The 72,089-nt window shown below is 40.0% G+C and overlaps 1 protein-coding gene, 1 long non-coding RNA gene and 1 pseudogene across 2 annotated transcripts; 2 read left to right on the forward strand and 1 right to left on the reverse strand.

The window, feature by feature from the left end:
* Nucleotides 1-20,111: 20,111 nt before the first annotated feature.
* Nucleotides 20,112-20,991, reverse strand: LOC144374093 (poly [ADP-ribose] polymerase 1 pseudogene; annotated as a pseudogene).
* Nucleotides 20,992-39,813: 18,822 nt separating this feature from the next.
* LOC144374095 (uncharacterized) lies at nt 39,814-50,954 on the forward strand. The gene is made up of 3 exons (XR_013433593.1): nt 39,814-40,707; nt 47,620-49,625; nt 50,850-50,954. It is a non-coding gene; the product is annotated as an uncharacterized LOC144374095 (long non-coding RNA).
* Nucleotides 50,955-57,258: 6,304 nt separating this feature from the next.
* Nucleotides 57,259-63,367, forward strand: LOC144374094 (myomegalin-like). Its single transcript, XM_078037042.1, has 4 exons — nt 57,259-58,184; nt 59,143-59,286; nt 60,281-60,837; nt 62,408-63,367. The coding sequence occupies exons 1-3, from the start codon at nt 57,915-57,917 to the stop codon at nt 60,431-60,433; spliced, it is 567 nt and encodes a 188-aa protein (XP_077893168.1). The 5' UTR covers nt 57,259-57,914; the 3' UTR covers nt 60,434-60,837; nt 62,408-63,367.
* The last annotated feature ends 8,722 nt before the right edge of the window (nt 63,368-72,089 follow it).

The raw sequence follows: 72,089 nt of genomic DNA on the forward strand, positions 1-72,089 counted from the left end.
AAAAACCTGCAAGAATTACAATTCTATTAATCAGTTACTTTAGTTATGTATTTTGATTGGCATACCTGAATGATTTTCGGCAATACATCAACTCCATTTTTAGTGTTCTGTGTTGCACTTAGATACTTTTTTTCCAAAAAGAATGTTACAACCCACTTAATTAAAACCACACCAGCTGCCATGTATGGAATTTTTGTACTGTAAATGCTTTCATTATCTCGAGTTGTAGTAATGTACACTGGCTTTGGTCTCAATGAGGGATGTCTGGCAGGAAAAAAAAAAGAACAGAGCACTGATTAGGTTAGTTATCTGTATAGCAACTAAGAATGAAGATGCAGAAATAGCACCTTTTCGTAGGCTCATTGCTAACTGTCTTGCAATCTGACCAAGAAGAGGGGACTGTTATTGTCTATATACAGCTATGGAAAAATTAAGCTAATAGCTTTTTTAATAAATTTGAGAAATTATATGGGACTATAATACAATCTGATCACATACCTAAATTAATCTCATTTTCTGACTGTAACATGTTAAAAGTATATAGGCACTTTAGAAAAACAATCTTTTTAAGTATTTTAATATCCAACACAGCACTGACTAAACCTACTGAACTTAAGTTTTTTCTACCCTTTTCCCTTTAGATGAATCCAAGGAAACAGAATCCATATAATATATTTGATGTCTAAGAATTCAGAACATTTCATCTTTGAGATATAAGATACCACATCTTCCAAAGAATTAACAACGAGGTCCATTTCTCATTCTCTAAATTCCTTCATCAATATGAAAATCATATGGTACCAGATTTAATATATTACTTGCCATAAATCCAACTCTCTCTCTTAACTAATTTTTGTACTCCTGGAGTATCTGAACGAAGCAGAAAAGATATTTTCAATAAAAAATTTTCAACCTAGTAATAGTAACAATGTACTATGAATATAAACTAAATTGAAGAATCAAGAAAATTTTTTTAAAAATCCACACATAACATAGCTAACAAAATAGAACCCTAGTATGACTAAAATTCATTTCTATATCTTTCCAAATGTACCAAGCTCCAGCTACTCTCCCTGTGCCTGAATGTGTGCACATGTAAATGCAACCGTATGTGTGTATGTACACAGATAAACATGCACAGAAAAGACAAATGAATTAGTTGGTCATGTCCCCTAGTTGGAGTAATGCTCCTAATGACCTTTTCTCCTCCAAAGCTATCTTGAATATTCATGAACTAATTTAGCCTCAGATAATAATAAGAAGATTTGTCCCCCCTTCCCCCACTTTCACTACTCTAAGGGATGCTTCTGTCCTGTGAATCCTCATTTTTTATGGAAGGAAAACTTTAGGTGCTAAATTAGAAATTGCCTTATGTTTCCTACCCCCACAAATAAGGGACTTGCCAATTCTAGATTGTCCAATCACCCAAACATCTGTCCTCCATAAGCAACTGTCAGTAGTACCTGCTGGATAAAAGACCCAGTATAAAAGGGCATACTATGGGCAGCTGTGTGCTCTGCTCTGGCCTGTCTGGTCACTGAGCAAGTTCTAGGGTACCACAACCTACTACCCAGAAGAGGAGACTTTGGGAATGCAATTTTTACATTAAGAGATGGCAAACATAATTTACACACACAAAAAAAATCATGATTTTTTTCAAAGATAAAGATTTATTTAGGAAAGTACACATATATTTGAGGGAGAATGCAGGCTGTTTCAAGGGAGAGACATCCCTTGGGATAAAGTAAAAACAATCAAGAAAGAATGCCAGCCATCTTGAGAGTAAGAAGCTTTGGGGATAAAGCAAGGAATACAAGGAAAAATGCAGGTTTTATTCAAAGGGTGAGACAGTTCATGATGTGTTTTATTTTATTTTTGAGTATAGGAGTCACGGTTCCCATTATTGCTAGGAGATGATGCATATCTTAGTATACGTAATTAAAATCACTTATTAGGAAACTTTAAACTTTGCACAATAAAGTTATCATTTAATATAAGAATACATTGATTACTTTAAAATATTAAAGAGTCACTATAAAAGAGACTGTACAGCTTTCCTATGAATGTTGCCTATATACACGTCAAACAGTATTTACCAAGTACAGGTTTGTAGATATTTGTTAACTTAGTAAATGATGGAAATAAATGAGGAAGATAATACTTTCAAAACAATGTAAAAAGAAATTTAAAACCAGTATCCTGATTCTCTTTATTCTTCCACTCCAAGCTTGCAGCCTTTGGATAATATGTGAAAAAGAAAATAAGTATATTTACATTTCAAATTAACACATACAAAATGAAATGCTGTTTTAATTAAAATTCTTTTCATAAATTAAAAAGAGGACAAATAATATTGGCAATCATGAGATAAAATTAAATTTTAACAAAGTTCAAAAGATTAGGATCTTTAAAAAATAGGTATTATGTGTTTTCAAACTTTGTCTGCTACATAATGTCCATATTTTTTCCATGTGTTCTTTGAAATGATTAAACATTCCTTGTATCTTTAAAAGATTTAGTCAGAAATAATCAGGTACTTTTTTCCTAAACTCATAAATGACCATTTATAATTACTTTATCCAATACTACCTAAACATAAAATCAATAATAAAAGGCAAAAATCTATGGAATCTTGGAAAGAACATTCTTATTTTAACGGCAATTAACAGGCTAAAATAAATCAAGCCTGCCAGTCTAGCTAATGGGTTAAGTATAAAGCTTTCACAGTGTTGAGGTAATATTATGAACCTTGAAAACCTAGCACAGTGAGTGCACAGTGTGAGCACTAGAAAAAAGTCCAGTAACTGGCAGCACTGCCCCAGAAGCCTGGAGAAGACTATCACAGAGGTGCAGTCACCACCATACTACTGAGGGAAAGATGACAGAGAAGGGGGTCTTAACAAGAATGAGCAGAGCAAATTATAAACCACAGAGGACCTATCACTGGTTCTTATTACTTGTTAGCCCAAAGCAGTGCTTACCAGCTTCCTTCATGACAATCCCACCTAGAAAATGACAATATCTGTGTGGTATCTGAAGTAAAGGGATGATTACTTTGGTTGCCTCTGGGGCAGAGGGGGTTAGTGTCCATAAACTGTCAGAAACTCTGCTCTGAAGAGTCACCCCAACAGACAGAAAGGAAGGGAAGGGAAGAGAAAGGTACAGGCAGGCACATAAAACCCTACATACAGAGTGGTTTCAATGTGTGCAGACAAACCTCTACCCTATATCTATGTCATTCTCTTCTAGTTCTGGGGACTATGTGACTTATTTGACGTTGATTTATTTGAGATGTGTCACTAATGAGTGACACATCTAGAAAGAGAACCAAGGCCCTCAAAACATCAAGTTTTAGATACCCTGTGCTGATTTCCAGGGCATACAGGATGCCCAAACACTTTTGAAAAGGCACATGTGAGTTCCTCATAGAAGAGGCATGAGTTCAATGCACAGCTTCTATAAGATGATAGAATGCCCTGATCAGGCTCTCAAGATTTTGAAGTCTTGGGTTTATGGTGCTGGCTAAATGAAATGGGGGTAGAGGTAGGGATCAGAATTTCCCAGCAAGACTGTACAATCAGAAAGGGCAGCCAAGAACTGAATTTTAAAGGATAGCAAAAACAAAACAAAACAGCTACCTAAAGAAAACTGGAAAGAAGTAGGGAGGGGAAAGAAGGCCAGAAGAAAACATCACAAGTATCACGAGGAGAGAAGCTCATGAAGAAAGGGTAGTCACTGACAAATCACCTCAAGAATGAGCAGAGCAAATTATGAACCACTAGACTCCATCCTGATCTGGGACCTGGGCAGAAGACAGGCAACAGCAGGTGTCAAAGGAATGTTAGGCAAGAAAGAGGATGTGGCAAAGATGATGACTTCAACAAACCTGGCTCTGAAGCCCAGGAGGAACTCAGGAACATGAAAAGTGTCCACTGAGAAAAAATAATCTGTTTGGAAATACAGATCATGTGACACAAATCAGCTAATGATGTCAGTTCTATACTATATGGGTAAATCTAAAAAAAGGAGCATGTGAGGTGAATCAGGCTGTGCTAACAGCAGTATGAGCTCATTGCATGTGTTTTTCTTCATATCTTCCAGTCTACTCTGCCTACTCCTGGCCCATGGGTCAGCCTCTAGGCCTGCCTCCTCCTCCATACTGTCATGCCAGCTTAGATATGAGGGGAGGGAAAGACATAAAGAAAGACAAATTGTTTGAAGAGATCACATAAAACAGTACAAATTCCTGGTCTTGACCTAACAACGGTGCGTACTCAGTGTTTAGTGAAGTATCATAAAAATCACCCTAATGGAGAGAGAGAGAGAGAGAGAGAGAGAGAGAGAGAGAGAGAGAGAGAGAGAGAGAGAGAGAGAGAAAAGAATAAATGCAACACTGAAATAGCAACAATTTTTCTCTGACCTGAATAATCATATATTTCAACAGTATTTGAAGAAAAAATCAGGTTTGGTCCTCAGCAATCTTCTCCCCTGATATGGCTGGCAGGAGTGGAGTGATTTCTTCTGGAAATATTTTTGCTGCAGGGTAGAAAATGAGACCTCTTTCACCAAAGTTAAATTTTAAATAGGGTTTTAAAAAATGCATTTTTTTAAACAACCTGATTCCTTCACATCGTACCTAAAGACAAAATTAAAAGCAATGAAAATGAAACACATGTATTTGTAGAAATGGATCTATCCAGCCATTGGAACTGCTTATACTGAATTCTAAGCCAATGTGGATCAAGGGCTTAGAACACCGGACAGATGTCCCAGACCCAGCCACCTCTCCCACTGGACTATTCTTTCCCTTTCAAATTCTCTTTCAATCAGCCCCAAATCATGCTAGTCATCAGGCAATAAAGTGATATGGAATAATAAATCAATGGCCCAAATAGGTGAGAGTTCCTTAAAAATTCAAAGGATATAAATGGTCTGATGAGGCCACTGTTGTCCTTCTATAAATGCTACATGAAACTAAACAGCTGGAAAATCAGGATGAATGTCCACTAATAAAACGATAGTGATGACAACAATAGACAGTCATTTTGGAAGGTAGATTTAAATTGCATTAGCAGATACAAAAACACTGCAGACATACCATGTGTACCTACTTCCTGCTACTGCCAACATCTGTGCCTCCTTTCCATTCCTGTTTCCACCACTTCCGTAAGTTTCTCCTAGCATCATTTCATATAAATAGACTCCAAATATTTTGATTCTAATGTTTGTAAGAAACTAGTGTGAATTACAGGGAATAATTCCTCTTGAGACCTCATCAGAACTTACACTAAAGAAAATGAAAAATCAAGAATTTCCTCAATTTAAGTGCCAGAGTAATTTCAGTGTGTAGAGTTTACTGACAGTGCTTACCATCAGCTACACTAGGGCTAGGATTGATGAGTGTCTCCAGTGTGCAGGGCCCCCTGGATGATAAGACGGCTGGAAAACCAGGCACAAGGCATGCAAAAATCAGCACCTGTTCTGAGCAGTTTGTTTGAAGTGCTTGAAGCCACAAAGAAACAACCTGATTCCTTCACATCTTATCTAAAGAAAAATTAAAAGCAATGAAAATGAAACACATGTATCTGTAGAAATGCATCCAATGTAGCACCATTCTTAAAGAAAAACTAGAAGTTAAAAGGCACTGTTAAAGTTCTGCACCAAGTTTGTCACTAAATAGAAAGTAAGCAAGGATGCTACAATACAGCACCAAGATTAAGAGTTTGGGTTCTGGGGCCAGAGGGCCTGGGTTCAAATTTAGCCTCTTCCAGTTTCTAGCTGTGACCTGTAGGAAACCATTTAACTTCTCTAGGCCTTAGTCTCCTCATCTGTAAATTAGGGAGGACAATAGTTTTTGCCACAAAGGACTGTTATAAGAATTAAGTGAGTTAACATATGTAAGGCACAAAAGGGGGTCCTGGCTCCCAGTTAGCACTAGTTATTTCCTATTAACAGTATTTCATAATGTAAGGCCACAGTGTTCACACTCCCATGATGAAGTGTACCCCACACACTGTAGCCAAGGTAACTCCAGTGTTATTGGGGATCCCAGGCCCAGAGCTGAGTTAGGAACCAGAGGGCAGGCATATTATTTAGGAGGTGATCTCAGGAAGGCCCAGTGAGTGATATGCAATGGAGACAGGGAAGGGAAGAGTCAGGTACAGTGCACTGCTCCATGTGCTATCTCCAGGAAAATAAAGGACTCTCTCCTGCCAGGAACTGGAGGACAGAGGAACAAGCCCCCAAGGGCCATGGCCAAAGATCAGGGTGCCTGGGATATTGGCCCATCAGTTCTTGTCAGTCCTCCTATCAGGTCTGCTTGCATGGGGTAGGAGGTATAGTTCTTCTGTCAGAGATTCTCATTGCAGGAAATTCATCCTCATATTGTCATGTGGATGTCAAGGGCCATGCTGAGGTCCCGTCTGTGCAGGAGCTGATGTTTGCGCATGTCAATCCTGAGCCCATCAGCACACAAAGGCAGAAGGCACAGATACAGGCAGAGTCTGGCCTTTGTGCAGCCCCTTCCTCTGTGAAGGTGGCCCCTGAACTGGCTTCTCACTGAGGCAGAAGAGTCGGTGTGCTGGGCCATCACACCTGGGACTCTGTTCTGTATGCAGACAAGAGAAGGGGTTTGCAGATATAAAAAGCTCCTCTGTGGTAAGAACATTGGTGTCCCTTCTAAATTCCTGATGAAACTGAACCCCCATTGTGGTGGTATCTAGAGGTGGGGCCTTTGGAAATAAAAGCTCTGAGGGCTCCACCCTGATAAATGGGATTAATGCTCTCATTAAAGACCTTCAAGGGCTGCCTGGATGCCCTTTCTCTACTGCCATGTGAGGATGCCTGGGCCCTCTATGTGGAGTTGCCCTCACCAGGCACTGATTTGCTATCACCTTGACCTTGGCTCTCTAGGCTCCAGAATTGTGATGATTTAAACTAGTTTGTTTATAAACACCAAATCTTAGGTATTTTGTTAAAGCTGCACTAATGCACTAAAACAATTACCTCCTTGATTGAGTTTAAGTTCATCAGAAGGTGATCATCCTAGATGGGTCTGACCTCATCGGGTATGTCATTTGAATACCAGTCTAGCAGGGAGAAAGGGGAAGCAGTAGGGACTTTCTGCTTTGATGGCTTTAAAAAGGCAAGCTGCCATGAGTTTTATAGCCCAAGTGAAATGGATTCTGCCAACAACCTGAAGAACCTGGAAGTGGAAACTTGCCCACCTCAGCTTCCAGATGAGAAAAGGTCAGCCACAGTCTTGTGAGACCTTAGCAGCTAAGCCATGCCCAGAGCCCTGACCTGAAAAAGCTGAGGTGACAAAAGTGTGTGTTCCTATGTTACATAACAGAGGTAACTCACACAGAGAGAAGCGGGAGAGAAGATTTAATAAAAACATGCATTTTTATATTTATGCATTTATACACATGTTTGAATATGCATTAATTTTTTAAAATTAGAAAATAATTGGTTAATAATCAGTGTAAAACCTTAGCTGGATGCCACTGAGATGTGTCAAAAACTATTTATACACCTATTGAACAGGGCAGAATTTTATTAATTGAAAAGGAACAAATACAGAGCATGGTGAGTTGAAGATTCTAGAAGCTCCCATGCTGTGTGTTCCAGTATTCATTATGTTATGGCACAGAATCCACATACACTACCCCTGGTCCTCAATGGTGATGCAGCTGAGCTATGTCCTATAGACACTGCATCTGCTAGAGGTGTGGCTGCATTTCTGCTTACTGTCTGCTTATGCAAGCAGTCACCAGAGACCACCAACATTGCAGGGTTCATCTGTGAAGATGAATAAAGACACACAATGGTCATTTCCACAGAAAAGGCATAAGGGGCTGCCTTTTGCACTGCCCGAGTGCTTACACCAGGCCATACCTAGGCAAAATAGCCCACTGAACACTCTGGAGAGCTTTCCTCCTCCTGGGCAGCCTTGGGATTGACCAGGTATTTCAGCCTCATGTAGGTAATCCAGGAAGATACAGGGATAAATAACAGAGGAGAGAGAAAGGAATTGGTGCACATAGAGAGGAGGTTGTCAGGCTGGCAGTGCAAGGACCTGGTGGTGATCTATTACCCTGCAGCCATTACAGTTTGTTATAGAGGCTTCTCCTGCCACTTGAGCACAACCTACTTTTAGTGTAATTTTTTAGCCAACCGCAGGTCCTCCCACCAGGTCAAATTTGCTTTTATCCAATGTTGGAGTTTGTGAATGCTGTCAAGATACAAGAGAGATGATCAACCAGTGTTTTAAGAAAACTGGACCTAGATACTGTAATTAGGTAAATGCAAAAGCAACCCATGAAATTGATTCTTCATCCAAACTATTCTACTATGGCCCTGTGGGCTGCTGCTACATTGGCCTGCAAAATCAGTATTGCAAAGTTCTAGGGGGGACTTTATACCTACAAAGGTTATTTTAAAAAACATTTTGTGCTTTGCAAAGAAAGTACTTGGTCCCAGGCTACCTTATTTCTGCCTCCCAACTCTACCTCCAAGTTGAAGTTCCAGATGGCTCAGGAATCATTAGGTCATTTTCCCCTAACATCCCTGTAAACACAGGGCCAGAGAAAAGTGAGCACATACCCTTGGTGCCCAATCTACACAATGTTCAGCACAGCATCCGGATTCAGGACAGTACTGTGGCCTTCACACTAGCGCCCTTCATGGCATGTGACACTCACTCTCCTTCACACACAACTTTGCACATTAAGGAACATGACTTTAAGTTAGGCATGCCTCAGTGTTGATAAGGTGAGAGCTCTGTGGGCCTGCCACTTGCCTCTTGGACAAAATCTGGGAACAACAGGGATATGTGTCCTGTATTTTATAGAGCACAGACCACATTGCCCCTGAAGCTAAAGTTGTTAAGTTGGCCAAGAACCCCTGTGGCACAGAGAACCTGCATTTTGATGCTTTTTAAAGGACCACATGTTGACATTGACTAAGATGGAAGGGACACAGATAAACTTGAAACTGACTGAGAGCTAAGGTGACAATCTTGCTAGAATTAAATGGAAAGACATGAACCTCTTCTGAGGTCAACATGTGCATTGAACCTGTATTATCAGGCACCTTTCCCCTCTTGCCCACCATAGCAGAGGGCAAATGTGGATGCAGGGCTTTGGGAGCCTGTCCAGGTAAGAAGGAGGAATAAGGTGAGCAGAAAAAAAGCAGTGCTCCCACAATCAAGTCTACAGCAAACATTTTCCCAGGTGTAAGTGCTCAGTCCTTCCTTCCTCTTGAGTGTCACAGAGTCAATCTGCTTGTTCAGGATGAGGTGGCCTCACCACTGTCTCAGCCAGTCAATGGCCCCTCCCCTGTGGACACACTTTTCACATCTACTTCTCATAGGAATGGTGCCTTCAGATGCTGAAAGCTGGGTTTCCTCAGATGGCATGGGCATTTGTCTGCCTAGGCAGCTGCAACAGGACTGGTGGCTTAAAGGACATACTGTGTTTTCTCATAATGCTGGAGACAGAGCTTCCAGGCCCAGGTGATGGCAGGGCAAGTCTTCCTCTATGGGCTCCCAGAAGAACCTGTCCCCATTCCTGACCCCTCTTCTGCTTTTGGTATTCCTTGGCTTTTGACAGCATTACTCCAACCTTCATATGCATTTCACATGTATATGCGTGTGTGTGTGTGTGTGTGTGTGTTTGTGTGTGTGTGTGTGATAGAGAGAGAGAGAGAGAGAGAGAGAGAGAGAGAGAGAGAGAGAGAATATGTCCAAACTTCACTTTTGTAAGGACAATGTTGTATTGAGTGAAGGTCCTCCCTGATGACCTCATCTTAACTTCATCATCCACCACAGACCTGACTTTTAAATTAGGCTATGATCACAGGTACTAGGAGTGAGGACTCTCTTTGGGGACACAACTCAGCTGAAATCTGAAATCTCTTTAAAAGATGCATTGAGAGGACTGGGGTTGTGGCTAAGTGGTCGAGCACTGCCCTAGCACGCGCAAAGCACTGGGTTTGATCCTCAGCACCACATAAAAATAAAGAAATATAATAAAGATGCAAAAAATTATATATAGAAAAAAAATCCATTGAGATAGGCAGACCAATTTTAAGACGCACTATAAAGCCACAGTTAAGAAGATATTGTACTACGAGCAAAGGGATAAACACATAAATGAAAATAACAAAAAGATTAACCTACACAAAGAGGGCCCCATCAGTATGGTCAATTGATTATTGACAAAGGGGCAAAGGCAATTCATGGAGAACATCTATTGGTGATTAAAAAATAGCATATTAGGAATAGAAAAAAACTTATCAAACTGATAAAGGATATCTATGAAATGGATCAGCTAACATCACAGTCATCATATTTCCTGGGGAAAACCAAATGCCCTCCCCTCACACTGGTAAAAAGGCAAAGTGGCCACCCTCACCAGTCACATCAGCATTCTATGTCAGTCCTAACCAACGAGATAGTGCAGAAGAAGAAAGGCATCCATTCTGGGAAAGACAGAGATAAAACCATTTCTATCACAGATGATATGATTGTCCATATAAAATATCCTAAAGATTCTGGGTAAAAAAACTCCCCCAAATATTAAAACTAATGAGCGGAATTAGCTAAATTGTAGGGTGCAATGTACACAAACCAAATTCAAATGTATTTCTATTAATAGAAATATATATAACTAGAAAGCAAACTTTTGAAATCAATACCATTTAAAATGGTTTTCCCAAAATGAAATACTTCAAAAAAAAACATATAAGAGTGTATAAGTGGCAAAGAATTTTAAAAGGATAAACGAACACCTAAATTAGGAGATATAATGTGTTTATGGGTTAGAAGACCCACAGAGTAATAGCTGAGTGATGTCTGTACTCACCGCAGGAAGAAAAGCTGGGGCATGATGGAGCCTGAGAAAGGGCTTGCAAATCTAGGGCGACTTGGGACTTGTTCATTACTGTGGTTCCATGCAGTAATGGTGAGCACTCTGGACACTTTAAGTCCAACAATCAGAGTTTAATTCTAGGTGGAACCTTTTGTCTAGTTGGGGTAAAGCCCATTTTCTCTCACTCCTTAAGTGAGACTTGGTTTCCCCTCCGAGTTCTACTTGAAGGGACAGGCAGGATTCAGAACAGGGAAAGAGGCTGCTCAAGACAGTGGCTGCTCCCTGAGTCCTCCATGGTACCCTGCTGCTTGTCCATTCAGCCCTGTCCCCCAGTGATGTCCCCTGGCTCCTCATTAATTCAGGTGCCCGAGGCCACAACCACTGGGAAACTGGATACATCTAATCTGGGTGTCCAAGCTTGGGACATCCTGTCCCCAGTGACTCTGAGGGCTCCATGCTTGCTGGCACTGGAGGTCTCCACCCCGTGGCCAATGGGCCCCATGACCCTGCGAGATCCCCTCTGTCCTCAGGTGACCCTAAGCTGCTGACCACCAAATCCTTCGCCAGGACACCTGCTTCTATTTAGACCCATTGTCCTATTTCCGTACAAGTAGAAAATACTTGAAATAGGAAAAGGTGTTCCTAGGCTCAGAGGTGGGATGATCAGACTCAGTTTCCAGTTCTGGGTTCAAGCGGTTGGGAGCAGTTCAGTCAGTTACTTAGATTCTTAACTGTCACCCACTTTTGACCTGAAGAACCGCGCGCTTCAGAGTGTCTATTGAGGCCAGTAGGGGGCGCAGGTGCCCAGGGTCTTGCGCCTCAGTGTAGGGCATCCCAGCGGAGTTCGTCCTGGGAGAAGGCGAGAGGAGCCTGAGCAGCTCAGGGGCGCCCCCAGCATCGCAGGGTTGCTCCTCGCTTCTGCCAGGCTCTGCTCCGTGGAGGTGCCTTGGAGACCATGAAAAGTTATGGCGATTTCCTCCTCTTCACGGAGAAATTTAGAAGAGGATTTGAAAGGAGCTTCCTGTCTAGTTCAAATGTTCCCCGCCTGGAGCTAGACAGGCTTTTCTTTGATTTTTTTTTTTTTTAAATTTCCGTGGAAAATGGTTGCTTTTTGGAAGGATGCACTTGGGAGCATCTGAAAAGAAAGAGTTGGGAGCCTTGGATGGTCGTGTAGGGAGGGGATGGCAACAGAAAGGAGAAAGAAAAGGGTCTACCAGCAAGGAGCCAAAATGGTAGTTTTCAGTTGCTGGGTTTGGTTTTTCTTTTTTTTTTTTTTTTGGAAGGGGTGGGTGTAGGGGGTGAGTATCAGGGATTGAATTCAGGGGCACGCGACCACCAAGCCATGTCCTCAGCCCCATTTTGTATTTTATTTAGAGACAGGGTCTCTCTCATTTGCTGAGGCTGGCTTTGAACTCCTGATCCTTCTGCCTCAGCCTCCCAGTTGCTGGGATTGTAGGCAGGAGCCACCACTCCTGGCAGTTGCTGGGTTTGAAACATCAGATTTGCCCAATATATATGTTTGTCTTGTTTATGGAACATCAAAAAGCTTAAACTGAGCCATAAATGGAAAATGTACCCCTCACACAGCTGTGAAGGTAGGAAGCCTGCAGTGTCCTATTCTGCCAACCCAAAGGGTATCTCCTCTCCATATTGCATCTATTAGTATCCTGTGAAGACAGTGCCCTTTGGTTTCATTGTCCAGCTGCCTCCACTATCCACTACCAGCTGCAGTTCCAGGGCTGGAGATTGATCCACAGTTGTCCACCCAGTTGTCTTGCTTGGCTAGGCTAAGTGGACACCCTTCCTGGAATCAGTTTTAAGGGAGATTTTCTCTTGATATTCTCTAATATTTTAGAACAGAACATTTGATGATTAAAAAAAAAAGCCATGTCCTCAGCCCCATTTTGCATTTTATTTAGAGACAGGGACTCACTCAGTTGCTGAGGCTGGCTTTGAACTCCTGATCCTTCTGCCTCAGCCTCCCCAGTTGCTGGGATTACAGGCATATCCCCAAAATCAAGGATTCCATCGACTTCCATATTCCCAACTTGTAAATGTGTCCCCAGTCTGACCTCTATCTCTTTTTTCTCCTATCAGAGTGGAAGCTGGTATTCTTTCTTAGGACTAATTCTCATTTGTTCAACATTTAAATCCCTTCCCATCTCCTCAAGGACTTTATTTTTTCTCTCCTGTAGTGTTCCCCTTTGCCTCATTACCAGCTTTTTTCATCAGTATTTTGTATGCTAGAATCTCTTTTGCCTTAAAAATAAAATTAAATCCATGCCTCAAACATAAGTTGCACCCAGATCCTTCCTTTCATAGTGAAGCTTGTTGAAAAGGCTAGTTACTTTCCCTGTCTCCACATGCTCTCCTGGTTCCTCCTCTGCCTACTGCAGTCTAATCCCTGTTGCCCTGACTCCACTGATGCTGGTCTGGTCAAGATTACCAATGGTTTTCTAATTGTGGAGCCCAGTGACTACATCCTCATTCCTTATACATGACCAGAGTGGCATTTTTCAATCAAACTTTCCCACTTCTCAAAACACTCTTCCCTGGGTTTCTGTGATGCCAAGACTCTTTGTTTCTCCCTTTTTTTCTTCTTTAAGGGAATACTTTCCCTTAAATGTAGTTGTTCCTTGAGACTCCATCTATTTTACCTCTTCTCTGCTCACACTATCAAATTCTCCCTAAGTGGTCTCATGCGTTTTCATGATAATTTCCTTCTGGAATCTGGGCTCCATATTTATATACCCAGCTACTCTCTCCACTCATGCCTCAGGATGACTCTCATATTTCTGGCTTGGGAAACGAGGTGAATGGGAAGATAACATAAAAAAGAAGCAAGTTTAGGTGTAGTTAAGTTTGATTTGGGACATGCTGAGTTTGAGGTTCCTGTGTTCAGGAGCCGTGTAGGCAGAGCAGGACTGAAAGCAGATTCGGACATCTTTGAGGTGGTTTGTATTATGGAAAGATCTGGGGATATTCTTGGTCTGTCTGCCTGTGGATTCATCTCAGACCATTTCATTTATTTTGTTTTGTTTGGCAGGACAGAGGATTGAACCCAGGGTTACCGTATTACTGAGATATAACCCGAGTCCTTTGTATTTTTTGTTTTGAAAAAGGATCTCATTAAATTGCCAGAGCTTGCCCTTGGAATGTAATCCTCCTGCCTCAGTCTTTCTGGTAACTGGCTTATAGGTGTACACCACTACACCCAACTCAGACCCTTTTATTATAGGGTTTTCCCCTAGCCTGAACTCCCTTTTCTTCTGAAACCCCCCTCCTTATTTAACTAATTCATACTCCTATATTCAGACCTCAATTTAAATATCAGTTTTTAGAAAGCCCTTCACTGAGGCCCAGACTACTTGAGAACCTGAGGTTCCCATTACCTGTACTCACAGTCCCTCCCTGTGTCCTGATAGTCATAACATTTGATTGTTACTACCTGGTCAATATCTCTTTCACCCCCACTGAGAGACCAGGAGCTGCATCTGTCTCCTTCATTGTTCAGCTCTGCATTTCTCTTATCTAGGAGGGCTGGCACTTGTTTGCTGAATAAAGGAAAGAATGAACCAAAGAGTCTGCAGCTGGGCAGGACTAAAGACTTAATTAAACAGAGCTGTTTTTTCCTTCCATTTAAGTTACTGATAAAATTATTAAACAGCCTGGTGTGGCGGCACATGACTGTAAACCCAGCTATGGGTGTTCTGGGGTGGAAAGATCACAAATTCTGGGCCACTTGGGTGGCTTGGTGTGACCTTTTCTCAAAACGGAAAGTAGGGGTGTCTGGAGATGTGGGGATGGAGCTCCGTGGTAGAATGCTTGCCTGGCATGCATGAGGCCCTGGATTTGATACCACCAAAATAAACTTTTTAAAAAGTAAAAAGGGCTGAGGATATAACACAGTGAGAAAGGGCACCTACTTTTTTTTTTTTTAATTATTGATCAGATTCAGACCTAGAACACAGACCAAAGGGAATATCAGAATATGTCTCTAGGTTCACCCTAATGTCGTACTTTGGTGTGCATAAAAGAGTTGCCACAGTCTGGCTGGGCACAAAATCACAAGCCACTCAAGCAAGAACAAACTTTATTTCCAAAACTCCTTTGAACACCACACATGCAGCCTTCTCCTGGGACACACCACACCAACAGGAAAATCCCTCCTCTGGAAATCCCTCCTACCACACTTCCCCAAACAATGGGAACTCTCCAGGAGTCCCGCAAGAGCTCCAAAATAACAGGCCTAGGAGGACAGCAGGGGTCCAATGTCCAATTGAATGCACATCTTAACATAATCATTATCTCAATGGCTTGCTGGCATCACCTTTCAACCAAAAATGCCATGCATCATTCCTACTTGGCTATGGCTCTTAGCAAAGAGGTTTAAAATAAAGGTTAAGGCTGGGGACATAGCTCCCCAGCTAACATCAGGAAACCCTGGGTTTTAATCCAGCTCAGCAAAAAATTAAAAATAACACGTACAAATTACTAGTCTACCTCCCTATGCCCACCCCACCCCTAGGGTTCTGATTTAATAGATTAAGTATAGGGCCCTGACCTTTTTTTCTAACAAGTGCTCCCAATAACTCTGATGCTATGGTTCACAGATCATGCTTTGAGAAATGTCAGTACCTGTAATCTGGCTTCTCAACCCTCAAGTCATGAAACTAAGCTCACCTTGGTTACCAGCAACCTCTGTGCAGCCAAATTTAGATTTCCAGTTTTCTTTCCTTGTCTTACTTAACATTTTCCACTTGAACACAGGGTGAGGAAAGTGAGGCGGGATCTCAGGTGCAGAGTCAGATCCTGTTTTTATGTAAAATGTTGATATTTGATTCATCATGAATTTTATATTAATTTGATTATTTTAAATATTGCACTGAAATATGATTTTATTGCTGAGGTGTGTTTTTTTTTTTTTTTTGGTGCCCTTTACAGAGATGATTTACCACTGAGCTATATCCCCACCCCTTTTTGGGGGCGGGGGGGGGGGAGGGGTCTTGCTGTGTTGCAAGGACAAGCCTCAGGTTTACAGTTCTCCTGTCTCAAATGCCCAAGTCACTGGGATCATAGGTGTCTGCCATTGCACACAACTTTGGTGCCCCTTTAAATTCGAGATCCAAGGCAAGTGCTGTGCCTCCTTCACCTCATCTAGTCCAGCCTGATGGCCTCTGCCCCTTCTCAGCTCTCTTCTTCTATTGCTATTTCTCTTGCCTCAGCTGCAGAATTTCCTCCCACCCTAAATGTTAGTGTTTCCAAGGATTCTGTGTCCAGCCCACTTCCTTTCTTACTCAGTCATTGCACTTGTGCTAGGCATCGTCATTCTTCCCCATACCTCAGGTGCTAGTAATAGTGCCTTACATTTAGTGGACATTCAGCTAATGCTTATGCAATGACTGGATGAACCAGGCCTTAAAGGTACAGCTGTAGATTCACTTTCTATAGCCAGAATTATGTATTATTTCCTAACTTTGGGAGGTGGGGGGAGTACTGAGGACTGACATTTATTATAGGTAAGAAAAAATGAACTTGGAAAGATTGAGTAATTTACTAGTAAATAGGAATGGATCTGTCTGACCCAAAGCCCATAGGCCATCTATTGTACTCCAGGATCTCCCACTAGGTAGGCAGTGCAAACCCACAACTCCACCTGCAACACCATACAGGGAGACCACCCACATCAGCAGCCTCGCCCACTCCCTATGTCTACAGGTAGAAAGGCCTGGCAGGAAGAACCTGGGCTAGCCTGCTCAGGTTCAAATCCCAGATCCACCAGTTACCTTTGGTAACTTCATGTTATACTCATGGAGTAAATGGAAATACTGACAGTGAGCACCGGAGAGCTGCAGTGAGGATTGTATGAGACAATTCAAGCAAAGCAGTTAGCACACTGCCTAGTACTTGTTATCTACTGCTGATACTATGGCAACCTTCTAGAACTAAATAATGAAAATAATAGACCCAAAATATGTATAGCAAGTGACTATGAAAAGAAGACCAGTCTAGTACAGAGAGAAAAGATGGTGACAAAAGTTGGTTGGCCTAGCTGGTCACTGAAGAAAAGGAGAATGCACTGAGTCAGGAACAGGGCAGAGGATGGGGGAACAGGGAAGGGATAAGGTAGGGATAAAGAGACTTCCATGTGGCTGATAACCTGGCCCCCAGCTATGGTGGCAACATGCAGGGGAGCCTAGCTCTAGAGCAAATGATGTTTTTGCAGTAAAGAGCCTTTCCTAATGAACCAATCTGTATTTACTTCTATTGGCATCCTGGGAACCAGGGTGCAGCAGAGACAATTTGACTCATTCCCCCACCCTTCCCCCAACAAAGCATTATTACATCCAACCCATTACATTAGCTCTTATCAGTCTTGGAAGCTCTCAGTCATCCTCCATGAGCTGTAATAATTTCAGCTAATATCTTAAAGTGTTCAAAGAGCCTGTGATATGTTATGAGCCTAGTAATTGTTGACTGGTTCCCTTTCTATTGTGGCTTGATTTTATACCTTGTATCCAAGCTGACACGTGCTCTGGGTGCTATATTATGATGAGACTTTTTGCAAAGGCTGATTTTTAAAAATAAACATTAAATATTGAGGCTGTTTTAAATCAAAGTTTAATTTTTCTACCATCTCTTGTTATTCTTATTAGGAAGCCATGCAGTTCTTCATAAGGATAGTAACCTCTAGTGTAAAACTTTGAGCAAGTACACAATTGAGAATTAATTAGGAAGTTAAAATCTAGGATTGGGCCCAAAATAATGAACTATACTGAGACGCAAGAGTACAATGATCATGGCTTAGAGAGACTTGAGAAATTCACCCTCAGCTTTTTCCATGCACCTTTGATTGATGCAAGCATCCTTGCTCCCTAGGGAACCTGTCAGAGCCAAGTGGCTAAACTATCATGGAGGAACTTCCTGGATAACAAGGAATGACCCAGCACCTATCCTCTGTGTGTTGCCCCTTCCCCGTTAGCTCCTCTCAGAGTAAAGGGTGCACTCCAGCTGCTTTGTTATCCTGGACCTGAAGGGTTACCCAGAATCAGGCACAGGATCTATTTCTCTAGGGAAAACTACCCTGAAAAGCATTCTTTGACTTGTGGTTCAGCTATATCACTTTACCTATGTTTAGAAAAGCTTTTCAGGTCAATTGGCATCTTCTTATCAGCTGTGGGCAGGTAAGATCCACTCTAGAGAAATTCCAGTCTCTCGTGGTATCCTGGGCATTCATACCACATGGGATTCTAGGTATCTGTAGGTGCCCCCTAACCTTCAAGGTGGGCCCAGATGTAGTGTCCCCCGGAAGTCTGCTCCAATTACTCCTCCATCCCATGTTCCTCATTGGCCTTTTACTAGTTAGTATCCTTTTGATTGAAAATTACAGAAAAGTAATTCCTGCTACACTCAGAAAGAAGAGATTTATTGGATTGCTTAACTGAATTACCCAGAGGTGGAAATACATATTTCAGACCTGACTAGACCCAGGGGTTCAAACACTATCATCAGTATTTGGTCCCACCCTCCCTCTTTCCCCTTAAAGTCTCCATCTGTCCTCTATATTCAGAAGGCTCTGTGTGCTGAGGTTCCCAGGAGCTCCAGACATGCACCTTATAGCTCAGCTATGCTGAAAAGAAACCAATCTTTTACATGGGTCCCAAGAACATTCTGACTTTTGAGCCTCATTGGATCAGCTTAGGTCACATGCCTGGCCCCAGACCAATTTCTATAGCCAGAAGGATGACATACCTGTCACCTGTTTACCCCACTAAAATCACATGACCAAGAATGGAGGAAGCATGAGTCCCCAAGGGACAATCAAGGTGCTATTACCAGCAGAAGGGGAAACAGAGGCTGGAAAGCCCCAAATAAAGAGATGTCCACTTCCTGCTAGAAGGAAGAATATCCAAAGTATCATGTCACTTTACCTATGGACGTTTCCAGGATAGGAGGCAAAATATGTGAGGAAAGGAACTTAGACTCCCTTAGGAGGTTAGTGTCAAGGAATTTGTCAAATGTTTTGTTTCAACTCTTCTACTCCCTGGACAGTAATTGGATAGAATTTCTTGAGGTCAGAGGTGTCCTAAAATTCTTAGAAATACTTGGACCAGAGAAAATCAAGGAAGAGGGCAAGAAGGAATCCACCAGCTTCTTCAGCTTATTTCAAACTCAGGAAGTTTGGAAAGCTATGGTGGCTACTGTGTGTGATGAGGTGTCCAGGGCTCCCTAGGAGCCTGGGTTAAATGCTGGCAGTACCTGCCACTCTATTTTGTGATTTCCAGGCTCTGTTTCCCCTTCTGCTGGTAATAGCACCTTGATTGTCCCTTGGGATTCATGCTTCCTCTACTCTTGGGTCATGTGAATTTAGTGGGGTAAACAGGTGACAGGTTCATCATAGGACTGATGCACAAGCAAGCATTTCATACATGGCTCAATTAGCTTCTGTCCATATCACCACCAGAAGACCAGACAAGATTTTTTTTCTAGCTGGGCACAGTGGTGCACATCTGCAATCCCAGCAGCTCAGGAGTCTAAGACAGGAGGATCACAAGTTCAAAGTCAACCTCAGCAACTAAGCAAAACCCTGTCTCTAAATAAAAATACAAAAAAGGAAAACAGAAAGAAAATGTATGTAACCACCAAAAACTATTTGTGTTTTTAGAGTTCTGGTTTTGAGAAACATAATAGGCAAGTGATCACTGATGATGTTGACAAATATTATTAATGGTAGCATTTTTAGTATGAAATTAGTTTTTATGTTTAGCTCAAAATAAATGCATCACACATTGCCAGAATTAAAACTAAAGATGAACACTTAGAGAAAAGGGTGGAAACACATTGTTTCCATCTCTTGGGAAACCAATAAGGCAAGTGCTGTAATTTGGCTTGTTTTTTTTTTTGTTGTTGTTGTTTTTTTTTTTTTTGTTTTGTTTTGAAACAAGACTAGTCTAAGCAAACAAAACAAACCAAAAACCTCTCCCCCACTTTCCCTCTACTGTCAGATGTATCTGTCAGGACTGTGCCTGGCTAGATAGAACCCTCAAACCCTCCAATGCAAAATTAAACATAAAAAGGATTTGAAAATTTGAGAAAAACCTTTTGACCTGTTTATGTAAAAACCCTTTCCAAGGAGATTTAGTAAAGGTAACATCCATTGGCAGCTTAGTTGAGGTTTCTGCTGGGTGTGTTGGTGCATGAGCACACAGTTAATTCAAATGAGAGTCACCAGGGTGCAACTCATATTTCTGTTAACCACAGAGAGGTCTTAAAGTTGAATTTCAGTTTCAGCAGATACTTCAGATTTACCTGAGCAATATCAAAGACAATGTATTCATTATATAGTAGGCAGGTATAGATAACACCTTATGAGATCCCAGTCCTTTATACTCTCCCGAGTAATACTAGCCGAAGGATCAGGGATAGTTTTGCCCAAATCTTTTGACACTCTGCTTGCCCTTGGGTAATTGGTTGATATGTGAAGCAGGCTTCAGTTCATCCATGTTCCCCAGGACAACTTCTCCCAACAGGATTTAGCCTATCTTGTCTCCCTGAGATGTGTGGAAGTAGTAGATACTCTTTGAGACCATATCAGCAAAAAATATGTCTTTGCCAAACATGTAGCCTGTCACAGGTGCTTCAGGCAGGGCTATGCCTAGAAGGGGACCAGGATCCCAGCAAAGTTGGTGGTCCTGCACCTGTGCACGCAACCTTCGATTGTGAAGCTACTTAAAGGGTTTGTAGTGTTGGCTCTCCCCTTTGCACTCTACCTTAGAGATATCCAAACTTCCAGGTCATAGGCATTGTGCCTGTGTGTTCCTAACATACTTCCTGATGATCTCTGCTTCTTCAGAGTCTTTGTCAACTACCTTAATGTCACTTTTGAGCTTCTTGTAGTTGACATCAATGGGGTCCTTGCTACTGTCATCAGATCCACCCCTAAGCCAACTGCAGGCCATCCCAATGTCCAGGAAGTTGTCCGGCATTTGTACTTTGGCCTGCACACTGTCTGCATAGTTCAGGAGCAGGACTTTCTCATCCCATAGTCAAGGGGCATCAGGGTTTAGAAGCAATTTGGTGGGGGTTGGGGAGGTGTATCTGGGATTGAATTCAGGGGCATTTGACCACTAAGCCACATCTTCAGCCCTATTTTGTATTTTATTTAGAGACAGGGTCTCACTGAGTTGCATAGCACCTTGCCCTTGCTGAGGCTGGCTGGAACTCCCCATCCTCCTGCTTCAGCCTCTTGCACTGCTGGGATTACAGACATGTACCACCACACCCAGCCTGCACATATAAGCCAAAGAGTTTTAAATTTTCTTTTAAGTAGAGTCCTGTTTGGTGACAAGTTAACACTCCCACTAAATGAAATGAATAGATTTTAAATGGATATTAAAGGCTATCCTGTCTTCAAGAAAGTATATAAACTTCTCCAAAAAACATACAATTTAAGACATGTCAAGTACAACCCACTGACAGTAAAATCTGATACTCTGTACACCTGCAGAGTTACACATCTGAATGACAATAAGCCTCCAAAATTAAAAGGCTGATGCTTGCTGAGTATCCAAGAAGCCTTCCAACAACACAAAGCAATTCCCACTAATACTGCACAACAGTGCTTGTGAGCTGGGGCAGGATGTGGAGCAAGGTGCTGCGGGCCTGATGCCAAGATTCGCATGCCCATGATCTCATCAGGCATTTGCTGGAGAGACATCACTGATCATCTGAAGTGCAAGAGAGTATGAAACAGAACTGAGCCCAGGAGCGGAAAGCACATACTTTTTTGCATGAATCCCTCTGCTTGGTCATAGCTCTGAGTATCTAGTCCCCCAAGTTCACACTATCAGATTCACTGATTTTTTTTTCATGTTTTACATGAACAATAGCAATCTTTTAATAAAAATTAGTAACATTTCCATAGGAAAGGTCTCTAATTGAATACAAACTATACAGATGATAAAACTGTCATAGATTGCATCATACACAAGTCTTTCTACATACCCACATTTTGGCAAAGAAGATCAAGGACATAGATAGAAAACCCAAGAAGGCAAGTTTTATTTGTGCCTAATTCATGCAAAATAGGGGTACCATCTTGTGGGCTTTGCAAAAGACCAGGAAAGTGATGCCTATGACACCCATCCCAACTCAGTCTTTAAGAGGTTAGGGAGAGGCCTGTGTAATCATGTAATGTTCCTTATTTTTCTAAAAAGTGAAAAAGATAATCCATGAAACATAAAAATATCTGATTTTGTGTTCTTTGTTTTTCTAAGATAAGTATATATCGTTGAGTACCTTCAGGGAAGTCTCATCATGTTTGACATGACATATAAAAACACTGTTTTTCTCCCGTATAAAAGAAGTGAATTTTGTAATCTTGACACTACACTGAGATAAAATAGTTTGGACATGACTTACATGTCCATTTAATATCTATTTAATAAAATTGCAAACTGTTCAGTAGAAAGTTTTCTGACTATATGATTGGCACTTCAATTTTGTCTTTTTTGTATAAATACTCAGTTTACCCTGATTTGGTTAATTTCTCTTCCACTGCTAAGCTGCTAGCCAAAAATTCTTGTCACTTGAAAAAAAGAACTCTCTTAATACTTCATTTACCTTTCATTCTTTTATTATTTATTTAGAACTTACTATATCCCTGGCTACGTATATGTAAATATGTATAAGGTATGTTTTCTCTTGCAAGAGATAAACCAGCAGTGGTGGTGGTGTGTGCAAAAGTTGAGAGAGAGAGAGAGAGAGAGAGAGAGAGAGAGAGAGAGAGAGAGAGAGAGAGAGAAAGGGAGGACAGATGCAAACCCCAGCTCTCTGCCCCATGACAGCTCCTTTCTGTGACAAGCGGCGGTCCTTAGGCCTCAGAGGAAACATTATAAGTGAGAAATAGAAAAAGAAATTACTTTGCCCTGAGCGGCCAGTGGAACCAAAGCAGAAGAGTGGAGCGCCCTTTTCATCTGCCTGAGGTGCAGGACCTGGGAACCTGCAGAGCTCTAGAGCCTTGGTCAGTAAGGACGTCTGGGCATGTGTCTTCCAAGGCACAGAGTTTACCCCCTTCTCCTCGCTGACTCTCACTGGCCTTCACCGCCCAGAGCTTGAGAGAGCTGAGCGCAGACAGTGAACTGAGTCCAACCAGCGCAAAGCGAGGCTGGACTCCCCGTTGCCCCCACCTGCGCTGCGTCCCTAAGGCGGGGGAAGGCGTAGGCGGGGCGCCAGCTGCGCTCTTGGACTAGGGCGGAGCGCACAGCGTGGTAGCCTCAGGGATTCCGCTTTCCCCACTTTCGCTTCTGGACCCGCAGGGGGCGGGACTCCTTGTTAGACTCCCTTGCCACCTCCTCCCCTTCGCGCTGTCGGTCCCCCTTCCCTCCCACCTCTTCCCTGGTGAAACTCAAGTTGTTACATTGAATGACAGAAATGAGGTAACTCAAATTTGTTTCTTCCTGTTTATAATAATATAATGTCTGTGCTTATATTTAATCTATTGTGACTTTTAAATTTTACTTTATTGTGGTAAGAACACTTAACATAAGATGTATCCCCTAGCAAACATTTAGGTATAGAAGACAGTGTGGTTAAGAAGAACAAATTTGTCCAGCAGATGTCAAGAATTTATTCAGCTTGCATTATTGACACCCTATGCCCAGTGAGGAATAGCTCATGTAATCTGTAGTTTTATTGCAGAAATAGGGAATATCACAGGGTCTGTGGATATGAACTCTGCCTGAAGTGAGTGCAGAGGATATCAAAACTTCATGACCACACTCCTGACTGTGTAATGAAGGTGGCTCAATTAACACCCATATTCCATACAGTTTTTTTTTCCTCCTCAATTTAAGGATCACTAGTGACAACATGATAATATGAAAATTGCAAGTATACTATTAAAATTCAACAATAGCCAAAGCAATTGTTTAGAGCTTTGACAAAGAATTTTTTTAAAGAGAGAAAGAGAGAGAGAGAGAGTTTTTTAATATTTAGTTTTTAGTTTTAGGTGGACACAACATATTTATTTTATTTTTATATGGTGCTGAGGATCGAACCCAGTGCCCTGTGTATGCCAGGTGAGTGCGCTACCACTTGAGCCACATCCCCAGCCCCAACAAAGAATTTTTGAGAGGCAATATGATTTTCACTGAACTAGGTTAGAATTACCTGCATGCTGGTAGAGTATTTCCATTATTCAACCATTTGTAGGCCACTTAATTATGAGATAATAATAACAAATCTGAGGTAAATATACTTTATGTCCTAGAAATTTTTTGTAGTTACTTGTATTAGTCATGGTTTGCTTTACTGCACGTTCTTTTATGTATTATTTCCCAGTTTTTTAATACATGACAGGGATAAAAAAAGTGGGCCCACAGTTCAAATCTGACCTGTTATGAGTGTTTTTGTAAATAAACTTTTGTTAGAATAACCATGATCATTCGTGTACATATTGCCTGCTTTTAAGCTTCAAAGTAAGAATGTAGTAATTAATACAGATTAAGTGGACTGAAAAAACTAAAATTTAAGCTACTTTTTCCCTCAAAAACAAGTTTACAAATACTGTATCTGTTACATGTACAAAATTTTGGATATGTTAAAGTTTACTTCATATTGAATTAATTTATTGTACTGTGTTAAAGAGAAACAGGAAAGCAGATAAAATTAATCTAGCTTGGCTAGGATGTACGTGCTGTCTGAGAAAAGCATTGCTAAGGCAGCAGTTGTTTTAACATGACTGAGAGGTCAACAGAGGAAATAGGTTTATATTTATTAATATTGGAACCAAAATAGCATTTGTAGAAGAAAAATGATTGATGCTTTAGCATCCATACAAGGTAGAGTTACAGGAAATAATTTTTCCCCAGATGATTTATAACTTTGTTATGCAGAGACAGATGTCTTTGTAGTAAAAGTATTTCATATCTGGAAATGAATGTTACAAATGCTATTTTTCCCCTTCAGCACAAGCTGCATGAACTGCTTCACAAGTTTGGTGGTACAAATACCGTTGAATATTGTACTTGCCCAATTAATGGCATGAGTTCTCTCCTTTTTGCCAAGAAGTCTAATATCAACTGTTTTGGACCTCACAAATTCCAGAATTCTATTAGTTTGGAGGTTTTTCCATTCTAAAGAATACACAAATGTAAGTTGATGAGCTCAAAGTATGCTGCACACAAGTTTCCATATTCAAATGCTTCTAGGCTCTATTGCTGGAAGTAGCTCTGAAATTTAGAGTCTCTGTGGGCTCTGGATGTTGACTCCTGAACTCTGTTCCTTTTATTCCCAGCAGGCTCCTTGTCCTTTTTCTACAATCATTTCTGCACAGAAAGGGACTAGTGGTCAGAGAAGCTTCAGTCAGAACACTGAAGGTCAAGTATCTCTGTCCCCATTCACAGAAGCGTGATTTTTCGTCACACTGTTGCATAATTGGGAGGACCACTCAGTTGACGTCCTAAAATAATACAATTTCTAAGGTAAAACTGGGCCCAGCTAGAGAAAGATGTGGGCGACAACTTTTTGTTTCTAATATAATACGTACTAACAACTTTACAAGTCATACATTTAAGTGTGGAATTAGTAAGAATTATAAGTAGAGTATGCTTTTAACTGTTTAATATCTTCCAACGTGTTTTAAAGTTATTTTCAGTAATTTGAAGGGAAATACTGACATTGAGCTAAATTACCAAAATAAAGGAAACCATGTAAAGCTGAATAAGATGTCTTTAATAATTTAGTCACAAATACCTTGTGTAGTCATGATTTTAAATTGCTTCTTCTGTCTGTTATGCTTGATATTCTATTTAATCTCTCATCCTTACGCTATATAAACTGTAGTATTTTCATATCATAAATGAGCATAAAGACTATTTTGTCTCCATTTTATCATCATAATATTAGATGTCACTCACTACTATTGGCTATTCGTCCTTTTCTCTTCCCCTTGACTTCTGTGTTTTGTTGAAATGATATTCTTTTGGACATTCCTTTTTTAAAGTTTCTCAACATCCAGAATTGCTATGTATTTGGGAGCTTTGTTTGATCTATAGAACACAGAGATGTATTCTGGAAGTCCACTAGGTAGAGAAAAGTTCCTGTATTAAGTGTCCCTGGCTTTTGTTGTTGCCTCATGTTCCAAGAGCTCTGATATCCAGTTTAGAATCCAGTTCGTCAAATAGAAAGACTCTAAAAGGGAAACTTTGTCCTAACATCAATATTCATATTTTCAAATTTAAGTTTGAAATTCCATATATGAAATTTTAAATTTAGTATCTGGAGTTTATGGCACGCAATTGGCAAACATTTTTTGTGCACTTACTGTGACAAAGTGCTTGGAATTCAAACATACAAGATGTAAGACCCTCAGGTGGTGTGTGGTATAGTTGCATAAAGTGGCAAGCAGAAAAAGAATTTGTGCACGTTCTGTATCTGTTGGATGGGAATTAACAGAGTGCCATAGAATCACCTAGATAGAGCAACTGAGCGAATTGTAAGCACCAGTTATCAGAACATCTCACTGATAGACTCACTTTAGAAAGCTAGGTAGGAATCAGTCAGGCAATGACATGGTATGAGGCAGGAATTATAAGTCATTGGAAATGCCATATTACGGAGTAAGGGACTGAAGGTGCACAGAAATACCCAAGCTTGACCATCTAGAGAACCCAAAGTGGTTTGCAACACTAGAATTAGCATTTTTGTTTTAAAGTGCAAAGAAGCAGGTCCAATTAGTGAAAAGGATCCAAGTCATGAAACACCAATCCCCCCAAATAGAATTTTTCTAAAAACAAAGAGTGATATTAAATGATTTTAATGACAATAATGCAATCGGGTATACTCTCTGTGAAAATTGCATTGATAGAGTTATTAGAGTCCTTTATTGTATGTGTGTATATGTAGTTAAGTGAATTGAGGAGGAAATGAATAATAAGTATACTATTATAATAATTGTTGAAGATCTGAGCTCTGGAAAGACAAATATAAATATAAAGGAAGAATACTATTTCAGAATTGTGATTAGAAGAATTTATTAATTTATGAGGGTTCTAAGCCTTTCATCTCTTCCTCACCGTGAAAAAGGTTTTGAATTTGCCTTTACACAGTCCTCTGTGATTACTGGGGTAGTTTTATAGCTCCCACCTGGGTAGAAGCTGATTCAAAGCCAGTGAAGTCTCTAAGATGTCAAAAGAAAGGAGGAAGACTGCTCATGGTCAATGGGAGATGAACTGAAAAAGAATGGACAGAAGATAAAGGTTGTTGCCTAGAGTAATTTCTGGAGCCAAGCATTTTGTTATTTTAGTGCTTCCTTTTGGCACTGAAGGCTGGGGGATGTTAAATGAGAATAGAAAGTCAATAAGAATGGCAAATCTGTTAATATATTTCGTGGGAAAGTCTGTTAATATATTTAATCTGTTAATGTATTTAAAGGAAGGTAGAAAGCAGAAGGGAATGCAGAAAGTGAATCAATTATATTAAATGAAGGAAAAGAGCAATTTCAGTATCTTCTAAGAAATTCCTATTATCAGAGTTAGTCTTCAATTTTTTTTTTACAATGAGCTGTCATTGATGTCATAAAATCAGTCTCTGAACTGAGAAATAAGTAGTCTTGCAGCACTTGTAGATTTATTTACATTTTTTTGGTCTTTATTAGAACATTTGAACATTTTATCCAACATTATGCTCTTAACCCCCATCCTCACTATTTGTGAAAGTTTGAAATACAGTAAGCAAATAGCAATTTGTGTCTTCCCACTTTTAAAGAAAAAAAAAAAATAACCTTTTTACAAACAAAACACTTGTAGAAGTCACTCAACAATTAGGCAATAGTATTTAACTTAGAGATATACACAATCAACTCCTTTTTAGTCTAACGTTGACACTTGCCAAACACTACATTATTGTATAATATCAAGTCTGTCTTTTCATATTCAATATCATTTTCTAGGGTTGAATTGCATAACAACCATTATTCATAATTCTATTAATTACTCCCTTTGACTAAAACAACCTCATTGTAGTTACTAATGGATTTCTTCAGTGCTTATTAACACACTACCTTAAATACAACTCTCATGTCTGTTAGCACAATGCACTTTGACCTTCCTAGTACCTGATGTGCTCATCAATAGTACCTTTAGCTAACAAAGTAAGAGGTGCTTGAACTGTTGTCTGTTTTATCATCAAAGTTTCCACAGAGCTCAATAATTTTTGTTCTTGTCCTTATCTCAATGAAACTTTCCTTTCCCAATATGTTTTTTTATGAAAAATATACCAAGTATTGAAGAATCAAAATGATGGGCTATATTGAAAATCAGTAGTAAGATATGAGAATTATTTTTAATCTTAAATTATATTGACAAATATGATTACATTTTAACCAATTAATCAGTCCTATTTTGCAGGTGTTCAACTATTGAACCTCACTACTGTGTTACAATGTACTTCATTGTGATTTGGGAGCTCTGAAGGAAGGCAAAGACAGCCACAAGACATGTTCAGGGTCTAACTTTGTACTCCTGTGAATTGAGAGATTGCAAAACACATGCTCACTTATCAAAAGGAAAAAACAAAACAAAACTACTTTTCTCGATCTGAGATTTGATGTGATTTTTTTTTTTTTAAAAAAAAGAGAGAGGAGAGAATTTTTTAAATATTTATTTATTTATTTATTTTTTAGTTTTTCGGCGAACACAACATCTTGCTTGTATGTGGTGCTGAGGATCGAACCCGGGCCGCACACATGCCAGGCGAGCACGCTACCACTTGAGCCACATCCCCAGCCCTTGATGTGATTTTAACGTAGTTTCTTTTGTACCAAATTCAGGACTACATGAGACAAGTATAACTTTATCATCATGTATGTAATACTTAAAACTACTTCTTATAAAACTGAAATATGAAAACAGATTTTCAAAATGTTGCAAACGGCTGCTTTTCAGTGTCTTTTCCAGTGGCAGTGTTTATTCTAGAATCTTTTTTCGGATCTTTTACTTCATGACATCTAGCAAACTTTACTGATAATCAGGGGTGAATAACTTACAAATATCTACAATAAGTATGTAATCAAATCTGATGAAAAAACATTTATGCATGCTTATTACATTTCTCTATATATTTTCAAATGAACTATTTTAAGGATTGGTATTTAAAACTTTATTCTGAAGATGTTAAACTAGAAATGTTCTTTTTGTAATGAATACTCCAGTACAAATAGGAATATTCAAAATTAATGTGGTATTAGTAGTGGCATTTAAAATCCAGTCTTTATATTTGATTTTGTTTTGTCCTTGTCTTCAGTCTGGTGCTAATTTGTATGTTAGTATGAACATTTTCAGGAAATAATTTTGTTCTTCAGAGTCACTTCTAAATACTTGGCATCTAAAATGTTATTAGATGAAAATGGATTGCATTTCATAAAAAGGACATTTTACAAGACTGTATAATCATAATAAAATAATGACTGGACTACTAATGGGAATTAAATGTGATGTTGGGTATTCTGACCTGTGGCCTGGAAGCTAGATCTGCATATAAAAATGTTTCTATCCCTGCCTGTGAATTTTGAAACTCAAAATAATTAATTCCATCAAATAATTAATTTTGTTGATAGGACTAAGTTCAGAACATACAACCTCACACACATATATTACAATTATTCAGAATAACAAGATGATATAAGACAATAATCTTCGATTCTGGCTGTCAAACTTGCTCAGATCATTTCTTTTAGTACTTTTGCGTTTCATGTTACTAACTTTGAATGTAGCATATAAATCATTATCACTACTGCCATTCACGTAGAGTATATTTATTGTCATTGAAGGTTGCTTTTTGTGTGTAAGTATAGGAAAAACTAGTGTTTGTACAAAACACTGCAGTGATATACTCTTCTGAAACTAAGAAAATGCAGCCATGTAATTGTTTTGTATATCATACAGGTCTCTGCATGGAGCTGCAAGTGGAGGAGGATATGAATGAAGTGCTGATGGACTCATTGAAAGAGGTGCTTTGGGCTCATTCCAGCTGTCATGACTTGTCTCACTTTTCTGGCCTCCCAAGCAAGAGTCCAGCCTCCCTCTCTGAGGAACATGTGGTTTACTCTACTCTGGATGGGGCCAGTGAATACACTGCTTCCATGAAAAAGGTGGTGGAATGGGGCTGTAGCTTGGTGGCAGAGTGCTTGGCTATGTGTGTGAGGCACTGAGTTTGATCCTTAGCACTGCATAAAAAACTAAAGAGATTAGAGCATAAAAACAAAACAAATAAAACTGTCCATCTACAATTATTAAAAAAATTAAAAAGAAAAAGGTGGCTCCTGGGGGGTTCCCAGGTAGCCTCCCTATTCTTCAATTTCAACCCTCTATGTGGGTAGAGAGATCTCCCTGCAGGCAGGTCCCATAGTTACTCATTGGTATGAGTCAAACACTAGGACAAGGTCTGAAGTACAGGCATTGGGTGGGTCAGGTAGCTTGCACTCTTCCAACTTTTAGCCCCACCTGTCCCTCCTGGCACTCACTGGCAAATGCAAGTTATGGAACTTTGCAGGCAGGGATGAGGAGAGTGAATGTATTCAAAGAATCTCATTTAGTTCTTTAGCATGCAGATGCCTAATCATCTATCCAAAAGACTCTTTTGCAGTGGGTCCTCTTATTTCTCCTCTACTTGTCCTGTTAAAATATCAATTCTCCGCAGTGTTTTTTGAACATTTGTGGCTATCCAAGAAGGACAGCAAAATCGCTTATATGTTTCAAGATGGTACCATGTTTGCTTGGCTCTAAGCTCCAGTCCCAAATTCTCATTGCCTATGTATGGCATTTTCCCTGAAGATAAGGCTTTACCCTGTCACCTGCAAAATCCATTAATAGCCAAGGATACTGTGTCAATGGCACACCAATAAATGTTTCCTTTGTGAGAGTTTGCATATTCCATCTAAATCTATTTTCAGTGACTTTTCTAATCTGAACCAACATGAAACAAAGTGTCTGCTGAGGGAACTTACCCATGTGTTTTAGAAGGCAGCTAGGCACTTTTACCAGAATCTCTTGGGGGGAAAAAAGTGCATGCTTGATTTTTTCCAGAGTTCAGAGACAGGATCTGGGTCAATAATTTATCAGAACAGGACTGCCTACTCACCTGGTCTCCAAAACAAGGCCAGTTTTTATGGTAAGTGCAGGGTACCTTCTTTTAAGTTCTCCTTCAGTATTCTTCTCAGGACATCCCAGTGTACCCAGAGAACATTGATATGCTCGTGTTTGCAATGTGTAAAGCAGGAGTAGTTTAATGTGGCTGGCCCAGTCTGGTTTTATTGGCAGGAAATAAATAACATGGTAAGGATGAAGGACAGGAACCAATGCCCCCAGGTAATTCTGATCATCCAGGGGTGCTGAGCTAACCAATGTGATATGTTGATTGTATATATTCTTCCCTCCAGATCCAGGGAAAAATTGGTCTTCTGTATGTTTGTACGTATTGCACAGAGTTTCAAAGTGTGTTTTTAAAGGATATTGCTTGCTTTCTTCAATATTCCTGTATTAAAGGTCAAAACTTATTATTTCTGAACTTACTGAAATAGAGTTCAAGTAAACTATGAATGCTCATGGACTTCTGGCATTAAATGAGTCAGAATTGCACTGAAGGACTCCTCATGATGTCTTCAGAAACACCTCTCTCAAATCCTTATTGCTTCTCAATGCTGCATGCATTCTGATGCATTCCTTTCTACCTGCGTCAGGAAATTCTTTGTTCTAAGTCATGCTCAGGCTTGAGAGCTGTCACCCAGTTACCCCAGCAGTCCCCGGAAGGGAGAGATGCCTAATTCTTCCTCAGTCAGCATCTCAAGGACTTCCTCACATGGAAGACTCTGACAGTCCCCTGGGGAAGGTCCTCTGAGAGCAAATTGCTGATAGGAACAGGCTGGCACAGCACTTTGTCTCCAAGCTCAACCCAGGTGGAAGGACAGAGAGAAACACGACCATGTACACACAAGCTGCTGATTACTACCAATTCCATTCACCCAAACAGCAATGTCATTCCCCACATAAGTTTGTTTTCCTTTTGGTACTTGTAGAGTCACTCTGAATGAATCAGTCTCGGGATTTCCTGTACCCAGGTCCCATCCACCTTCTCATGTAGAGTCTAAATGCAGGGTTAAATTCAGACTTCCTTCCACATACTTCATCTTTTGTAGTAGGGCTCTCAAAGCAAGGAATGCAGTTAGATATATATCTGTACTTATGTATGTTTTTATCTATACATATGTACGTGTACATGTGTATACATATACATTTATATGCCTAAATGTATAAATATATACACATGTACAAATGTATTTTTTAATAGTATCAAAAGAAAAGTACCAAGAAAGTAGATGAAGTACCAACATTGGGTGTGTAGTAGTCTGCAGGAGGTAAACTGGCAAGTGCAAGAATGTGTGAACAATTGCTCCAAAAGTACCAGAATATTGGTTTGAAGGCTTCAAAGGGATATTGTCATAGAAATCTGTGTCCAAATCCTACTATCCCATCATTCATTGAGTTCTAGTTATAAATTTCCCCTTGTATCCTACCTTAGGGATTTTAATTTGCTGATTGAATTTCAGGCACCAGAATTGGCCCCCTGAAGCTGCAGGAAGATGAAGATGCTTCTTTCTTCCTCAGTAGGCATATCAAGGACCTCCTTATCCAGCATGACCCTGAGGGCCATCCAGAGGAACTGGCTGAAGAGCACAAGTTGGCAGAGCATTTTGTAAGGTGCCCAGAGGCCCTGCTCACAGAAAGATGTTCCAAGGTGCCCAGCTCATGAGAGATTCCATTAGGCAAGTGATATTTGTACCTGCTCTCCTGGTATCTGCATCTTGTGTGTGGTCTTGAATGATGGAGACTGCCTAAGTGGGAGGACAGTAGATTCACCCACTAGGCAGAGGTCATACTATCCCATATGTTCCTTCCTGAACCAGGCATGTGCCTTTAAGATGGCAGGCAGCAAATACCTAACATACTTTCAGGAAGGAGAGTGTGACAGGTGCAAGTTTGTGAAATTGAAAAGAGCATGGCTTAAGAAAGAAAACTTTTAAGGAATTTGCAGGCTGATTTAATTGTGGGCCAAGGGAGATTTATCTTTTCTGGTTATGTTTTCTCTTCTCAAAAATATTGCTTAAAATGCACATGGCATGATAGCTGTAGCATCTAAACAGGGAATGTTTATGAGTGTACTTTCAAAAGTCACTCTCAGGGTTTGTTTTAGGGAGTTGAAGTAGTAAAATCTGAGGGTGGGATGTAGGGTACACTTTAATACTTAAGAAGTGACATGGAGAGAATTTTCCCTGGTTAAGTGATAGGAGCAGGCATGGAGGGTCCTGTGTAGTTCCTAGATGTATGGAGTTCCAAGATGTATGACAGGGTTGTCTTTCTTCCCTGAAGAGGAATGAATATGTTTTCTATGAAAGGCGTATTTGGAAGTAAATCACTGTGCCTGGGAAGCAGCCATGTAATGGGAGGTAGGTATACCTGAAATTTACCAGCACTCACCAGTTGTTTCCAGTTTCTGTTCATGTGGGGAAGAAAGGACATTTTACCCTCTGCCCAGTTAAACAACTAGCATGCTCCTTGTGAGATCTACTTTATGGGGGCCACTTTGTTTCATGGATAAGAATACCTGGGCAGGCCATTTCTTTAAAGAAATGCATGAGATCTTTCTAAATTCATACCGATATTTTCTCTGTGCCATGATAGGCTACAGTTTTTAATGGATGAGATAGAACTGCCTAATATCTAAAGGGGGGTTAATAAATTCAGTTGTAGGAAATAGTGAAGAGCATCATGATGAAGAAAAGCATCACTTGAATCACTGGCCCCCAGGGAATCATCATGGGAGGGTAATTATCAGACAAAAAGAGCACATAAACAGGCCAAAATAGCTGCAAAGGTAAAAACCATCTGCTGGTGTCACTGGTTTCCCTTGCTAAACCACTCTGAATTGCCTGTTTTCTGTTGAGCATTTTTATCATCTGTCTGAGAAGACTTGGGGACTTTCTCCTTTAAAAGAGTCACTTGTTCCTTTGAAAGAACTAAAATGAGAATGACATGAGTAACTTCTTTCTGAAGTGTTATTCCAAGATCCTGGACAGTTCTGCTATAGCAAAAACAGCAGCTACACACACAGAAACAACATATCAAAATATTGTGTAGGTAGAAGGCACAAGTTCTCTGGGACCTTCCACATGCAGGAAGCTATATTCACTTGATAGGAGAGTGTAAAATTCAACTTTGGTTATGCATAAGGTTGACTCACTCCTGTGGTTTTCACTCTGAACACTTTTCTGTATCCAAAGCTGCTGTCCTGCTCTTCTCTGTAACTGCCACACTGACGCAGAGCCAACTCAGTGTCCAAATACTATAAAAATTATCCTTTAAACACATGGCGCTGTCCCTGAAATCACACTTTGTCGGCTGTTTTGCCTTCTCCTCCCAGCTCCCTCAGCTCCACTGCCTCTTTCTCCTGGGAGGCATGGTCTTCCTAAATCACTGGCACATGGATGCTTTTCTAACACCTATCTTTTAGAATAAGAGTAAGTCAACTGTAAGCCTTTTCTTCAGTCAACCTTTAACTTTCATACAAATTAAAAATTTAATAAAAAAATTTAAAACTGGCAAGAGCCCCAATTACAAACCCTAGAGTGCAATGTGGATTATAGGTGGGAAACAAAGTGTTCTTAGGGTAGTTTTCTCTTCTTCACATGCAGAGTTATGTGCAAGACTCTGTATGTGGCACTTGTGGATTCATTGAAGGGGACACTAACTAGAAGGCTTTAGATGACACTGTAAAGGGACTTCATTGTAAAGACAGTGGTAGGCAACCACTTTTATGCATTCATTCAGTGTATCCTGCCAGGTGCCTCAGTGCTTGGTCTTCACTGGAAACTGTGAACACAGAGATGGGTAGAACATTATCTTAGCTTTTACAGAACTGTCAGTCTGGTGAACAGCAAGTGAAAGAATTGATAGTGGGCTAATTGATGAGTGTAGCCAGTGCTGTATCAAAAAATGTTGATAGTCAGGTTGATCCCCCTACTGGTTGTTTCCAACAGGTCCCAGCATAATGATGTATGACTTCTCAGACCAACACTTGCTCTCCAGTTTGGCTCATAGAAATCCATATTCTCAAGATCTGAAGATGATTTTGATGCCATCAACAGATACTGAGTATGTTCTGGCCAGCTGGAGAAAGAGGCAGGATAAGTAAGACACATAAGTTCTTCCTTACGAAGATTATCATGATGTTTTCTCTAGACCTCTGCATTTTCTATCCACTTCAAAACAAACTAATATTGTCATTCCTCAAAGTTCAACTCTTGTTTTTACTCGAACTTCATTTCAAATGCAGGTAAATAATTGAAGTAATGTTCAGGTTTGCAGTCCAAAGGGAGGAAGGTGGGGCTAAAAGCCAGGCTTTCTGACATTCAAGTGGATGAGAGTCCATGACTCTTGTGTTCATAGAAGCAGAATAAACTAATTCCCCTGCTTTGCTCCTCAGTTTACCCTGTGACGTGTGTAAAATGTAAAATCTCCATGTATCTAGAGAACTTACATTATAAGTGGGTTAAAGCAAATGAATGCATTTGCTGAGGTCCTACAGATAAAGCACTGGGCTCATTTCCCTGCAGCATGCTAGGAAGGGTATCCAATCCTTACTGAAAAGAGCTTAATGTATCTGCTTCAGATTCAGCCATGGTTCTCAGTAGGTGAGAACATTGATTGCAGACACCAGTAGCCTGACCTAGTGAAGGGAAGATTGCCAGGAAGAGCAGAGTCAGCACTGGACATTATCTGCTTTGGACTTAGTAAGAGGGATCTGGAAATTTTCTTTCCAATGAGCGTCCCACAGTTGAGGGTTCACAAAGACTTAGCATGGCTCCCCTCCATGTTTCTATTCTCCTTTCCACGTTGCTATTGCCTAAGGCAATTGGAACTTTTGTAATAAGTGAGGAATTCCTTCAGAGTCCTATACACCAACAGATATCCCAGTGAGAGAAAAGAGGCCACAATAAAAATGGAGTATAACAAAATAATATTAAGAGAGTGCAGAACACAATTTCAAACACTCATGGTTTACTCTTTGTTCTGTATTTTTAGTGGATTTTGAAATAATGGCTGCATATTCAGAGAAGAACATTATGACTATGTTACATTGACAGTTTTGCATTGTTCCCTTGAGGAAAAGCCTTATGATCCACCTTATTATTAAGCAAATAATGAGGTGACCACTGGGTAGTCCTGTAGATAATTTTAACTTGTTGGGAAACCATTTTTACTTTGAGGATTCTCAAGATATACCTGTAGGAGTAATGTGAAATATGGTGTTTGGAGAAGGGAACAAAGAAAAGTTGGTAACGTTGCCCTGAGGGTACACAAGTACTGAGACTGCCCAATGAGTGGTGGTCTACATCTGTAGTGACCTTCTGAGGAAACCAGTGGGTCAGCCATCATGAGGCCATTGGAAGGCAGAGGCTCCCACATTCCGTGACATCTCCCACCTTCTGATTCTGTTAGACTGTTACCTAGCGCACTCAGCCCTACCTCCTCATTTCTCTCTTGAGTCCATGCTATAGACTCAGGTGTGTGAATCCTTGTTTGAAAGGTGAAGGAGTTTGAAGTGTTGTGGACTGCTGAGTACTTAGTTCTCAACAGTAAGTGAATCGTGACAGCTGCTGTCTTCCCTTAATCCCAATGAATTCTATTTGGGTTATTTTATTTTTTTTTAAATATTTGGGTCAGAAGCACTCAAACACTGAGCCACATATGCAGCCCTTTTTTGTATTTTATTAAGAGACAGGGTCTCACTGAGTGGCTTAGCACCTTGTCATTGCTCAAGCTGACTTCTAACTCTAGATCCTTCTGTCTCACCTTCTGAGCCTCTGAGATTATATGCGTTTGCCACTGCATCCAGCTCTTGGATTCACTTGTGTTTAACCCATAACATGCTTGGGTTTCCTCTTTGCAGGTCCTGGCTGTACATTTACTGTACAAACATGGCAGTATTCTTCAGCCCTTCCCCTGATGGAGGGGCTGAAATGAACCTTGACGGAGAGCCTCAGATGAAATTGAAAGAAATCATACGGGGACTACAAGCCGAATTACAAGAACACAAACTGAATTTCCGTGATCTGGAAGAAAAATTCATCTTATGTCAATCTACCGTGTATACCCTGGCCAACGAGTTCCAGAAATATCGTAAGTTGCAGATAGGTTTATGGTCACTAAAGTGAGGTATGATTGTCTGTTTCCCCTCTGAGAAAAAGATCTTCTCCAAAACTTTTTCTCCTCTTTTCTTTCATCAAAAGGAAATCCATCATTTCTAGAAGTAAAGATATTGTTATTTTGCCTTCAGTTTACTAACAGTGGAATAATGAAACACAAAGACTATAGCAACTTTTAGTTTACAGGGAAGTGTAGGGTGGGCATAGGTTAATTCCCAGTTACTGATTTCTACTGGAGACATGAAAATGCCTTTTCATCCTCAAGAATAGCTCAAATCTTTTGTATTAGGATCCATTGTGTACCATATCAGTTCCACACACATATAACGGCCGTGTTGGTAAAGGTCTGGGACTAATGATTCTCCATTGAGTTCAGGCTTCCCCTGTGTTTGTAGTGAGTGATGTAGAAACTACTCATTGACTGACTGGACATTTCTGAATTTGATTTCAGGGAGTGGTGCAGAGGAGGAGAGTGGAAAAGAACAGGAATTACTGGCTCCCAGGTAACAATGAGTGTTAAGAGCCTGGAAGAGGATGGGTTAAATATGAGGAGGGTCCCCAGATGAGCAAACCAAGAGGTACAAAGTGTCCACACTATTCACATGCAAAGGCAAACACAAGCTGCTGGTATGACTGCATTGCTCAACCATGGAAGAAGTCCATCTTTTAAGGAGGTGTTTTTCTTTTCTCTGTGGTTCTTGTCTGTATCCAACTAGAAATAATCAAACTAACTAATTTTTTTTTAACCTGACAGAATCTACATCTCCTGTCTTGTATGGGTCCATTTAATATGAGATATAAATCGATTTCTTTCTGGTTGATAAGACTTTTTGGCAGGGATGTCATAGCTGGGTGGGGGGAATACACATACACACACACACACACACACACATATACAAATATACGCACAAACACACACATAAAGGTCATTTTCTGTGTATGCTGTGGCTCATGGTTGTATCACACAGGGAGAGTGGAGTGTCTGTCCTCAGCTCTTTTCTAGTCAGTAGATTGAGCCCCTCTTCCTATCTCCTGTCATAAAGACATGTGTACCCTGCCCACATCCTAGGAGGATCATTTTCTTTCTCTTTGAAAGGAGTACCCTCTTGCCCTTCTGTGACCACTCCCTTAGGCCTCTATTTAGACCAACTGGGACTCATATTTAATCCTCTCATTTAATTGTACTCTTTATCCCTCCAGTCTGAGACAAGCCCCACAGGAGGAGAAAGAAATCCTGCAGGACATATTGAATGAGGGCTGTAACACTTGCCCCAGTCACTCTGAATCATCAGATATCCACCAGCCCACCTGCTTCAGTGATGATCTCTTGGGTGAGCATGAAGTTTCCCTTTGTCTAGCTGCAGCTCATGACTACCCCATTAAAACACAAATGCACTTCTATTAATAATACTTCTGATGGTCCAGTGACAAATTCAGGATGGTAAACCTAGAACTAACAAGAGCAGGGAAGTTATAGAGACTGTAACCTACTCACAGGTACCATTTATGTGTGTGCATATCAGGGCTGTGTATGACCTTATTCTTACAACCTAGGAAAACTTATCTCTCCTAAGTGTTCTTGCTCATGTTTAATTCTTTGATTACAAGCACAAGCCTATAATTCCAGCTGCTCAGGAGGTTAAGGCAGGAGGATCTTGAGTTTAAAGCCAACTCAGAGGGCATGGGATGTGGCTCAAGTGGTAGGACAGTCACCTAGCATGCATGAGGCACTGAGTTCAACTCTCGGCACCATAAAAAAATAAAAAATAAAGATATTGTGTGTCTACCTAACACTAAAAAAATTTTTTTAAAAATTTAAAAAGCCAGCCTCAGGAAAAAGTAAGGCAGTAAACAACTCAGACCCATCACTAAATAAAATACAAAATAGGCCTGGGGATGTAGTGCAGTGGTCATGTGCCGCTAAGTTCAATGGCCGGTACCAAAAACATAAAAGAGAGAGAACATTGAAATGGTTAATTTTGCTTCCATTGAAATGCTAGAATAAGGTGGCAGTAATATTTATACCAGAACAGTTCTGAAAGGAATTTCCTTCTAGTACACTGCCAAAGTTAACTTTGCGATCTTTAAAAAAAAAAAAAAAAAATCCCTAGTATTGAGAAAAATGAGGCTCAGGGCTTTTAATCCTCTTTATAGAGAATGAAACTGGTTCTATTTGAGAATTGTGAGGGGGCCTAGAGCCACTAAGTGTTGGAATGAGCTTTGTGGAAGGAAGGAAGCTGCAGTTAATGAAATCCAGAAGAACCTGGATGAGTATCCAGGGATCAGGAGACCAAAATGCATTTTGACTTTGTCCAATTACATGAAGAGCATTCCATAATGATCCCCCCAGTCAGAGACGTTGTGCATGATGGATCAGCATAGCATTTCTGACCATTTCTTTAAACTCAACATGTGAGCTCTCCCAGGTTAAGTCCCTTAGTTGCTCCCTGAATTATATATACATAAATTATGTCTTCTTCTGAGGGAAGTGTCTGTATTGGAATGAGTGAAGGGGAGTTATTTAATGACTTCTGCATTTCTGAATATGTTTACAGAACACCATGACAATGAGGACAATGATAAAGAAGAGTCACTTTATTTCAGGTAACAATGAATGACCAGGGGCAAGAAAAAAAATGGATAAAATAAAAGGGGTGCAGGAATCCTGAAAGTACAGAGCATGAGGTCAAATGTAGTCAAGTTTCTTAAAGGCACAGTAGGAGTGCTGATTGCAGTGAAGTTGTTGATTCAACCCAAGATGATGGAACCCATTAGCAAAATTCTTTGTCTTCTTTATAGTATTGTAAGAGTAAGTCTTCTCAAGAATAACTGAGCAGCCTTGGGCACTTCTAGATCTTAAATAAATCATATGTTCCCTTTGTAAATGTCAAACTCAGGATGAGACTCAAAAATCATTTCTGTACTGTTAGCCTGAGCTCATCAACAGGTATTCCATAGCAAGAAAAATAGATAGAATAAAAATGATATCATGTCATAACATGGATGTGCAAAGAAGGCAAAATGTCTCTGAGACTCTTCAATTAAGGAGACTATTGATCAGACACTTGTGTCTAAAATTCACCATGCTTTATGCACAAGGTTGGCCCCTGCTATGCTTCTCATTGTGTGATTCTTCTGTGACTGTGTCTTATAGGTGAGTTAAGCCTCCTTCCTCATTAGCTTGTTATCTTGTTATCACTACACTGAGCACTGGTGGCCCTTGGTCTCTCTCATACCGTGGCACCTAAACTATGTCCTTGAGATGAAAATGGTTTTCTGGATCATTTTTGAAGGGAGGCACCTGTTTTGGACTCCACCCTTCAGCTTTGAATCGGGAACAACTGGGAGACTGTAACTTCTAAATCACCATGATTTCATCTTTTGTTCCTCCCTGCCTCAGCTGTCTCAGCAGTATCAACAGTGAATTTCAGGAAGAGGAAGAGAATGACCTCCAGCTGGATGAAAAATATTTTGAGTACTCTGGTCATCCTAATTCATGTGACACACAAGAACTTGTCATAAGCTCTGTGTTCCCATCACATGAGCCTAAATTCAGCTCTACTGTGGATGGAACCAGTGAGTACTCTTATCCTAATTCACATGAATGCAACTTGTCTCCCTGGTAATCACAAATTCTCTGCACTCAACTCCACTATCTAGGCTGAGACATATGCCTGAAGAGCCAGGAGACCATTTTGTTTCTCAGCAGGTGCAGAGGTCAGGTGGATCTGAAGCTTTGTTATTTTTCTTGCCAGGTCAGTTGTTTTTAATCCTGGTCTGCAATGTGCCAGCCACAGTTGCAGGTAGACTGGAGTTAGGAGGAGGGGATTAGAAGCATCTCACAGACATCACTACAACTTTTTCCAGGAGGGATTGGTCAGACCTCAGTCTTTAAAGGGGTTAAATCATTCCTTCTGCAGTGTCCTTGGAAATTGCATTTATTTTCTAATGATTTCCTCTCTTCTTTTCATGAGATAGAATATTCAAAAATCATTGTGGAGATCTTTTATGGTTCTTGAGTGTTAACGCACTTTTTCAACTTCCTCTGAGAAGGCTATCCTTCAATTAATCATTCCTGTTTCTGTTCCACCATACATTGCTGTAGTTTTCAACCCAACGGAGCACAAATGATTCTTTCCTCCATAGATTACATGTTGAATCATCTGTTCCATCTGAGAGTTATGTTCTCATGTAAATTGTCAGTGGCCAGTGTACATGATGGGGAACTGACCCAGTTATTCAGACAGCAGAGAGCATTTCTCTCCACAATTCCCAGGAATGTCACTCTTGTTGAACAAGAGCCATGAGTGGTAGAAGCTTTATAGAGTATGTAGAGAAAAAATATATTCTTCTTGCCTCTCACTCAAGGTAGGGTTCAACTTTTCCTCAGATAAACTTTTGAAATTCTTGAGTCTTTACTCATTAAATCAGTTTTTAGGAAGAGCAGAAGTCTGATGTCTCACTGTATCAGAATGTTTTATAGTAAAATTAACTGACTAAATTTATTTTCCAACCCTTGCTTTAGTCAGTGCCTTTTCAGGTGTGACCATCTTTTTCTTTTTCCCATTTCCACTGAGGTGCAGTGATGCAAAAGTTTAATCTCAGTGTCACAACATTTCAGAAAAAGAAATAAAATACATGTGTGAACTGTAACCACTGCCAAGGGATCTCTGTATACAGACTACTCCATTAAATCCTCAAGAGACACTATTCACAGTTGGTGGTGTCTCTACAGTAGTGCTGAGGACACTGAGATTCAGCATGGTCACTGCCCCCAAATCTCCACTAGTGTGTGGTGGGAACACAGGGCCCATGTCTGCCTGGCTCCTCAGCCAACATATTTTTACTGCTGTGCAGCCTGATCTTTCAAAGAGGAGGCTGGGTTGGGTGTTCACCCATTTCTAATTCTGTATGTTACAAATGTTTTTGAGACAATTTCAAAGAGAAACAGACATTGCTTCTCTGGAACAAAGAATTCATAAAGCCTCTCACATGGGTTTTTGAGCTATTAATCAGTATACTTTGTCCCTGGGAAGAGCCAGTGCCTCATCCATTCCCTCCAAATAGAGATGGACACATTCACCTTTATACATGAATCTGAAATGAAGAAAAAGAGCATTCTAATTGTACTAATATTCATCCTGTGTGGGTTCACTGACCCTAATGTGTATATTGTGAACAGGACACAGCTGTAACTACAGTAGTGGTGCTGACCTCTCTGCTCGGACCTATCCTCTGTGTACATAGAAAGCCCTGCAGAAATAACATGAATATATCTAAGCTACAACTTGATATTTTGTTGAGGACTTTTGCATCTTGCCCACTAATGGCATGCAACAATACTTTTAGAGTTTGATAAATGGCTCCAATAGTTGCAGAGGATCTTCTACTGTGAGCCTTGAAAAATGTCAGCAAGGTTCCTCCCTGATAAAAGCAGGCAACCGAAAACAGGACAAAATTCTAACCCAATTTAAAATATTTATTGCAGATGACCTAGAGGGTAGTAGTAGCTCTGTAGTCATTCACGGAAGTGGTAGAGAGAGTGAGTCTACATTGAATTACAGCCACTTTGAGACCAAACTACCCCAAAGCCCTTCAGTCTGAGTTCAAGGTAGTTTAAAAGTAATATCCTTGAGGGAAGGTGAGACTTTCCCAAGGGACTTCACAGATTTGGCCACTTTTCATAATAGATACTATATGTAGGAGGGGCTGGAGGTTTAGACACAGTGGAAATAAATATTGTACCCAATGATTGAGGGATCCAGCCTCAAGGAACTGAAAGAAGTAGATTGAAGGGGAGGAAATTTGATTTGATATAATGATACTAAATAGGTTTTCATGAAAAGGAATGGGCCAGGATTTCAGGGGTTGGACATATAAAAGGAGTTCTCCTTCCCACCAAAATTATGTAACGACAGAGTGGCTGGTAGAAAGCATGCTGTACAAGACCTTTGTGAAGAAACTGTCCACGTTGCCAAGAGTCCATGAAGAGATTCTTGTGTCAGTGGCCATTTTCAATCCTTCAGGGTCTAATCTCCTTTTTTTCTCTGTTTCACCATTGCTTTCACAAACAGGTATATTGGTTTAAGATACTTTCTCCTTCAGGTCAAGAGGATCTCTCATGCATGTTACTGAGTGTCTTCAATGACAGATGATTAATAATGGATGAACTGAGACTTGGGGACACACAGTACATGACAGGCAGGGAGCAGCACCTGTAGACAAAGACCTGAATGCTGGAAGACAGAGAAGCAGAGTGAGAGTCAGGGAGGAGACAGCCTGACAAGGAAGGATGGTGTATTGGAGTGTTGGGATGTGATGTTGGATAACCTTGTGGGGCCAGGAATGAGGACTTCAAATGCAGGATAGGGAGTTAGAATTATTCAGGGGGATGTAGGAATGCAGTTTTCCCAAGCAGAGTGGGAACATGGTAAGAGCAGGACATTGAGTGAGAGGTTAGTGAGGCTGGGCTCAGTGGTCCCAGCAGGAGGTTCTCTCATGGCCAGGAGCATGAGGCCAGCATGGGTAACACTGTGCAGCTGTATCTTAACAAACGTTAACCTGATGAGACAGTTGATCTTTGGGGAAGTTCACAAGAAGAGAAGATAGTGAGGAGGAGAGTGGAAGAATCTAGACACCAGTGATGAGAGTATGATGAGGTGTGCTCTCAGGGTGATGGAGCCAAACAGTCAGATTGAAGAAATTTTGAGAAAACTGAAGCAGATCATGGTGAGAATGAGGGATTTTCAAGGAGAGTGTGTGGAGAACACAGTAGTGGGCAGCAGGCCCTATTGTACCCAGTTCTTCCTGAGTCTGACCTGGATAGACATGAGGCTGCTGGAAACCTCCAGTCAGCTCAATTTCTGAGGACATTATTCATTTCCCTAGGGACATAGAACTCAATTATATCAGGAGGAATGTCCAATTTGCCTCTGTAGTATGTGGAAAATATAAGGATTATGGACCCGATATCTCTTCACAGTTTCATACAGTTGATTTACAATAAGGAGCCAGCTCCTCTGCTGCATTGCTTATAGCTGCTAACAGCCTCCAGGTGGCAACAGACTGTATATGTGTATGGATTGTAGGTGGTATATAGGCCACAAGGAGTCATAGGCTTCTGAAATGCAGAGAGGGTCCCATAACTAGGAATGTTATACAACCACTGGACACCCCTCTCCATGGTATCCTAGATTCTTTCCATGATCTTTCCTCCCTCGGGGGAGAGATCAATAAACCTTTTAATTTCAATCAGGTCACTGAGTCTCAATAGAATGTCCTCTCTACAAACAGTGATGGAGTTTAATAATCCTGGGAAAATAGCCTTAAACTCATTTTTTTCTTCAAAGCCATCTTAAGTGGATGATTTTTCTTCAGGGACACTCTTTTCTGGACACCTGCCTTTGTTGTTGTTGTTCTTGTTTAGTAACATATGACAGTAGAATGTATTTTGCCAATTACACATTAGTAGAGTATAACTTATCCTGTGGATGATCCCGCTCTTTTTGTTTATGATGTGAATTTACCCTGGTTATGTATTCAAATACAAGGCTAGTTAAGGCTAGTTAAGTCCAGTTAATTCTATTGTCTTTCCTGTTTCTCCCTCTCCTCCCATCCTTTTATTTTCCTTTGTCCAATACAGTAGATTTCTATTATTCCCTTCCTCAACCTCCCTTTTTTCCGGTTATCATCTAGAAGTCAGAACACATAGCCTTTGGTGTTTGGGATTGGCTTATTTCACTTAGCATGATATCTCCAGTTCCATCCATTTTCTGCAAATGCCATTGTTTTATTTTTCTTTATGGCTGAGTAATATACCATTCTCTATATACATTACATTTTCTTTATCCATTCATCTGTTGATGATGTCAAATGGTGGTTTCATTCCAAGTTTTCTAAGGAATCTTCATACTGCTTTCCATAGTGGCTGCTCTAATTTTCAGTCCTACTCAAATTTTTGAGAGTACCTTTCTCACCCCATTCTCCACCAACATTTATTGTTACTTGAATTCTTTATAATTGCCATTCTAATTCAAGTGAGATGGAATCTCTGCATAGTTTTAATTTGCATTTCTCTAATTGCTAGAGATAATAAAGAGTTGTTCATGTATCTTTTGGCCATTAGTATTTTTTCGGCTGTGAGGTGCATGTTCAGTGCTTTGCCCATTTATTTATTGGGTTATTTAATGTTTTTTTTTTCTTTTGGGTTTTTTGTTTTTTGAGTTCTTAATACATCCTGAGGATTGAATGCTCTTGTCTAATGTGCATGTGGTAAAAATCTTTTCCCATTCTGTAGGCGCTCTCATCACGTTATTAATTGTTTCCTTTACTCTGAAGACGCTTTGCAGTTTGCCATCCCATTTATTGATTCTGGCCTTCTTAGCATCCAGGCACAGAAACCAAAGGTGACATATCCATCACACTCATGATCTCTGTCACTGTACCTGAGACACAAGCTGGTTTCCCCAACAGACAGGGACATAAGAAATGGGCATTCTGGGTGGGGGTACTAAAGAAAGAAAGAACTGGGATAGTTACCCTGTTCTCCTTTTAGGTGTCACTAAGAAGGCCTGCCTCCAATGGCCTTTGAGTGGGCATGTGAGCCCCAGTGTGTCAGAGATGCAAGCCTCAGATGCACACCTGGATGTAAATACCCAAATGAGTAGTTGTCAGGGGACAATGTTGGATCACCAGTTAATCTGTGGTGATGGTGGAGCCAGGCTGAGTCTTTCCTCTGCTATCAATAGCTGTGTAGCCAACACTGACCCTGGAAAACAGTGGATGCTCTTCCCAGATAGGAAAGGCAAGGGAATTTGTAAGCTCTGATCCACATGTTGGTTGTCAGAATATTGTGGGTGGCAGAGATGGTGGGTCTCTACATGTTCTCTCGGTCAGACTTAAAGCTGCGATTCTCTGACATAGTGATGTGAGCTGGAGCCTGGGGCCTAGGGTTAAATACACTATCAGGTCCTGGGCTGGCCTTTACCAAGTGCATATCTTAGGTGCTTTCATCTCTTTCATGGTTTATTAAAATAATTTCCATAGTACCAGTTCAATAAAAATAAAAATTTTTTAATGAAAGATTTGACTCTGTAATCTCAAATCATCAGATAACTTCTGGTTATTTGATAAATATAATTTCACAAAAGATATTTTCATTGGATATAGAGCAATTTTTCAGTAATAGTATAAATCCTGGGCTTACAATTCTGTGTCCTGACATATCCAGCTCACTTTTCACCTTTCCTCATCTCTTTAAATTAATGTGACACCTTCACACAGAAAGTGCACAAATTGTCTCCTTGCTGATTCCACACTGAGTCCATCCTCTCCATTCGTCTGTCTTCATAGCCATGTTGCCAGTGTCCTCACAAGGACTCAATTCTGCTCAGATGTGAAGACTGAGTTTTAGTCCCTCCTTGTCCCCTTAATCTGGGTTGTGTTCATCTTGATTCTCTGTCTCCCTCAATATCAGCTTCTGGAGCCTCTGGTTCTCATGTCAGGTGCCACACTCATCTGACAGATGTGGGCACCCTTGCACTCATTACAAACATCTGAGGGCCATGCAAGAGAAGAAACACCTGTGCCTCATGTAGAGCACTCCCTGGCATGGGCTCTGTGTGTGTCACTGGTGTGTAGTTCTTGAAGCACGTGTGAAAACTTGCGGAGGTTCACCATCTTTTCTTCCTGCTGGACTCTACTGGGTGCTCCCACAATCCCAGTCAAGACTAAGCCTACAGGCTCAGTTGAGTGATTGTGTTCTGGTGTCTCACAGGGAATTTTTGAGCATCTGCTTTTCAAACATCTCTTTTTTTCCCTCAGGTTTCTAAATTATTTCTGACTTCTTGTGGCCAGAATATTGATATTATACAATCCCACATGTGAATGTTCATAATTTTCTGTTCATCAGATATATCCATTATATGTTAGGCATATACAGTAGTTCTATTAGTAATAATGCCTGTATATAAAATAAGTTAGTCAGAGTAAGATTTAAAATATTCCAGGGATGATTCTTCCCCAGTTCTCTACTTTCATATAGTTTTCCTTCTACTATGATTTTGCTTAACTTTGATGATCACTTCCTGACTAAAAGCTCTGCCTAGATCTCTAGTGGTATTATTGCCTTTTATATTGGGGAGCTATAGGTGTCTATAACTTCCATATTTCTTGAATATTTTCAAGAATTGTAAGCACACTTGCCTCCTGTCAAGTTTATCATACTGGATATGCCAGAATCATCAACAAAATGAAAGTATCAGTCTCAATGTCTTTATATTTATGTGGTAGTGAGGATAGAACCCAGGGCCTCATGCATTTGAGGCAAGTGCTCTAACTCCAAGCTACAACCCCAGCCCTGAAAGTATCAGTCTCTATAAGCTACACATAAATCCTTAGACTTTTTTGTGCAAGGCTGCTTTCTTCATTAGGTGACCCTTTGGGGTCAATAGTTGTGTCACAGGATAATAGTTCCTGTTTTATTTTCAGAACTGAATTTGGATACTTGCATTGAACTGCAGAACCTTCCCAAGCTTGAGGGTGATGCCCTTGGAGGCTTGGCTGTCAAAACACCTGGATGTGAGCTGCATGTCCTCACTGATACCATGAGTGTCATGAAGCAGAAGATCATGAAAAGAAAACAACTCTTCTGCAAGTGGAGAATGGCATGCAGATTCCCAGGACTTCAAGCTTCGGGTAGAGTGGTGACAGCTTCTGTGGCTCTGGGATGCACTTACCTCTTTTAGCTCTCTCTATGAGGAGGTAGCTCCTTCTGCTGTGATTTCTCTTCACCATTGGTTCTTTCCAACAGCAGATGGAGACTGTCTGGTCTTATGTCTCTATTTTATGGTCTCCCACCCTGAGAGGCTGTTCCATCTCCACCTCCTGTTTGCATTCAGAAATCTGCTCTGTTCCTACATCTGCTGTCCTGATATTCCCTGTAACTGACACAGGAAAGCCCAGCTTAATGGGGGGTCCTAATCCCATGAAGAGCATCTTTCAGACACATGCCACCTTCCCTGGAATCACACACTGTCTAGGCTTTTGATCTACCCTGCTTCCTTGACTCTGCTGCCTCTTTATTCTGGGAACATGGCCTTCATAAGTCACTAGCACATGGCTCCTTCTTGGACCCTCCTTGGCAAACAGGACTAAGTCAACACACAAAGAAAAATTGTGAAAACTGATGGGAAAGATTATGACAACTGAACTTTATCTGGGCTATACGTGGCAGAAGTCATTTTGTCTTCACCCCTTAGCCCACTCCATTTTCCATGACTCTTTTTTCTGCTCATTCCTGATCGAAATTGTAATAACTTTCAAGATTTCCTGCAGATTCTTATTCCTGTCTAGCCAAGGTGACTGAAGAACCCACTTGGGCTCTGTGTTGAAATGGGTGAAATAGCACTATGTAATGACTCCTGGATGTTTTTGAATTGTTTGTAGAAAACCATGAAAATGATGATGAAAAAGACCAAAATTCACTGAATTCCAGGTAACAACAAATAATCTGGAGATTGTAAGAAAAGGCAAAATAAGGGGTTAAGGATAACCTGAAAGATTAGACCATGAGGTCAAAAGTAGACACATTTGATCACCAAATGTAAAAAAGACTATTGTTGGCAGGGGTGATGTTGACTAAGCCCAGTGTGATGGAGCCCTTTAGCAAGGTTATCTTTTATCTTCCTGGTGCTGGTACACTGAGCGTGACTGAGAAGAACTGCACAGTCAGTCTTGGGCATTTCTTCCTTTTAACAAAATCACTTGTTTATTTTAAGTTGAATAATCAGAATTAGAGGCATACTATCTTTCTATACTATGGCCTGATAATCCCGGACAGGTATGTCATAGCAAGAAAAACAGAAATACGCTCCCTTTCTACCCCTTCCCCCCCCCCAAAAGTATTATATCAAAAAAATGGATAGAAAAAGTTCTAAAAGGCACACATTTTGGGGGCACTGTATCATGTATCAGGCTGTATTTGCTGGCCATCTATATGCAAGTGTCAGCATCAGTCATGCCCTAGGTTCAACTACAGCTTTGCTTCTCATTGTATGATCCTTCTGTAGTTGTACTTTATAGATGAAGTTGAGCCTCCTTTCTCATCAGCTTGTTATCTGGCCAGTACACTGGACACTGGTGGCTCTCACTCTCTCTCTCATACTATGGCACCTAAATTATGTCCATGAGTTGAAAATGGTTTTCTAGATTATTTTTGAAGGCAGGCACCTGTTAGGGGACTCCACTCTTCAACTTTGAATCATAACCAACTGGGAGGCTGTAGCTTCTAAACCACCTTGATTTTTTGGTTATTCTTCCTTGTCTCAGCATTCCCAATGGTGAACTGCAGGAGGAGAAAGAGGATGACCTCCTGCTGGGGAAAACTTATTTTCTACCCTTGGATCATCCTAATTCATCTAACACACAAGAACTTGTCAGAAGCTCTGTCTTCCCATCAGCTGAGCCTACAGTCAGTTCTGCTATGGATGAAGCCAGTGAGTATTCCTATCATAATTCAAATGAATCTAACTTTTCTCCCTAGGAAAGCAAAAATTCTCTGCACTCAACTCTACTGTGTAGGCTGAATATATGCATGCAGAGGCAGGAGACCCATCTTGTTTCAGAGTAGGTACAGAGGTCAGGTGGATCTGACTGATTTTGTCTTTAAACTATGTCTGCTGTGCTTGGCATGGGGGCTCAGGCCTATAATCCCAGTGGCTTAGGAGGCTGAGACAGAAGAATGATGAATTCAAAGCCAGCCTCAGCAAAAAGTATTATTCAAATTCAAAGCCTCGGGGTGCTGAGAAACTCAGTGAAACCCAATTTGTAAATTAAACACAAAATAGGGCTGGGATGTAGCTCAGTGATGAAGTCCCCTGAGTTAAATCCCTGTTGTCCCCCCCCCCAAAGAAAAATATGATGTCCATCATTTCTATTCATGATCTTTTCTGCCTGTGGATCAAGATCAATAAATTCCTTTTTTTGTCCCATGCCCTGGTGTCTCTGTAGAATGTTCTCTCCAGAAATAGTGACTAAGATTAATTATATTTGGATAATAAACATGAATTCATTGTTACTTTAAAGCCCTTTTTGTCAATTGTATTACTTTATTTTAGGAACTTTTGCATGGGCACCACCCACCCAAGAATACCTAGGCACATGTACAAAAGATGACATGTCCATTGGACACGTGATTTCTGTCACTGTGCCTGGGTTGATAGGTTGGGTCAATTGGCAGGGACATAAGAAATGGGTTTTCTAGGTGTAGTTAGCAAAGGGAGAATTGGGATTGTTACTGAACCCTCTTCTCCTTTCAATTTCCTCTGAGAAGGCCCAAGGGCCTTTGAGTGGACATGTGAGCCCATACATATCATAGATGCAAGTTTCCCATGCACAGGTGGAGTCAAGAGCCCAAAGGAGCAGTTGTCCATCAGATAAATATAGAGATCCCTCTTGTGTGTATTACACATTTTTTATATGTGCTTTTTCATATATAATGGGTATACGTGCAGTGTATTATTATTATGCATATTTTTAAATTCCTTAGGATGAGTTTTCCTTTCTTTAATAATGTGTTTCTCCTTTGATTTTGCTTGATTTTTATTATCTCTTCCTTCCCCAAAGCACAACCTACCTCCACTCTGATTTTCTAGTGTTTGGAAATATATCTGGGTGCTATTGCATTTTACAAATCCTGTCTTATTTGCACATACTTACAGAGCATGTCCTCGATGATGCCACAGGTGTCAGCAAAGAGAAGATGATTACAAGAAAAATTCTGATGAGCAAGAGGAAACTAGCATGCAGATTCCCTGGCCTTCAGGCTTCAGGTATGTTGGCTCTGGAATGGACTTGACTCCTTTTAACTCTGTAAGATTGTAGCTCCTCCTTCTGCAGTGATTTCTCTTCATCTGTGCTTGTCTCCAACAGGAGATGGAGCCTCTGTTTGGTCTTATCTGTACTTCCCATGGCCTTGTAGCCCTGACCTGCCCTTCCATCTACATTTTCTATTTACATTCTGAAATCTGCTCTGTTCTCATGCCTGCTGTCCTAATATTCTTGATAACTGCTGCAGGGAAGCCCAGTCCCAACCCTATGAAGAGCATCTTTCAGACACATGCTCCCTTCTCTTAAATTGTATACTTTCTACACTTTTTTGCCTTCTGTACCTGAATTGCTTGACTTCATTACCTCTTTGTGCTGTGAATGAGTCTTTACTAAGTTAGTAGCTCATGGATCTCTCTCTGGGGGTTTTCATAGGGAACAAGTCTAACTCAAACCTGGGTTGTTATCTTTTTTTAATATTTGTTTTTTAGTTGTAGTTGGACATAATGCCTCTATTTCACCTATTTATTTTTATGTTGTGCTGAGGATCAAACCCAGGGTCTTGTACATGCGAGGCAATTTCTCTACCATTGAACCACAAACCCAGCCCCCTGGATTGTTAACTTAGACATGCAAATTAAAGTGTCATTTTTATTATGTTTTTTATGACTTCTTTTTAGTTTTTCATGAGAGTAGAGCCCATTTTGAGATCATATAGAAGCATGGAATATATCTTAATCTAATTAGGACCCCAGGCTTTTGATGTACATAAAGGTGACATTCTCTGCATTGTGTTCCTATATGTACATAGCAAATGTACATATAGGAACACAATGTCAGGTTCATTCCTTTTCTTACCATTCATTTCCTTTCCTTACCGTACTCTTTTTCCTTCATTTCTCTTTGTCTAATACCTGGAATTTGTATTCTTCCACTCTTCCCTCCTTAGTGTAGATTAGCTTCCAAATGTCAAAGAAAACATTTGATACATTTGATATTTGTATTTGGGGAGACTGACTTAATTCACTTAGCATGGTAGTCTCCAGATTCATCCATATAATGGCAACTATTATAAAGTTATTCATCTTTATGGCTGAGTAATACATGTATGTGTGTGTGTGTGTGTGTGTGTGTTGACTCCATAGCTTAGCTATTGTGAATTGTGCTGCTAAAAACATTGATGTGATTATATCACTATAGTGTGCTGAGGATAGCCTCTTCAACAAATGGGGCTGGAAAAACTGGAAATCCATATGTAGCCAAATGAAATTTAGCCCCTCTCTCTTAAAACTGAACTGAAAGCATATCAAAGACCTGAGAAGTAGACCAGAAACCCTGCATCTACCAGAAGAACATGTAGGCCTAACACCCTAACATTGAGGCTCAGGAACTGAATTCCTTAAGTACACTCCTAAAGTTCAAGAAATAAAATGAAACATCCACAAATGGGATGGCATCAATCTGAAAAGTGTTAAAATTGATGAGCAATCATCCTGGATAAAAAGCTGTATTGCAAGACCAGAAGATGGTGAGATAGTGGAAAGCTGCATTACCTTGTATCATGAGCACAGCAGCAGGAATATAGACACCTACTGAGGTTGATGAAAAAGGAATTTCACAAAATATAATAGTGTACATTCAGTTGGACTAGGGAATCAGAAATTTGAGTACAACAACAAAATATAAGAATATATAGATGCCAACTCACCTGCCACATGGGTACTGAAAGCAGCAAAGAGACCCCACAAAGGGAGGGGAGAACACAGAAAAACACAGATTGAGTACAGAAAAACCTGAAATCAGAGAAGCTGCCTGAACTTGTTTGATTTAGAGGTTGCAGTATTTAAAATCTTAGCAATTAGAGAAATGTAAATCAAAACTACACTGAGAATTCACTAACCCCACTCAGAATGGTAAATATTAAAAATAAAAGCAACAGTAAATGATGGCAAGGATGTGGGGAAAGAGATTCACTTAATACATTGCTGGTGGAATTGGAAATTGGTGCAACCATTCTGGAAAGCAGTGTGGAGCTTTTTTACAAAACTTGGAATGGAACCGCTATTTGACCCCATTATCCCACTCACTTTGTACCCAAACAACTTAAAATCAGCATACCGCAGTGACATAGACACTTCAATATTTAATATCAGCTCAATTCACAATAGTTAAGCTATAGAACCAACTTAGGTGCCCTACATCAGATGAGTAGATAAAGAATTTGGTATACATACAAATGGAATACTACTCAGCCATAACGAAGAATGAAATTATATCATTCACCAGTAAATGGATGGAAGTGGAGACTATCATGCTTTGTGAAATAAGACAGTCCCAAACCCAAAGGCAGAATGTGGATGCTAACTTACAACTAGTGAGTGAAAGATTAGAGGTTCATTGGACTAGACAAAGGGGAATTAAGAGAAGGGGGGAACATGTAATAGGAAAGACAGGAGAATGAATAAGACACATCTTTCCTATCTTCATGTATGAATATACAAACAATGAAGTTCTTCGTCATGTACAACCACAATAATGGGGGATCCTATTTTCAACAAGTTATACTTATTCTATGTATGTATAATATGCCAAAATATGCTATTATGTAAAAATAATAATATTTTTAAAAAGAATTTTAAATAAAAATACTGTATTCCTAGATTTGGTATTGTAGCTCAGTGGCGGAGAACTTGCCTAGCATGTGTGAGGCACTGATTGGATCCTCAGCACTAGGTAAAAATAAATAAAGTAAAAGTATTAAACAAAAATAGCTCTGCCAGAAGAAAAATACTGTATTCCTAAATATATATTGTAATTCCCACCACTTCAAGTTGGGATGTTAATATATTAGCCTACATAGTTGTCTCCTACTATCTAATTCTTGAAGTAGTTTTCTATTTCAGTTTGTTTTTTATTATTGGTACAAAACTCCAGACAATAAGTAATGCTGCAGAGCTCTAGTAACAAAACAGCATGATATTGTCACAAAAATAGACCCAAAGACCAATAGGACAGAATAGAAGACAGAGACAAATCCAATCCTTAGAGCCCTCTGATACTTAACAAAGGTGCAAAAATATACATTGGAGGAAAGAGGATTTTTAATAAATGGTTCTGGGACAACTAGATAACTATCTAGAAAAATAACACTAAAACCCTATTTCTCACCCTGCACAAAACTCAAATGATAATGGATCAAACACTTTGGAATTAGACCAGAAACCTTGCAACTGTTAGAAAAGAATGTAGGGCCAACATTCTACATATAATTGCTGGCACAAGCTTCCTCAAAAGTACATGAACTGAAACTATGAATAAATAAGTGGGACACCATCAAATTACAAAACTTCTTCCCAGCAAAAGAAAGAAAGAAGAGTGTGAAGAGAGAGCCTACAGAATGGTAAAAGTATCTTGGCCAGCTACTCATCTGATAAGGGATTAATACTCTTAAATATATAAATAACTCAAAGCACTTCATACAAAAATATCCCAAATAACCCAATCAATAAATGGGCAATAGAAAAAATGAAATTGAAACTTCTTAAGAAAAAAATTACAAATATCCAAATGAGAAAAGGTTCAATATCACTAGCAATTAGGGAAAGCAAATGAAAGAAATATTAAAATTTTATCTGACTCCAGAATTGCAATGTTCAAGAATATACATAAAAATGCAGGCAAGGTTGTGGGGAAAATATACACTTGTATATTGTTAATGGGACTGCAGACTAGTACAAGTCCAGAAACCACTGTAGAGATTCATCAAAAAACTAGAGATGTAAGCACCCTGTGAGGATCTGCCCACTCCTTGGTATTTTGCCAAAACTTCTAAAATCAGCATACTTCAGTGACAGCCACCTCAATGTTTATAGAAGCACATTTCACTAAATGGTGGAATCACCTTAATAGATAAATAAATTTTATGATTCTGACACATATATATGATATGTATGTAAACACACATGCACGCGCGCGCGCACACACACACACACACACACACACACACACACTAGGGTTCTTCAAAGGCATAAAAGAAAATGAAATAATGGCATTTACAGGTAAATGGATAGCAATGAGAATATCATGCTATGTGAAATAAGCCAAACACAAAAACTCAAAACTTGAATGTTTACTCTCATGCAGAAACTAGAGTAGAACAAAGGAAATGGGGAGGGCAGGATAGGATATCATACAGATAAAGGAAAGAGCAGTAATGGAGAAGATTGAGAGGCAGAGTGCAGAGATGGGTAAGGGGAGGCAATGCAGATGATTGTTTTTTGTTGTTGTTATAGATGAACACAATATATTTATATATATTTTTAACCTGGTGCTTAGGATTGATCAAAGGGACTCAGGCATTTGAGGCAAGTGTTCTCGACTAAGCCACAACCCCAGCCCCAGAATGAATTCTTAAAAAGTTGTTAGGTGGACATATAAATATACCACAAGGACTCCACCTTTATGCATAGGTAGAAAGAAGCAATCAAATATAAATTAATAGATGAGCAAAAAAGAAGTCTAATAGAGTAGATGAAAGAGATTTGGGAAATGTTAGGGGGAATGGGAGAAAAAAGAGAGAGGGAAGGGGGCAATCATGAACTGAAGTCAAATTGCATGTGTGTATTTTTTTGACCGAATGAACCCACTACTATATATAACTACACAGTTCTAATTTTAAAAAAGAAATATAGGTAAGAAAATCATTATGAAACCTAAAAAGGCAAAAACAAATTTCTATGGAAGTTTGGCTATAGGTGGGAGACACATACTGGCCTGGAGCCTGTGTTTCCCAATGTCATTTATTGTAGGACAGGTTTTACTACATTTTTATATTTTACATGATCCAACTGACAAAGGGGAAACTGAGACATTAATAGACAAGCTGGGTTTACAGGGCTTAGAGACCTAATCAGGTGCTTGGCTTTTTAGTTGGTCTTCCTTCCACCTCACTAGGCTCCGTCTCAGCATCACAGACCTTCCACACTCTCTAGAAGGGCTTCCTTTTCTTCACCTAGGGGGACCTCAGTTTGTGGCACAATGCTCGTGTCCCTAAGGAAATCAGGGCTGTGGAAAAGTGCTGGGTGGAAGGCACACTTATTTCACGTGGTTGACATTCAGTCCTGCCCCAGTCTCTTGCCTGCCTGTTCAGATAAGCATGTTCACCAGATTTCTCTGGCTCTCTTCCATATCCAGCCTGTATCTTGCCTCCCTAGTTTTAATTTGAGTGTTAACAGAGGCCCCACTCCCCAGCCTCTTGACACAACATTCCACTCTGTGTCTTCTGTTTTGTCTTTTGGGGGGCACCAATTAATTCACCCTCTCCAATAACCTGCATGGCCATATCCTCAATCACTTCTGCTCAGATTCCTCTAAGTCTGAGCCTTGACATTCTCATGCCAGATATTCTTGGGTCATATTAATCCTTATTTTCTCTGGTTGCACTGAATACTCATTTTTCAGTTAATGTCCTCAAATGTCAGATGAAAGTGGACTATTTCATGGACTTTTTATTGTGGCCTGTAAGTAAGATATATCTGTAAACTGCTAAGCACAGTACCCAGCTGGCAGGAAGTGCTCAGCATACATTAGGTTGCTGCCTTGCCCTTTTGGAGCTGCCATGGTGGGTGTGGTGTTGAGTTTCCTCTTCACTTCCTCCTGACAGGGCTTCCCTGTCACTGTGTTCCCATGTACCAGCTGAGATGCAGCAGCATGGCTCAGTCCCTGCTCTTCCTCTTGTTCTCAGCTTCCAGAGGCCTGAACTGGAACCTGGCTATGACTCACTCTCCTCTTACCAGGAACTCCTTTTGTTGATAGTTTACATTTTGATCTACTTTTATAATACAGAGAATTTGAACCCAAGTTCTTCTGTGTATGCTAGACCTGCCACACTATATAGAGTGGTTTCTTTTTCTTCATTCTACCACTGAACTCTGCACCCCAGCCCTTGATAAATATTTTAACATATACATATTTCATATATATGCATATGTATGTGTATTTTATATATGTATGTGATTTTGTGCATATTTAAGTTTCAATACAAGGCATTGTACTAGAAAGCACATAGAAAATTATACTCAAAGTTGGTTTATGAAATTGTACCTAACAAGTTTTTACTGGAAGTTACATTCATGTGGAATATCCATCCATCAAACATTTTTTTTCTAAATAATAGAAACATATCAATCTGTTGACTTTTGCTTTTCTATGTGACATATATCGGCTAATGATATGAGAGGGAAGTCCTGGCACCTTAGATCTTGTGTGGTGAAGGCCAGACTGTGCATGATTTGGGGTGCAGGCTGTTTGTGATGTCCTTGACACTGGTTGTTTTTACTCCCTAGATTCAGGTATTTCCTCTGTATTTGGGGTGTTGGCATAGATTTTCTAACTCTGGTCCTCCACAGCTCTTCTTTCTCTTCTCCTGGCTCAGATACTGTCATTGTCACCAGGACAAATGGTATAAATATGACAACTAAAGGGCTTGGACACAATGAAGGAAAATTATTAATGCAAATATCTCCTGGTCCTCTGTAAGTGTGTCATGTGAATTTAGAAAATTTTCTGTGTGCGACATCCTTTTTCCTCACAGAGAAAGCATCTTCCATGTTCCTTGAGACTTCTGTGGCTGCCTTTCTTCTCATTCTTCTTCTTGCCACAGTTGTCCTATTGCTGTCTTTTGGTCATTGCCCTGTACACATTCTTATTCAGTTGTCTGTGCCTTTTCTATACAGAAAGCTTTCATGTTTATAATATTGTCCTGAATAGCCCACTTGTCAATGAAAACAAAATTTTTCTTCTGGAAAGTTTATCATTATGTAATGTTGTAAGAAAGATTATAAAAATAAAGAAACCAAAATGTGTCTATAGGCTTGAGCCACCCTGCATTTCTGAAGGCTGCCTTTCTTGACCCTGAGCTCTTTCACTGTCTCTGCACTGTGAGAACTGAGGATATTTTCATGAATAACAGCAGATCTTTATTATTGTGGCTTTCTTTTTCAGAGCTGGATTCAAATGATCCTTCAGGAATGAAGAACTCTCTGAAGCTAGAGGGTGATTCTATGGATGGCTCCTTCGCCAACAAGCATGGCCGCCACATAATAGGCCACATTGATGACTATACTGCTCTCAGAGATCAGATTGCGAAGGGGAAACAGCTGGTTGAACAGATCCAGTCTCTCCTGACACCCACATGCAACTTCCTGGGCCTTGATGCTCAGGGCTCAGAGGTAGTCACACCTGCAGCTCCTGCCTTCACTCTTTCTTTGTGCCCTTTGTCCTTAATTCTAGTTTCTTCTCCCCTATTTATTTTTGTGGCCTGCATCTCCCAATGACAGAGGAAGCATCTTCCAATTATTCTAGCCAAGCCCTTGCTTCCCTATCTCCTTATTCATTCTATGTTCTACTCTGTGGTATAGGAAACCAACTAGATATTCTGCCTCAGAGCCACAGAGATGTCTGTGCAGTGTTGCCACCATCCTCAGTAAAGTATTTGTTAAGAGTTGATGCCCATATGATGTTGAAATCAGCACAGTCTCATGGCTCATTATCTGTTACACTCATGCTGACCCATGTGGATTAAAATCTGTCAGGAGGACAGGTACTAAGGGATTCACATCCATAAAGGCCTTGTGTGTGGAAAGAGTAAGAATCTGGCAGTGGGAGGGAGGCAATCTGCAAATGCTTCTCAGAGTGCATCTGTGTTCAGAGACAACAAGGGCCAATGGCTGTGCTGTCTGAGCTACCAGAGACCCATGGATGTATAGACAGAGCCTTGCATCCAGGTAACCCCCACTTCAGGGCAAGATACATACCCCTATTCATAAACCAACTAATGGGCCACAAGCCCAATGTGAGAAGTCACCTCTTGTACCTCAAGTTCACTGGTGCAGAGGGGTCTTTTATTGTATGCAAGGAAGTTAAAAGGTCTGTAGAGGACATGACATGGGAATGAGCTGTGACAGCCTTATATAGGGTGTCCAGGTGAGGAGTCATTCCAGGTAAAAGGAGCCACACTTCAGTCCTGGGACCTCAAAGGGATGAGCTAGGGTTTTGCAGGTTCAAGCAGCCCATGCTTTGTGCCTCATCAACAAAGAAAGCTTGAGTCTTGTGCAGGGCTGCAATGTCGTGAGCCCTGTGATGTCTCAACTTCAGTGATGTCCATGGCTCCCTCCCACCTTTCCACAGGCACCAGGCAGCAAATGTTTCCATGAGCTAAGAAGCAGTGCTCATGCCCTGCAGCGCACCCTAGATGAGTCAGCCTCGCTCCTGACCATGTTCTGGAGAGCAGCTTTACCAAGTATCCATGGCCCTGGGCTGCCTGGCAAAGTGGTAAGAGGCCAGTGTTGTCTTCTGGTATAAGCCCTGCTCTTCTGCCCCATGAGATTCTGTATTCTCAGTTCCAGGGCTTTCTGAGGGTCAGGAGCTACACAGGTTGTTAGAATGTGCTGGATCTTAATGTAGCATCCTGGAGGGAGACCCCTGGTGGATGTTTTCATTGAAGCTCTGATTACCTTACTTTGTCCTCACACCCCAAACCCCAAGATAATAATTCAAAGAGAAGAAAAGGAAATGGAGAAGCACAGACATAGATGCCATGGTAATCTATAAATATCTGCTTCCAATAAATCTGAAGTTTGAACTAAAATTCAGGGGCCTTTGAAGCTTCTCCATTCCTCAGGGCTTCTTGGTCAAAAGATCAAAGGAAGTCACTGTGATCCTGCAGCTTCTTTCAGTCATGCTCCTAGAATCCCAACACACCTTTTATCTCTGTTTCAGTCTGGGGAAAAGGTAGAGCCCCTAAAGAATTGTCCTGCCTTGGTTGGACTAGAATCTGGATCCGCTCACTAGTTTTTAGTTCCATATTAATGTAACTGGTATGTTTGGGGAAAAAACTATGCTAATTACAAGGAAGCACTTTACCATCTTCAGATTCGTACAGACATTTTGAAATGTGAACACTGTCATCAGGTAGCCCTGTGTCCCAGACATAGTATCTCTGAAATTCCAAGTCCAGCATGGATGGGAGAAGGGTGAGACAAAATTACTTCAAGGACTGATTTGGAGGTCTTGTTCACAGTTGGGAGTTGCTGTGGGTCTGGAGTCAGGGTCTCCTTGATCCTTGATTGGGGGCTTTCAGGTTCTCAACATTCCTACCTGTGGTCTTTTTCTCAACTGTTCTGAACTGAGGGATTGAGAAGCTATAATGAAGGGAACTCAGTCTGCTGAGAAGATTGGAGTTCTGCTTCTGATTGGTAGGAACCACAAAGAACTGGATACATTCGGTCTCCAAACTGTTGTCTGAGAGCTTGTCCTTCTTCCCCAGGATGAATCAATGGAAAGGGAGCTCCTGGATCTGCGAGCCCAAGTATCGAAACAGGAGAAGCTCCTTGAGAGCACAGCTGAGCGTCTGAAGACTGCTAACCAGCAGAAGGAGAACATGGAGCAGTTCATTGTCAGCCAGCGTAGGTGCCCCTGAGCTGTGGAGCAGCAGAGGAAAGGGCTTGTCTTGCAGATGTCCCACTTGTGCTGCAGATAAACAGTGACCACAGAGGCACTGGGAATGTTGGGAAGGGAGAGTCTGATGCACTGGGCCCAACCCTCCTGTGACATGAGCAGTTGTGGTTGCAGAAGGAGGGGGAGAAAAAGGGGTCAGCAAGAGGCCATGATTGAGGGGTGAGAAGAAAATGCTCTAGAAAATGCATGCCCAGCAAGTAGGGCCCAGCTGGAAATTCCTTCTCTCTGGGGCTCTTTTCTTCTTTCAGTGACCAGGACACATGATGTTTTGAAGAAGGCAAGGACTAACTTGGAGCGAAAGCAACGATTCCATCTTACACAGTCACAGAGCCTGCTTCAAATACATCACCATCTGACATCAGCTCTGTAAGTGACCCTGACCTCCTTTACCTTCTAGGAGATATCAGGTTCACCACACAGGTCTTAGCTCCTGGATAGCCTCCTCTTAAGATTCCATCCCTTCACCCTCCTGCCCCCTCCGCTTTCTACCCTGTTATTATTCTCCTCTCCTCACCATCTCTCCCCTTTAGCCCAATTTTCTCTCCTTGATGTCAGTCAAGCAAGGAGCCAGAGAAATGCAGTTCAGTTGGTCCCTGAGGGAAGAAACTTTCAAAGTCTCTCTGTGAATTAGTTGTCTACCAAGAGATCTTGAGGCCATAAGTGCATTCTGGACTTTCCTGAACTACTTTATGAAAAACCAAATAAGGCATAACCTTATAAATTGACTTTAGTGCACAAAATTAGGTTAAGAACAGCATTTTATTTTAACATCTCATTTTCTTTAAAAAACATGAAGGAAGATCCATTTGGTCTCCTGGATATAAAAGAAAAAACTGATAATGAAAAAAAGATGTATGAAAGATGATATGTCATGAGCTTTGTAATGTTTTGAACAACCAATAAAAAAAAGAAAAGAAAAGAAAAAAATACACTTTAAGGGAAAAGTTTTAAATATATATATATATAGCAGATATTCTCTACTTTCACTTAAATGCTGTGCTAATAATTCCCTAGAAATCCTATTAAGAGAAAATTCATGTGTAACTGATTGTTTTAAATATGAGAAATTAAACCTTTAAACTTATATGGTAAACATCAGAGCAGTTGAGCATTCTAGGAATGTTCCTAAGTTGTACCCTGAGAGCCTTGACACCCATAGTGTGATCAAGCATGGGATGTATATTAACTAGCTCTTGTTTTCTAATTCCCTTTGGTTCTCCGAGAATTGCTTTCTTTCCTGAGCCTCTTAACACAACACTTAGAGGATTGGCTCTGTACAGCCTCTTCCTATCCCTGCCAAGTTAACCCACAGCCTCCAGTTCCTGCTGGCTCCCTCCAGTGTGCAGGCCACCCTCTTTTGTTCCAAATTTCTGGTCTCTAACTCCAGGCTAAATGTTAACTGGTTGTATGCCATTGGCTGGCCCCTTTGCCTCTGTGAGCTACTACCCTTCATCTGTTAAAGGTGGACCATCTCTGAGGTCCCTGCCAATTTGACTTCTCCTTATGAAAAATGAGACACACAATTAACAGGGGAACTTGCCCCAATATGTCCTCTTCAGTACAGGCTGTTTCTACATGTGCGTGTTTCATGCTTCATCCTTCTTTTCCTGGAATATGACAAGGCCTTTATTTTTCTTCAGACCACATAACATGTAGTATGAACTGGGTAATAAAAGGACAGTAGTAGGATCTGACCATATGACATGCAGTAGGGCTATGGCTGGGGCACCAGGGATTTGGGTGCACAGGGAAGCTTATCCTCTAAGCTGGAACCTGGAATCTCCTCCAGATCCAGTGCATCCCCTTGACTCATTCTTTTTACTACCTCCCACCATGTTTATGCCTTCCTGCATGCTTTGCCCTAATTCCAGTGTCTGGGCATCATAAGTGGGGTCTAACAGTTCCATCTGAACAGAATTCTTTTGTTTACTTGCAGGTGAAATCGTTAAGGGTCCTTCTGTGTGCTCCAGCATTGAGACCCTTGCCTTCCAGGAGCCACAAAAGAAGCAAAGCCACCACAGGTCCCTGCATTGACAGGTCACATGATTAGTGTACGCTCATCTTATGAAATGTGGCCTGTGTCACAGAGAGTGGGAGTGGACCTAGAAGAAAAATGCTCCAAAGACCAAACCACACATCAGAGAAAAAAAAAAAAAAGTTCTATGGTTGTGGTCAATGTGCCCAGGATCCAGCAGCACAAACAACTAAGAAATAGTCCTTTCCCTTCCTTTCTCTTCCACCCCATCCAGAGACAACAAAGTCAAGATCTTCAGCTGACCTGCACACATCTTCAGGACACCATTCTGCACCTGGCCACTTGCTCATCTGCCTGCTATGGTGCTGCACTCTTTGTGATCCCACGTTAGTATATGCTACATTCATTGGCCCTGAACTCCATGTACATATCTACTCTAAGCAAATTCTTAATTATTATTAGAAATAAATTATTATTAGTGCTTCTCAAGTTGCATGATCAGAGTCAACACTGATTTTATCCTGTGTCTTTTTCTAATGTAAGCAGGTGGAATTATGAACTGCTTCATCAGCCTCCTATTGCTTTGATTTGTTGAATCTTTGTTATCTGTCATCTCAAAAGCATTTCCAATTTTCCTTGTAATGTTTTTCTTTACCCCATATGTATTTTTTATATAAAGTCTTTGCTTTATTTGAAACTTCTGTTGATCTTTCACTTATTTTTTATTGTTGACTCATAATTGAATTCTATGTTCAAATCATCTATTCTCAATAAATCCTTGAGGAAATTTTGAGTCTTGCTTTATGACTGCATTTGTTATCTTGCCTTCACTGCTTCGAAATATCTGAGATAAACTTTTTTTCCCTTGTACTTTTTCTATTTTCTATTATTGTATATTAAACTTATATGTTTCCAACTGTATATATGGCAGTGGATTTCCTTTAGTTATTGTCAACATTTCGCCATATAATGTTCTTTTTTACTAGGTCTATGTTCATTTTTCAAATATATTTTATATGTATTTTCACATGCATATTTTTAAATATTCATGTTATATATATATATATATATATATATATATATATATATATATATATAAATACCCTAACTTTAACCTTTACCCTACACAATATTTATTATTAATCCTAAATTTACCCCATTCCTAATCGAACATTAATATAAAAGCATATATAGCAATATGAATATTCTTGCATACATATTCAAATATCCAATTGATAATTGTATACATAAGTATTTATATATGTTCACATATAATTTATCTGTACATTTGGAAATTAATAAATGTGTATTTATACATATCATACCTTATCCTATCCCAAAACACATATATTTCTATGTATTTTAATGCACATTTTTACATGTACATTCTTATAATTACTCGTTTTTCAATATACTTATTCATTGCCTAATGTTTATGTGTAATTTGACTTGCCTTCATATATCATTGGTATATTTGCATATATACATGTTTATATACATATATATACATATATCTGCTTTCAAAAATTAAAAATGTGTCTTCCTAAATCTCATATTGAACCCTTCAGAATTTCAAAACATCAAAATTGCACATGTACATTCTTAAAATATTCATATTTTTCAATATACTTATTCATTCCCTAACCCTAACTATATACAAAATTTAGTACTAATCATAGTTTTACCCCTATAACTACCCTACCTTCAGATAAAAGCATATATACTTATATGAATACTCATATGTATTTATATTTACATACACATTTATCACTTATATTTGCAGAAGTGTTATTATATATACATATATAAAATTTATCTTTGCATTTGCATATTAAAAATTTGTATTTATATTTCATATTAACCCTTCCCTATTTCAAAACATATTTATGTTAATTTTTATGCAAATGTTACCATGCACATTCTTAGGTGTATTCATTTTTCCAACTAGTATATTTATTCCCTAAAGATAAACATAAATGTAAACCAAAATTTGAAAGTGATAATAACCCTATATTTACTTGTATACTTAAACCTACCTTTAAATAAAAGCATATATAATAATTTTAATATTCATTTGTAAATAACTATGTATACAGGTATCAATGTTATATTAGAATATGTATAAGTATGTACTCATATATATAATAAATCTGTGCAGTCCTATTTTTAAAAATCTGTATTCATATGTGTTATGTTAAAACTTTTCTTAGTTCAGGGCTGGGGCTGGGGCTGGGGCTCAGTGGTAGTGCAATTTACTGGCATGTGTGAGTAACTGGGTTTTTATACTCATCACTGCATATAAATAAATAAAATAAAACTCAACAACTAAATTTTTTGAAATAATAAATAAAAAATAAAGTCTTCCCTAGTTCAAAACATATGTATTTATTTATATTTTCATACTTATATTCATGAGTTATTCTAATGACTATTCTTGGTTTTTCATATGCATTTTTTTTTACTAACCCTAACCATCACCCTACACAAAATTTAACACTAAACCTAAATATAATCTTATACCTAAATCTACATTAATATAGACGCATACATAAAATTGTGAATATACATGTGTAATGAGACACATATATTTAATTATCAAAAATATATTTGCATATATATTATATATGTATATTTATTTGTGTATTCACAAATTTAAAGATGTGTATGTATATGTCTCACATTAAACTCTTTTCTATTTCAAAAAAATATATTTTTATATATTTTCACATGTACATTCTTAGAAATATTCATGTTTTTTGATATACATATTCATTCCATAGCTATATTGCTAACTCTTGCCATAATTTAATACTAATCCTATGCATACCCCTTTAAGTAAATCTAATTTTACATAAAAGCTTATGTACTTACATAAATGTTTTTTGTGTATTTTGATACATATATTCAATTATCAATGGCATATTTGCATATTTTTGTATGAATATATATTTTTTATTTCTGCATTTGCAAAATAAGAAATATATATTCATACAACTCACATTAAACCTTTCACTGTTTTAAAGCATATGTGTTTATATATATTTTCATAGATATTTTCACAAGTATATGTTCATTAATATTCATGTTTTCTGAAAAATTTATTCATTCCCAAACATCAACCCTAACCCAAGCCATAATTTAATACTAACTCTCACAACACCCTTATACCTAAACCCATTTACATAAGTATATGTGCAGTAATATGAATGTGTATGTGTATTTCAACTTAGATATTCAATTACAAATGGTATATTTACATATATAATTGTATATGCATATATAAAATTTATCTCTACAATTACAATTTTAAAATGTGTATTTATAAGACTCACTTCCCTATTTCAAACATATACCAAGGGCATAGTGACACAAACCTGTAATCCCAGTGGCTCTGGAGTCTCAGGATGATCTGGAGTTCAAAACCAGCCTCAGCAAAACAAAGCAATAAGCAACACAGTAAGACTCTCTAAATAAAAACTGACATAGTGCTAGGGATGTGGCTTGGTGGACAAGGGTGCCCCTGAGTTCAATCCCTGGAAACACCTCCCAAAAAAACAAACCCATATATAGGGATATATATTGCCATACAAATATACTCATGTACATTCTTATGAATATTCATGATTTTCAATATATATATGTTAATTCCTAACCCTACACTAAAAACAATAGTAATCCTAAATGTAATATTATACCTAAAAATATTAATATAGCATCATATATAATAATAAGAATATTTTTGTTAATTAGACACGTCCATTTCATAAGTATTACTACATATTAATATACATTTATCTGAGTTTATAATTTTAAAAAAATGTGTATTTATGTCTCCTATTAAACCCTTCTCCATTTGAAAAATGTACACTTACATATATTTTCATGTGTAATTATATTTTTCTTTTTGATTTACATATTCATTCTCTAACTTTAACCCAAGCTATAATTTAATATTAACTCTCAAAATATCTCTATACTTAATTTTACATGAATGTGTATGTAGTAATATGTTTATGTATATTTTGACTTATATATTCAATTTTCAATGGTATATTTGCATATATATCAATATGTTTTACATAATTTATCACTGCATTTGCAAATTAAAAATGTGTATTATGATTCAAATTAAACCCTTGCCTTTTTCACAACATATATATTTTCATACACATTTTCACGTGTACATTCTTATGAATATTCATGCTTTTGAGATATATATATATATATATATATATATATATATTCATTCCCTAGCCCTATGTCTAACCCTACACTATTCCTAAATTTAGTTCTATACATAAAACCACATTAATATAAAGCATATGTAATAATATGAATATTCATGTGTAATTAGACATAAATTTAATATTAATGGAGAAAGAGTGTGGCATAGGGAGGCAACTTACACGATGATCAGAAAGCAGAGAAAGAGAGAAACTCTTTTCTCCAGATTCAAAATGTATACCTCATAGACATGCCTCCAATGAACAACTTCCTCCAGCCACACCCCACCTGCCTTGAGTTTACCACTCAACTAATTCACTGATTAGATCAAGACAAGCATTCAGTCATTTCTCCTCTGAACCTTCTTGCACTGTCTCACATATGAGACAGTGTGAGACAGTGATTTTCTTTGCCTTCAACTTCATTGGTTGGCATGAGACAGACAACCTTTTGCAAGGCCTCACTGACAAAATGTAGTTCAACTTCATCTATTTGTGCTTATCTTCCTATGTTAGCTCTCAAAATATTTTGTGAGTGCTACTCAAGAAAATATGAAATGGTGATCAGTTCTGCTAACACTGAGTATTTGTTTCACTAATATCAAATTTCTACCCTGCTGCTCTGTTTCCATGCTTTTCTGCATATATGATAAACTTGAGTCATAGGGTAATATTTTTGAAGCCATTTTACAATGCCAATCAAACCTGGCATTTTTTATATTAATGGTATGCAGGTCAGTCAAGAGGATACCACTATAAGCTATAATTCACATGTGCACAATCTGGGATAATTCTGTGACTATCAACTGGTTGGTGGTAATGAGATGCATCCCAATTTCAGACAAGCTAAAATGTGAAGAAAAGAATACTCTCCCAGACACCCATAGAATCGCTTCTGATGATTCCTTCTATCTTTCTGAAAGTGACAAGAAATGCAGTGTGGTGAGCATGGACAGCACCCTGGACAATGTCCTGGAGGAGGCCACCTTCCTGTGCACTGGCTGTGCCAAGGATTGAGGGCTCCTCCTTCAAGCACTGGTGCAGTGGGGTCCTCGAAATGAGAAGGTGCAGGGGACCAACTGCAGTGCTTGATGGGCCTTTTTGTTGTGTGCTTTGTGGACACTGTGATAACCTTAGCAGACTGCCCCCATAAGCATCAACTGGCAAGGCAACAAGGAGAACATGGCCCTAATCACAGCTGTGCCTGCAGGACACCCCACCATCACCAACTACCTGTTGAACTATTTCTCTGGCCTTGATCTTGAAAGAAGGGACATGTTCAGCTTCACTGCCATGATGAAGTCACCATGTAGGGCTAAATGGAGTGTGCCAGAGTCCTGATGCAGGGGCAGATATACATGGAAGGGACACCCGCCATGAAATATCCCCTCAGAAGCGAGCCGCTTACATAGGCCTCGCGGAGGCCGCGCCCAACCCTCTCCCGAAGAGTTTGGGGAAAAGTACAGGCTAGAGCTGCTGCTGGCCTCTGAGAAAGTTCTGAAGCCTACAACCTCCAAAAATGCTTGCAGAGACTCACTGAGTTTGTGCGGTCCATGCTGACCTAGCACTCCAGCTGGGGTCTGGAGGATGGGAGCATCCTAGACCATATGATCAGGATGAGCATAAGCTTTTACAGTCCAATTGTGGCCATCATCTGCCAAACTGTGAGCCCTGAGGACCTTTCCTGTGTGGGAAAAAGGCAGAAGGCAGTAAGTAAATCCAAGCAGCTAGCAGGGAACCAGGACACCCTTGCCCAAGAGAGGGCTGAGGAGGAAGGCACTGAACAACAATAGCAGACTTCTGAGGCCCAGAGGGCCTCCAGAGAGGAGGTTCCAAGAGTCAGCACCCCATCTCTTTACCTGCCAGGGGCCCAGGGGTCAGCCTCTGCCAGGTGGAAGGCCAGCCTCCTGCCCCACAAACTCCTGCATCAGAGAAGTGAGTGGCCAGGTGTGGTGGTCCTCAGCATCCACATGAGCAAGGTGCAAGCACCCACCTTCCAGAGGGACCAGAAGGGCAACACCAAGATAGCACCCACCTGCAGATCCCCAAGTGGCAGGACAAGAGTCCAAGAAAGAAAAGAGGAAGGCAGAAGGGGCAGAGAGGAAGCACCAGGCAGAAGCACAGAAGGAAAGGCGGGCACCACACTGGAGGAAAAGGACATGAGGGGGTCTGTTGAGCAGAGGACCTGTGTCAGGCTAGCAGCTGTGGACTTGGTGCAGAGCCCCAGGTAGGAGGTGGGTGGGGTCATGCAAGAAGTTGAGACATGCAGTGATGAGGAGAAACACAGGGAGGGGGGCCCCAGGATGGATGCACAGAAGGATGCACAGGGCTCCTACAGTGTGCTCTGCCAGTGCTGCACAGCCTCTAACAGACTTCTTCCCAGAATCTAGGAGGTGATGAACTGTTTCTAACTGGGAACAACACAAACTGATTTGTCTAACACCCATTCTCCTAGCAATCAATACACCTAAAGGACAATTTACCTGAATGTCACCATTTATAGAACATCAATTAAGAAATTAAAAAAAAACAATTTATCAAAAGGTAGTATTTTTGCATTGTTTTGTATTTTATTCATTATTCACCATTCTGCACCATTTTACAGGTGATGTGGCTCTTTGTATTTAAAGAAGTTTAAGTACATGTGCCCCAAGACCCTTGGATTAAAATATTTGTGGTGGCTGTATGAATACACACAGAACTCATGGGTTCTCCATCTTTTTACCATTGGTTTTGGCTTTTACCTTTTCCATCTAATTGTGGGTGCAAATTTGAACTATATTTTCCTATTAATTTGATTAATTGATGCTGTATATTTTTTTTTATTTGATGGAATCTTTGACTTTTACAGCAAAATGATCAAGTGAACTCTTGGCCATACAGTAATAAAAAAAATCATTGTCAAAATTTATGAAATAATGCATAAATAAACTTGCATTTATTGCTAGATTCATTTTAAACAGAGACTTTGGATTGGATACACCACTTAGTAAATCTTTAACTAGTTATAAGAAAAAAATTGAGTTTTAATAAGAGGGGTAAGTTTAAAAAGTGATTAGTAGAAATAGAAAATTAAGTCATATGCCCTTAGATAAGTCAAATCTGTATATCCTTAAAAGGTACAAACTATGCAAAAAGGATGAGAAAACCAGAGTGATGAAGTTGCTGAAGTGGGCAGGAGGTGATTTTTAGAAACAGGTGGTTAGAGTTGAGTATTAAGTTAGATGTTTTAGCAAATTTCAAAGAGTATTCAGCACTTTCAGGACAGCCGTCTCTTCCAGGCTCAAGTGGAGTTTACTTTTATTTTTCCTTTGGTAATTGTCCCTGATGTTCATCCTCATGCCAGCTTTATAAAATTTCCAGGATGTGAGGTCTTTGGCAGAACACAGGTGTGATTTGCCTGGGTGCTGAGCTCTCAGTGGAGCTTTCTCTCTATGCTTTTATGTCCAAAGCACTGAGAAGTTTTTAGTGGATTTTAAAGTATCTGTCACATATGCACTTTACTTAAATGTTAATTTAAATACTGGCGACATGAACTGAAACTATTGTACACAGTTTGAAAGCTCTTTACAATAACCCTGGATTCATGCTGACATGTACTTCTCTGTCTCATGATGCAGGCAGGGGCTGGCACTCAGTTCTCCTTGCTGCTTCCTATTGGCACTTCTGGGTGTGGAGCTTATCAAAGATTTCACACTATTCCTTCCCAACTTAACAGATCATAAGGCTGCACCCAGGCTGTTGGAGAGACTGCTGAGATAAATATACCATGTAGCAAAGTCAGATTTTAACACACTTCTCCTAAATCCCAGAAAGGCACCAGGATGAATGCCTCAGAATCCTGGACCCACCTTTAGAACTACCGATGTTTACTGGATTTGGAACACCCCTATGGCTTAGAAGTTGAGGTTGGTCACATCACCTTGGAGAACAGGGCTGCAAATGACCTCATTTATCTTTGGAGTTGTACTGTGTCCCTGGCATTGTGGCATCTTCATACCATGTCTATGGAATCCATAGCTTTACCAGTCTTACCACAAGCCCCTCCCTCATCAGCTGAGGGCCCAGCCAGGCAGGGCCAAATGGACTCTGTTTTGTACTTCTCAATACTGGATGCCCTGCGGACCACCTGGCAGCTTTGCAACATTTCCCACCCTTACTCCTAATGCAGAGACTGTTGCTGTGTTGCTCTGGGGGAACTGAACATCAGTGTTTGAGTTCCCAGGAGACTACACTGCAGCCTGTGTTGACAACTGCAGATTCTATTCTCACTGATTTAGAGACTGTTCTTCCTGGACACCCATCCTGAGTTCCTACAAGAAGCTCCAACTTTGAAGAATGCCTAATTGTCATTGGAACAGCCAGTGTTAGGCAGATTCTTCTCTGGCTAATTTGGTATCTGGCTGCCAGAAGATTGTCTAATAATCCTGCCTGTTAAGCACCATGGTATATTGCTGAGGGCCATTACCAAGTAGGAATGACGCATCGAAATTTCCTTGCCAAGCGTACCCCATGCTGCTTAGAGGACATTTGATGGGACATTGCATGCATGGTTTAATGAGGTGACCTTGCTCAAGGACCTAGGCAGATCCGGGTTTAGAGCTGATCAGGTTTGAGGAAGTAACCGGCTCCTTGAGTTTAAGGCGTTGCCAGTTTAAGATAATGGGTTTTAGGGAAGTTGGAGATTGAAGATTATTGCTGGGATTAGGGTGTTCCTGCTGCTTGTTCCCGTTGAGTTCTCGTGAGATTAAAATGGGATTTGGAGATAGCCTCGTGGAGTAGGTGAATTGTGCAGGCAGACGGCAGAACGTGTTTGCCCCTGGACCTGTGTGGAGGCGGTGTGAGAGCGGGAATAAAGAATTGCTGTTTGAACCTACAAAGCTGTGAGTGCCTCGTGATTCTGGTGCCAAGCCGAGACATTGGCCTTTGGCAGTATATGGGCACTGGGAATGGCATGGAGCCCCACCCTGACAAGCTGTGGCACTTTGTTGCTACCTGGCCAGAAATGCACATTCCTGGTCCCATCCAGCCCTCTACTCCACCACAAGCCATTGTCAGAGTCTCCAGTGATGGGAGGACTGTCAATGGTATGGCAGGTGATTTCTTCAGTTTCTGAGTTATTGTGAGGTGTGTGACCTGGGACTTCTTTTTCATGTTTGTTCTAATTTTGTTCAGATGCACAGAATATGCCTGACCAGCCTGAGGCATAGCCAATAATACTGCTGGTGTCCACAGAATAGCTCAGAAGATACATGCGTTTAGAAAATCCACTAAATCAGCAAACTGATGTCAGCACAACAGTTTTTTTGGCAGACTTGAAGTTGAGCCTGCCATTTTTCCGGTTAGGTGGAAGCAGTCATTATCTGATGAGTATCGTGAAGTGAGGAGAATGATACATGCTTGGGAGAGCTCTGACAGTT

This window comes from Ictidomys tridecemlineatus, unplaced genomic scaffold (genome assembly GCF_052094955.1).
Source record: "Ictidomys tridecemlineatus isolate mIctTri1 unplaced genomic scaffold, mIctTri1.hap1 Scaffold_576, whole genome shotgun sequence".
Taxonomy (NCBI): Eukaryota; Metazoa; Chordata; class Mammalia; order Rodentia; family Sciuridae; genus Ictidomys; species Ictidomys tridecemlineatus.

What these genes read in the sequence shown, in the direction of transcription:
- LOC144374094 (XM_078037042.1), top strand. Translation starts at nt 57,915, where the DNA reads ATGAATAACAGCAGATCTTTATTATTGTGGCTTTCTTTTTCAGAGCTG. An exon ending in TTGATGCTCAGGGCTCAGAG is followed by an intron (nt 58,185 to 59,142) that starts GTAGTCACACCT and finishes ACCTTTCCACAG; the next exon opens with GCACCAGGCAGCAAATGTTT. An exon ending in CTGGGCTGCCTGGCAAAGTG is followed by an intron (nt 59,287 to 60,280) that starts GTAAGAGGCCAG and finishes CTTCTTCCCCAG; the next exon opens with GATGAATCAATGGAAAGGGA.